Raw genomic sequence first — 64104 nt, forward strand, 5'->3', positions numbered from 1 at the left:
TGAATCATCAAACAAAGCATAAGTACTATAATTAGGAATATTATTTACCCATTCAAACCCAACATTTTGGGTACCTCCCTTTATGACCGAACACTGAATAAAAAATTACCAAGCAATTTTGTGCGTGTGTGCGTGACAATTAAATTTCTTTAATCTTGCTACTTCAGCTCACCATGTAAAGGTGAAAACATGCTGTATGATTTTAAACAGATAAACATACATTTCGGCCCTGAATTAAATAAATAAATTTTTTGGGTTCTTGAAGTGTTCTTCATAAATGTTTAATGCAGTGAAGTTGCTACATGACATATACCAGTAGGGGACGCTAGGCCCTTATTTAAACAAAGCATGACCTCTTGCTCTTGACTTTCGTTTGAGAATGACTTTAACACTTGTTTAACATGTAAAATCCAATAAATCATGAGACAGTGTATCAGTATCATTTGTAATTTTATTAACAAACAAATTTAATATGAATCATCTATGACCTATTTTACAGTAAAGACAAAGTTTTATTTCCTCCAAAATGAATCAGACCAGATATAAATTGTATTAAACTTTAAGTTAAAATAAATACATTGCGACATATGGAAAGCATATGGAAAGCTTGATAAAGTTTGTATGTTTTATGATTTTTTAAAATATTTTTTCTTGATGATATGCAATAAGTCAACCATTGCGTGTTACTACTTGAATTTATATGCGTTACTATTTTTAGGCACTGTAAAAGATTAATTTAATCTTACAAAAACCTTACAAATGTTTGCCTCAAATGTTGACCCTGCATTAAGAAAGAAGCCTCTCGACTTAATTGTTATTTATATAGTGACATTTTCACTGCATGACATATGACGCTAAGTAAGTCTATTTAAACACAGCATGACATGTTTAATCTTGCTAATATAATATACTTTTGTTCTGAAGGCACTGCCTCCTCAGTGGGTGACAAATATTTGTACTCATTTTACAAACAATAGCCAAGTGGATTATTTGGTGTAGTTATATTGAGGAGTGGGCCGATGTTACAGTACATACAATAGACTTCCACACCCAAAAGAACCTGTTCTTGACTCTGATGTACCACGTATGCAGATAAGGCTTTGTGAACAGCTGTTACACATCATCAGACACTAGTGAACAACCCATTCATTACATCAGGGTGAAATTATGGACGTTGAGCAACTACAAAAATTGTTTTTGACATATAAACACAAACAATTAATCTGTTTTCAAGCCATAGGTTACAATCACATGAAGGAAACTTAAAAAATTGTTATTGTATGTGTATGCTGTATATATGTTTATATCACAATTTGTATGTTTTCCCAGTGCATATTATCGTAAGTCATGTCTGTAAGAAATCTACATAGCTAATTTGGCACAAAAGCTGCACGCATGACTAACCACAATGAATGTGTGACGCTATGATTCACTAAAGTCAACAAAAACTCTGCACAAATCATTAAAACCCAATTTTGTCGAAAATTTGTTCTGTTTACTGATGCAATATAACTTAATTCCAATTCAATCTTGCATTTTTTACACATTTTTTTTTTTACAACATACAAATTTGTTTCATCTGTAGTAAACCAGTTCATGAGTTTGTTAGGCCGCTAACCAACACAGACATCTGCATGCTGAGACAACATTGCTCGAGGCAAAAATGATTTGCAACAACGCAAGAGCAGTACAGTTTGTTCAGACATAGTGAACTGCGTAGTCATGCAGTCATTGTGACACTACAAATAGTGTTTGCTCTCATTGCATTGCAAAAAAAGTACAAATTTGGAAATATCTTGATTATCTTCCTCTAAACACCTGGACTTTGTTTTCTAGGTACAGGCGCATCATAGTATCATACTCAAAACTGCCGCTGTGAGCGCCCGTACGAAGGTTACGCCCGGTTTTCTCGAAGTAGTGATACCAGTTTCCATTCTGATCGGCACCAAACCCGAACGTGGAAACCTGGAAGAAAAGTGAAACAATAAAGCACATGGTAAAACAGCTGGAGGCAAATTACTGTGCGGTTAGAAGTGCTATTTACCTGGTCACAGACGTGCAGGGCGAATACAATTGCGAGAAAGCCAGTAGAAGGATATCGGCCGTGCTTTAGTAGCCAAACCTCGTGGACGTATTTTATAAAAGCAGGATGAAGAATCATCACCTGATAAAACCACATAGATATAGTATTTACAGTATTACCGTAAATAACAAACGCTACTTCAAGAGCTCTGATTGGTGTTGGGCATTTCGTTTCAGCTCCGAACAAAACCGTTCAGAGTCTGTCATAAACAAATAAACGTTATCTTTCACATTTATTAAATCACAGCAGTCGTCTTGGCACATGATGCATACACTGTAAAAAGTTTCTGTAGAAATTACAGTATTACTGGAAGCTGTTTGCCAGTAACTTACTGTAGATTTTAATGAACATTAACAAGTCTTTATCTTTACAGAATAAAACTAACATAACAGCCTCATGCAAAGCATTCTGGGAACCAAAATCTGAAGGAAAGAAACAGAAAAAGGTTGATGAGGATTTCAGTGTAAAATGTAAAACTTTGACTCACCTTATGTCTGTTGGCATTTACACTCGGCTTAACTTTTATGTAAGTTCTGTGAAAGATGAGATAAACATATTTCAATGTACAATAAGGGGATGCAATATAACTATGTATATAATTATACCATTGTTTTTAACTCTTTCCTCACCATTGACGAGTCAATTAAGAGAAAACATTTCCCTGCCAATGACGCTTTCCTGATGAGTTTTTACGATAATCTGTAATATTATCCGCTATTATCCACTAGATTGCGCTCTTATCCAATTTATAAAAAACTGAAGCAAAATCTAATTTAACAACATTTTAAACTCAGTGTATGTTTTGATCATCATCTCTAACAAAATTCCTTTACAAAAATGCAATTATTTCAGCTTTTTGCTCAAAATATTGTATTTTTTAAGATCTCTATCCATAAATAAGAGGTTATAAAAAGATAACAAATAAAGATAAGATGAAACATTTTTTTTTCCCTGTTTTGTTTGTTTAAAAGCAGAGGGTCTGTTCTTTCATTTGATATAATTGTATGTTTATATATTTATAGAATAAAATTTTCCTGAAAGGCATTTTGTGAATCTTTTGTGAAAATCACAAAAAATGCTGACGGCAAACTTATAAAAAGGCTGGCGAGGAATGAGTCAATTCGCAGAAAATGATTAATAATCAAAATAACATAAGGATGTTATGTTTTCAAACCCTCAATATTGCAAAGAAAACAAATTTATATTCAGTTTTAAACAATATACTAATGTTTTTAAGAAAAGTTACAAATTATGAAACATCGAGAACTCTGAAAAATAAGTATCCTCCATTAAAGCCCTTCGTGATTCTGGACCAATATAGTTGCTCTAACAAATTTGTTAAAGGGGCCATGACACAAGACTTTTTAAGATGTCAAATAAATCTTTGGTATCCCCAGAGCACATTTGTGAAGTTTTAGCTCAAAATACCATATAAATAATTTATTATAGCATGTTAAAATTGCCACTTTGTAGGTTTTGGGTGTGTCCTTTAAAATGCAAATGAGCTGATGAAATTCAAACACTGATCACAATGATGGTTTTTTTGCAATTAAAACTCAATTGTGCTTTTATGGCAGTGCTGTGGTTGGACAGTGCAGATTAAGGGGCGGTTTTATTATAATAAGAGGTCCTTATGACATCATAAGGAGAGCCACATTTCAACAATCTATTTTTTCATGTGCTTGTAGAGAATGGTTTACCAAAACTAAGTTACTGGGTTGATCTTTTTCACATTTTCTAGTTTGATAGAAGCACTGGGGACCCAATCATAGAACTTAAACATGGAAAAAGTCAGATTTTCATGCCATGGCCCCTTTAAAGGGATAGTTCACCTAAAAATGAAAATTCTGTCATAATTTTCTCATCTTCATGTTGTTGTAAACCTGTATGAATTTCTTTTTGTTGATGAACGCTATAGATATTTTGATAAATGATGGTAAGCACCAGAGCCGGACAGTAACGGAGTACATTTACTTGAGTACAGTACTTAAGTACAATTTTGAGGGATCTGTACTTTACTCGAGTATAATTTTTTTGGAGTACTCATGACTTTACTCAAGTACATTTGAGAGGCAAATATTTTACTCTTTACTCCACTACATTTCTATCCATAACCGTAAGTACAAGTTACTTTTTCTTAAAAAAAAGGAAAAAATAAAAATATCAGAAACCCTCAATTTGTTGTATCCCTCTCTTAAACGTGATTGGATTGTGCAGGCGCAACTGATTGGGACAGCCTATCAGCAATCACCTTCAGCTTTCCGCCAAAGTCACCACGGTCAGATTTAGATAAGAGACGAAACCACTCACGAAACAATGGATGAAGACGCAGCAGGTCCATTCTGGGAATGTGTCAACCCGTGGCCCCACCTCGCCAGACTATTTAAATTTTCTGAACAAGTTTATGATCGTTTTCTTTTCAAGTGTTTGCTGTGTTTACCAAAACAAAACTTCAGCGGCCGGAATCACTGGTGAGCCCGGATTATTGTTCAAAATGAATTACTCGTCAAAACATCACACTCTTACTTGATCTGGACAAACTCAGCATCACAAGACAGGTTTAAGACTCCAGTTTCGACATTTGACTACTGTTTATGATTAAACTGGTTTGCAATAACATTAATTTCTTAATTTATGCCAGGAGTCCAAAATAATGAATATGTAACGCTCTTTATTTTGAATAGAAATCATCATTCGTAAAACATTTATTCTGTTCTTCTCCGGTTTATTTGTGTTCAAATAGATAAAATATACAGAATCCGCCGGGGCTATTAGTACAATGGTGAGCATATTTGGGAAAATAATGATTAATTATCACATGTTAGTAAAATATTTAGTCTTAAAGAATAACATTTCTATTAATTTTCCACTGATATGCGATCTGAAAAGCTCAAACAGTGAACAGAGCGATTTGTGTCTCCTCTTCCTGATTTGCTTCAGATTTGACCTCAGAGCTCTATCATTTGCTGTACAGCTGTCAATCATCTCACATGGTTCAATGTGCACTGTGGCATTAGTAATGCAACATTTAGAAAATTTACTCTTGTACTCTTGATACTCAAGTACTTTTAAAAACAAGTACTTTTGTACTTTTACTTAAGTAGACATCTGACTATAGTACTTTTACTTTTACTTGAGTAAAATTTAGCAAGGGGTAACTGTACTTTTACTCAAGTACTGAAGCTGTGTACTCTGTCCGCCTCTGGTAAGCACACGGCTGATTGTAAACATTTACTTCCATAGTAGGAAAAACAAATACGTCAACTGTGTGCTTACCATTATTTAAAAAAAGACTATTCATACAGGTTTAAAACAATGTTGTTCTCATCATGAATAGCACCTTTATAATTATACCCAACCCTCTTCTCACTCAACCAGATATTTCAGTAAACAACAACATTTCTCATTCCGTTTATTCTGGCTCACTTAAACTGAAAGAGTTTTACACAAATATGCCACAAAACTGGCCCATTAATCTACTCTAAGTGACAAAAATCAAGGGCCATAGTCACAAAACATTTTTGGGAAGATTTTACATACAGAGTTTCGATTAATCCAGGACTAGGGCTTAGTTATAGAACATACCTTACAAACATGTTAATGGTATGCATCTTGAGAAAGAACACTGATATGTTTGAAGATATCTGCCTTTTGTTATGACAGCTGAAACATACATTTTAGTCTTATCTTAAGCCCTACGTAGCCATTAAAGATTCACATCAACTTTTCTAAGGAATGGGGAGATATCTTAAGATAAGACAATGGGCGGTTGACCTTGTTGCTGTGGATGATGTCAGCAAGCTTTCTTATATGATCACAGATTGGGGATGAGTCTCTGTCAGTGATTTATTTTAAAACAAGGTTATCATGTTGCCATATTCAAATAAAGAGTTTAAAATGTAGGTTAAAGGTGGGGTGCATGATCTCTGAAAGCCAATGTTGATATTTCAAATCACCCAAACAAACACGCCCCTACACCAATAGAATCTGGACCTTCTATTGATAGACCCGCCCCACACATACGCAACCCAGGCAACGATGTCAGCTTGTAGACACGCCCATTACAAGTGTGTTGTAAGTCACCTGACTTTATTTTCCAAAGTCTTTTTTACAAAAATCATGCACCCTGTCTTTAAGTGTCTCTAGTTAAGGAATTATGCTGTATGTTCAGCCTAAACTGAATGAGTCTGGATGTCATAATCAACTAGTGAATAGCAGCCTTGTAGTAAACCGATGAGTAATCATGTGATCACAAGATGTTGTGCAAACCTTGGTGTTGTCGTCAGATAACAAAGTAAAACAAATGGAGCGAGGCCACCGGAGTCTCTTTCTGTCTGACAGCTGCGTGTGGGTCTGCAGTATGCACACACGTCAGTGCCGTTTACATTCGGGTCGGACTTGGGTCTAATTTTTTCGGGTTTGTCTCGGGTCGGGTCTATCTTTAAAAAAAAATTATTTATGCACGTCGGGTTCGAGTATAAAGTGATTCGGGTAATTTCAGGTCAGGTACATATCTTTGGACCCGAGAAGACCTCTAGTGTGAACTCCTCCCATTCGTCGTCTGCTTCGTCTGATTGCTCTTTTGCAAGGACTTCTGTGTTGGTAAACTGTGTGAAGCCTACAGCAGTGTGGGCTTTGCCGAAGACTGTATCAAGGGTGCAAAGGGGGCGCTGATATGCACACTCTGAAGCGTAAAAAGGACAGATGGGACACCCTACGGACTCGTAGACTAAGCGAACGCACAAATTAAGTCCACGAGACAGAAATCCCACATGAAGTACAGTACACCGTTTGGGTCAGGGCCTCTTTCAACTTTCAAATACCGCTACAACCTTAATGGATGCTCATTGTTTTGTATAAGGGAGGGACTATGCGCTTTGGGTAAAGTGCGTGCGTCATCGAGCCACCGTTTTAGCCCCTCTTAAAAAAAATCCTGAACTAAGAAATTGGGAAAAACGGTTTAACGATCTAACTCTGCAATTCAGTACTACATAGTTTACAGTCTTGTGGCGTGTTTCAGCCACTAACATTATACATTACTAACATATGTTCTTATGTGTTTAGAAACAATTTTCAAGATTGACTTTACAGGAACTTTAATGTCAGTTAATGCCAATGCAATTGTTCATGTTTCTTCATTGTGTATTAACTAAGGTTAAGAGTTACGACTTTTGATTTTAAAAATGTATTATTAAATGCTGAAATTACCATGAATTAGGATTAATAAATGCTGTAGATAGAAGTATTGCTTGTTGTTAGTTCATGTTAGCTAATGGATTAACTAATGTTAACAACAATGGAGAGGTCGTAGAGTTCATTAAACCAAAAACTGCTGTCTGACACACGCACACATCCCATCTGAGATCTCATTCAAAGGAGTTTAAAAGACCAGCAACATACAGACTACAAATATACATATAACCACTGTCATGTAGTAATTCTTAAATCTGAACACTCACATTTCTTCTTGCCTCACTCCCGCCAAAAAAAACAACCAAACAAAAGAATGTGGTGTATAGGAGGGGTTAAATATCAACATACTTATAATTTCTAAGTGAAAGATGTTCCTTTCTGGATCAACATTTCAATCATATGATCAGATTGGAAGTGATGCTTTGAAAGTTAATGTTAGTTTAGTCTTACAAACACGCTGTCAAAAAAAGGTCCCTCCCTAGCTGTCACTCGAGCCGCACCCTTTAAAAAAGTACACTGTTGCAAAAGAGTTCATTTTAGTATTTCCAAGGTGCATATGTACACAAACTTTTACATGCTATTATTGCATTACTTTTACACACCACCTTAATGTTTGTTTTTATTGTGTTATTGTATATAATTTTTCTTTTATGTATATGCTTTGGCACAATCATGCCAATAAAGTTCTTTTAAATTGAAACTGAAAACTGCTATTATTATGATGCTCAAAGATGAGTTATCGACTAAAGGGGATTTTAAATTTCGTTGTGACGAACCTGCAGTGCATTTAAAGTATCAACATACTGGGTTAAGTATCAACATAATGTACATATATATACATAGCCTGTATAATTTGCAAGTGAGATGTTCCTTTCTAAACCAACATTTCAATCATCTAATCAGAATTGAAGTGATAAGTGTAAAGTTAATGTTAGGTTTAGTCATACAACCATACTGTCAGATAAAATGGTTTGTAGCTGTCACTCGAGCGGCAGCCATTAAAAAAAAGACAATTCCCATAGCCCCCCATGTTGAAATGGCTAACTTTACAGCAGAAAATAAAAACTGAGGGGGTGAATTTTTTGTAACTCATCCACTTAAATTATATTAAGCCTTAACGTTTTTGTATAAACGGGTGAACTGCCACTGCTGCCACTACAGGTAAGCTGGCGAAAAAATCGTCTGTGACTCTCTGATTCTGATGCGTTCCTCATCAGTAAAGCCAGTTCGGTGACTAGCAGCAAACTGCCATCACCTGCTTTCAGATGTAGCGGCATTTACTACACAGAGCTGTATTTCACCAAAAGCTAGGCAAAATCGCGTTCATAATCGTGGAAGATCATCTTCAATTATGAATGCGATTTTATAGCTGCTTGGTGAAATACGGCTCTGTGTAGTAAGATGGAAATTAACTACTCATCACCGAACCGGCTTTACTGATGAGACACGCATGAGAATCGCAGGCGATCTTTTCGCCCAGCTCTACTAGGCAGGTGTGGTCTCACCAACCAGCCCCCTCAGCTTCATCCACATCCCGCCTCTTTACCCATTTTGGGTTATTCCCGAGTGATGCGTGGCCAAGATGGCGACGGCAGGCTCTGACAACTATTGGCTTCAAAAAAGCTCTTCACAAACCTATAGGTGACATCACGGACACTACGTCCATATTTTTTAGAGTCTATGGTCTGGTCGCCCTACCCCTACTTGTTGCTAAAACTATGTTTTAAAAGTAACTTATCTACCGTCAAACTACAGAAAAATGTAGTTAAGTTAGTAGCATCGCTGTGTTCTCACCGTGTGATGTTTTTAGTGGTGAAAGCACTGATGAGCCACTGCATGTCCAGGATCTTAAATGGGGAAAGCACCAGATGGGTGGAGTTGTCCATATCCACGGCACTCTCAGGATAGATAAACCGATGAGTGGTCTTCGAACCCACATCCTTTTCGTAACCTTTCGTTGGACCCTTATTTATCCTAGCTTAACAATAAAACATGACTGGGTCAAGACACATATAACAAAATAAATAAATGTGGGGTTCTTGTAACATTGGTCAGACGTCAGCATTAAGACTTGTGAACACACGTACGTAAATTTGAATTATAAAGGTTTCCGTACAAAAAAATCGCTTCACCTCAGAATAACCACATGGATTAGTTTTTGATGGATGCTTTAAAACTGGGGCAATATCCAATGTCATAATAAAGCAGAATAAGCCTGGACATTATTTAATATAACTCTAACTCTAAATGTGTTTGTCTAAAAGTCATATACAGCTGGCTTAAGGGTGACTTTAAGAGATGTTTAGACAATGTCTCAATGACCCCCATATGGCAAAAAAACTAATTCTCTGACCAAAAATATATTTTAAATATATGCTAAATACATTTTGTAGAATGTTATGCTCATTTGAATATATTTTTGAATTTGGAAATATATTTAGTTTTAACTTTCATATATCAACATATACACTCACCTAAAGGATTACACCTGTTCAATTTCTCATTAAAGGCGGAGTCCACTATGTTTGAAAGACAATGTTGATATTTGAAATCACCTAAACAAACACGCCCCTACCCCAATAGAATCTGGACCTTCTGTTGATAGACCCGCCCCACACATATACGCAACCCGGCAAGGATGTCGGTTAGTAGACACGCTCCTTACTGCTGATTGGCTATAAGTATGTTTTGGTAGTCGGCCCGTCTCCTTTTCCAAAGCGTTTTTCAAACATCATGGACTCCGCCTTTAATGCAATTATCTAATCAACCAATCACATGTCAGTTGCTTCAATGCATTTAGAGGTGTAGTCCTGGTCAAGACAATCTCCTGAACTCCAAACTGAATGCCAGAATGGGAAAGAAAGGTGATTATTTTGAGCGTGGCATGATTGTTGGTGCCAGACGGGCCGGTCTGAGTATTTCACGATCTGGGATTTTCATGCACAACCATTTTTTTTTTTACAACGAATGGTGTGAAAAGGGAAAACAGTCCTGTAGGTGAAAATGCCTTGTTGATGCTGAGGTCTGAGGAGAATTGGCCGACTGATTCAAGCTGATAGAAGAGCAACTTTGACTGAAATAGCCACTCGTTACAACCGAGGTATGCAGCAAAGCATTTGTGAAGCTACAACACGCATAACCTTGAGGCAGAGGGGCTACAACAGCAGAAGACCCCACCGGGTACCACTCATCTCCACTACAACTAATCCTTTAGGGAATGTATTTCAAAATGTATTTTAAGGGCAAGCAAATACATTATTTTTTAATGCTTCAAAAATTTATTTACTTTTAAAATAGCCAAAAATATATATGTGAAAACAATATTTTTGTAAACATATACCAAAATATATTTCAGCAAATATATTTTTTTGGCTATTTTTTGTATATTTTAAAATATATTTTTTGCAGTATGGCATGAACAAATAATAAAAATACTTCCCAGAAAAACTGATGGTCAGCTGTCTTTTTTAAAATTCTCTCAACGTATTCATATTTCATACCTAATGACAAAGTCATGAAGATCTATTTGACGCCCATAATGGGATCCTAGGAGGTTCCCAGAGTTCCCAACAACAGCACAGGTTCTACAGCGATGTGGTCCAGCATCAGTGTAGCGTTCTTCATTAGGAAATAGGGAAAACAACTTGTTCACCACTTCTGTGTAATTAGCTTCCATTTTATTTTTCTGAAGACCCTGAAATGCAGAAGAGATTTTAATGAACCTTAAGTTTAGGATCATTAGTTAAAAAAAAATAATAAAGGAGGAATTTTTTATTAACTATTAGTCATTTATGAGTCACCTTCCAATACTTGAGGATATCATCCTTGAGCATGTGATTTTCCTTGGTAAGTAGCATTTGAATGGATAGGTCGTAGAGTTGATTAAACCAAGGACTATGGGTATGCTGTCTGACACAGTGACTACACGCACACATCCCATCTGAGATCTCATTCAAAGGGTTTTGAAAGACCAGCAACATACAGACTACAATTACACATATAACCACTGTCATGTAGTAATTCCTAAATCTGAACACTCGCATGTCTTCTTGCCTCACTCCTGCTGAAAAACAACCAAACAAAAGAATGTGGTGAGAAGAAGGGGTTAAGTATTAACATACTGTATAATTTCTAAGTGAGAGATGTTCCTTCCTGGATCAACATGTCAATCATCTAATCAGATTAGAAGTTAAACGTTTATAGTACGGTAAATGTTGGGTTTAGTGTTACAACCATAGTGTCAGGAAAAAATGGTCCGTAATTGTCATTCTAGTGGCACCCTTTAAAATGGTACACTGTTGCATCAAAACAGTTCATATTAGTTTCTCCAAGGTACTTATATTGGTTCCAAATGTATACATATCTGTACCTAAATGGTACATGTTAGGAGTTGAATTTAAAGGTTGACCGATAGTGGATTTTACCAATACCGAAAAAACTAAATTGGTCCCTACTTGCTGATAACCGATTAATCGACCGATAGTTTTAAAAAAGGATACTTGATTAAAATCAAACATAACACTCAAAGTGAAATAGTGCTCAAATGTATACAAAAATAATAAAACAACAATACTGAACCATGACAATGTGCTAAATAAAATAAATGTATAAATAAAAATATAAAGTATTGAAGTAAATAGCCAGTAAGCCAATCAGCAGCAACATGTAAATAAATGTAATGCTCAATGTGTTCAAGTTAGAAATGTTGGTCTTCATTCTGGACGGCAAGGGCAGTGATTGTAACATCAAAGATATTTTACAGTATTAAACAACGATTTCATCAGGCTGCAGAAACATTTTAAAAATAACACAAAGCTTATGCGTCATCACAACAGGGTGTTCAATGCAGCATTGTTTCTGTTTAACAAACGTTGTGCAACGTTTTGTCCCTGTTGTGATGATGTAAGAGTTGCAACTACGTTAGCTGAGAAGCATGCTTTGTGTTCTTTTTTAAACGTTTCTGGAGCCTGATGAAATCGTTATTAATACTTGTTTAATACTGTAAAATATCTTTGATGTTACAGTCACTGCCCTTGCCGTCCAGAATGAAAAAAACATTCCAACTTGAACCCATTCTGCGAGCTGTCTCTTTAGTACCGCATGTTTTTTTACATGTTGTTGCTGATTGGACTGCAGTTCTGACACACCCACCAAACAAGAGAAAATGTATCTCAAACCCTGTTGCACACCGGTGCACATGCCGTTTCTCAATGTCAAGGATACTTCCTTGGCAGGACTAGTCCTTACAAGTCACTTCCTTCAGAGGCTACAAGGCTCCTCTATAGCATTTGGAGAACACGTAAATGGAACGGGCTAGCAAGTGCCATCATTGCGTCATTACGTCAATGAAAATGTGTGCTTTCCCGCACGCATATGATTGTGGGTGATTTCAGCGCGCCAAGAGTGCAAAGGATACACATATGCATCCTTTCCTTATAAAGGGATATTTCCTGAACGAAAAACTCAGTCCTGGTTGCAATTCCGAGGATCCTTGACATTGGAACAGTCCTTCGATGGATGTCGATTACATAGCATCCTCAAAATTCAAGCTTCCGAGGATCCTTTCTTGGCTACAGTGTTTCCAGGAAACATGGCTGTTTCTCAATTCCAAGAACTCAAAGAACGGACTTGCGTCCTCGTGGAGATCGAACTTGCCAGGCGACCTCGGAAGAACGAACTCAGAAGGTCGCGAGAACACAGAAAACACTTATGAGAATTGAGATGTGTGCAATCTTCCTGTTGATCACCTGACCTCCACCATTGTTTTGCCGCAATGACTTCTGGGGCATGAGGAGATTTCAACGCGCAAGTCTGCACTCGATGCATCCTCGATATCAAGAACACATCCGGGTATTTTCCTGCATTCTTGAGAATTGGAATGAACTTTGACTGTTAATGATGACGTGGAGCAAGGACACGAGAATGCAAGATCGCTGAAGAACGCATATTGAGAAACAGCCCATGTCGTTCAATCCGGAAACCGTAGCAAAATGTTGCACACCGTTTTGAACTTGAACGGACAGGGCACTTTCCGGCCTACGATGTCCCACAAACAGGCTGTTTCTCAATGTCACGGATACTTCCTTGGGAGGACTAGTCCTTACAAGTCACTTCCTTCAGAGGCTACGAGGCTCCTCTTTAGAATTTGGAGAACAAGTTAATGGAACAGGCTAGCAAGTGCACGTCATTGCGTCATTACATCAGTAAAAAGGTGTGCATTCGGTGCTGCGTGCATAGGATTGTGGGTGATTTGAGAGCGCGAAGGATACACATATGCATCCTTTCCTGTATATGGGATATTTCTTGAATGAAGGACTCAGTCCATGGTTGCAATTCCAAGGATCCTTGACATTGGAACAGTCCTTCGACGGATATTGATGACTTAGGGTCCTCAAAATTCAAGCTTCCGAGGATCCTTCCTTGGCATTGAGAAACGGCTACAGCGTTTTCAGGAAACATGTCATTCAATCCGGAAACCGTAGCAAAACGTTGCGCACCGTTTTGAACTTGAACGGACAGGGCACTTTCCGGGCTACGATGTCCCACAAACGGGCTGTTTCTCAATGTCAAGGATATTCCTTGGCAGGACTGGCCTTTCCAAGTCACTTCCTTCAGAGGCTAGGCGAGGATTGTGGGTGATTTGATAGCACGAAGGATACACATATGCATCCTTTCCTGTATATGGGATATTTCTTGAACGAAGGACTCAGTCCATGGTTGCAATTTCGACGATCCTCGACATTGGAACAGTCCTTTGATGGATGTCGATGATGTAGCATCCTCAAAATTCAAGCTTCCGAGGATCCCTTCTTGACATTGAGAAACAGCCAAGGTTTCACGACATCAGCCGAACACTGTGGTTCGATTAATGTTAACGTATTGGCATATAAAGGGTTAATTTGTTCACAATTTAATTAATATTTGATATGTATGTTTCAGGCAGAAGTAGTTTAAAAAGATTTAATCGTTTAAAGTGCAAATAATTTTTGTTTTTTATTTCTGTAAAGAAAACATGGGTTAATGTAAACAAACGGGCATATAAAAGGGTTTAAATTTCCACAAATTGAATTAATATTTGAAATGTATGTTTCAGGATGACGTAGTTTTAAAAGACTGAATCGTTTAAAGCAGTTTTTTGGGGAAGGTGTCATTTTGTGGCTTTAGGATCACAAGTGTGAGTTTTTTTTTTATAAAACCTGACCCTGTTCAAAAAATAACAATGCATCAAAATCAATGTTGCCACCAATCTTTGTCCTATCCCAGGGTCTAATAATAATAATCATCACATGGTAGTTCAAATGTGTTTTTTTTACAGAAAATATTTAGTTTTTTTCTGTTTAAAAAAAACATGGGTTAATGTAAACAAATGGGCATATAAAGGGTTAACATTTCCAAAAAGTGTAATTAACATTTGATATGTACCTTTCAAGCAGTAGTTATAAAAGATTGAATCGATTAAAGTGAAAAAAAAAATTATGTAGCCTATGATATTTTTAGAGCAGTTTTTGAGAAGGTGTCATTTGGCCTTAGGAACACATACGTACGTTTTTTTTAAAGTCGCCATGGAAGTAGCGATTGCCTTATTTTCCCCATGGTGACATATATCCGAATGAAGAGGCTTTTGAAATGACATAAGGTAGGGCTGGATTTGAATTTGTCCATCGAGATCAGATTGGATTGTTTGAAGTTGGGTCGTGTTGCTAATTGCGCTGCGATGTTCCCCCCCGGACCCTGCCCACCTGCAATACCATATGACCGGAAGTGAAGAGAGATCGTTTTGAGGAGGGGAGCAGATTTGCATTTTTTGATTAAAGATTATGAGCACACACAAATTTTTTAAAAATAAAGAAGCTCACAGATAAGTCATTTGTTAATAATACCACAATATTAATAAAATATATATATATATATAAATTAGGGCTGTCAAAATAAATGCGTTAATAACGCGTTAACGCAAATTCATTTTAACGGCACTAATTTTATTAACGCGCGATTAACGCAACACACAATTTCTGTTTGACCCACAGCTGGATGAATTGAGACGCAGCAAGTGACCGGCGCTGCCTAGATGAGTCGGAGCTTTCCATGAAAATAAGAACATTAAGCTCTCGTCTAGCGAATCCAATGCTCTAAATGGTCATTAAACATCTAAAATGCACGTTTTCTGCACGTGCAGTTTTCTTTATCTGCACTTTTTTTGTGAGGTGTACCGTCCCAAATCCATATAAAGCAAAAGATGCGTCTACTTTTTAGTTTCGTTTTTAAAGCATTCAGAAATGATAGAAAATAGTCTGCAGGACTTTCTTGATGTTAAATAATTATTAAGAGAGATAAAGTTCGGGATCTGATTGATGTTAAAAGAGTTATTAAGGGTGACAAGACTCAAAAGCGATGTCTGAAGCAGACGTCTGATGCGCCTGCACACAAACGCGCGAGTGCGTGACCCTGATATATATAGACATCTAACACAAAATTACAGGTTTAAAAATATCTGTTTTGACAAGAATTCACGCAGGTATGACCTATAATCTGTTATATCTGAAGTGAATGTTTGGTTGACTGTTAAGGAAAAGTATCTGTTGTGTCATTATATTAAACCCTTGCATTATCCTACAGTATCTTAAAGTGGTCTGTCTCAATGTCAAAATTAAACAATAAAAGAAAAACATATATGTAACATATATTGATACTGTTTTTGCTCTGCATTAACAGGTATAGTTCTGTCATGCTTTGTCAGATTCCAACAATTGTTCCAATTGTTTTGAAGTTTTTTTTATAGAGAATAAAATATAAATGACAAATTTTTGAAAATTTGCTCATCCCAACTCAATTTGCCAGCACAGGTCACAAATGATGCAGCAGCAAACAGAAATGGAGAAAGATCTTCTAAAGGCAAAAACATTTATAAAACTATGGCTGATGGTTCTGTTGAAAATGTAAACAGGCTCTTGTAGACATACATTTGCATATAGCATATATATTATCCAAATCCATGCTGATTAGAGCATTAAAAACTTGAAAAGTGTTACATTTAGGTAAATTTAGAACAGATAAAAATGTGCGATTAATTTGCGATTAATCGCGAGTTAACTCATGAAATCATGCGATTAATCGCGATTAAATATTTTAATCTATTGACAGCCCTAATATAAATATATATATAGTTTTTCATTTCAATTTCATTGCGACTTTATGGATCTCTGGAAACACCATTGACGCAAACAATCCCGTTCGCTACGTCACAGCGCAGAATCGCAGAGAAGCGTTCCGCTAACGTTAGTTGTTTACATTCAAGATCTGGTGGACGAAAGTGGCACTGTATTTCACCGCCTAATAAAGCAATTTAATAATAAAGGCGTTCGTTACCGTAATATTTTACTATGTCGCAAAATAAATATGCAAACATTGTTATTCTGAATGTCACAGGAGTAAATCGCTTACAAGCACAGCATATCTTTTGTTGGATTTATTTGAGTCAATGGTCGTTTTCACCCGCTGCCCCTATTGTTTATTAACACAGATGAAAATTTTAAACAATCGTTTCTCTGTTGTGTGATGAATGGAGACCTACCTGCCCCGTGGCGACACTGTTGAGGACTCTCCTATTTTCTTAACACATGAGAAAAAGTGTTGACGATCCCATCTCATGCGTTAGTTCTTCTGTCAGTTGACCCTTGCTCCTTAAGGCTTTATATTTCCTAGATAACGCAACCGTGCTGTGAAGGTCGTATTCCAGTTAATGTTTACTGAATACACCCAATAGGCTACTGTTGGCAGTGTTTTATTGAACTGAAATAAGGATTTAGCTATTGTGTTTGCAACCTCTGATGGGAATGCTTAGTGCACCTGCTTTGCATAGTATTTTTTTCAACAAGTAAAGACTATTCATTAGTTCAGATCACTGATGTCAACAACATGCCGTCTCCCTGGTTGGGATTTTAAACTAGCACCGAAGGACCCGTTACCTGGAGATCTCAGAATGGGGCGGGGTTAGAGACACGCTTAACCCACTTGCAGATACAGCCTGAGGCCACTTTTGAGTTCACGTCACATTTAGAGATCTCCAGTTTGCAGTTAAACAATATTTACTTGTAAACATTTGCGTAAAATTCTAACTGATTAAGAATTTCTGATCATGTTTATTTTCAATTTGCATCAAATAAATATTATACCAAATATCTCTAATACAACACTGCACAGTTAAAATTCCTAAGTGCATAAATATATATTCAAAATGAACACTTTGGCATCTTCGAAGTTATCTTGTTTGACAATTGGCATTAAGTGCACTCTAAATAAATAATTCAATGCTATCGCATGGCAATTCGTACATATTTTACAAGGTGGCTCATTTGTATTAATTCGTACGACCACATACCTACATTTTTGTAAGATTTGCCGTGACGTTGGGTTAGGGGTGAGGTTTTGTTATTGTTTATTTTATGATTAACGTCGTACGAACTCATACGAATTAGCCATCTCATAAAATATGTACGAATTCTTGTGAAATCAGACTGAAAAAAGAATACCATACACTGTCAAAAATAAAGGTACGAGGCTGTCACTGGGGCAGTACCCTTTAAAAAAGGTCCTAATATGTACCATTTAGGTACAAATATGTACCTTTAAAGGTACATTTTGGCAGTTCAAAGTACTAATATGCCCTCTTTGGGTACAAAGGTGTACCTTTTTGAAAGGGTATACTGTCCCAGTGACAACTTTTGTACCTTTATTTCTGAAAGTGTACCGGAAAAGTTTGTGTTTAAAGTCTGTACAATCAAATATAACATACCAATTATTAATGCATACGCAATAATACATGTAACCTGTTAAGGCGCCGTATGTACTTTTTTTTCATAAAAATGTCCCTTTACCTAATAATCGCATACTTCTGACTAGCAGCAGAAAGCGGAAAAACATGTTCATGGGTGTGAGCACTTCAAAATGACCAACATCCCCCTCATGTTTGAACTGAAAATATATCAGAGAAAAACTTAAATTGTGCATTGAATTGTGAATCTAGTTTTGTGTCCGTGCGTCTTAAACACCTTATAAGGGAAGCAAGGAACCAAAGCAAGACACATTTGTAAAATGAAAAAAAAAATCTTGTCAAAAAAAAGGTCTTTGTGCAGTGTTAAGCGGTTGAACAAGATGCTCTGTTAAAGTACACCACAAAGGTAAAAGATAACTTTGTACGTCTTCTTTTCTTAAGATTTCTTAGTGTTTTTTTCACTTCATGGCCCTTGCTTTTGTGCAGTTGGTTTAAAAGACACATGCGTCATGATGACAGACCTCAATAGGTTTCTAGGCCACATGCTGGAGCAAGGAACTTCTGTCAGTTCATTGGTAAGGTCCATTTTTTTATCAATAGCCTTTATATAATGATATTTTGTTTCTCTGAAGAAGTTCATGCATGGTTTTGTTTTCATGGTCTCCACCGTGAGGGCCTCCTTTATAGTTCATTTTAGTTTTGTCAAAGTAATGGTGCCACGTTCCGTCACTTGAAGCTCCGAATCCAAAAATATTCACCTGCGCATTACAGAAATGAATCAGCTATGCCATTAACAAATAATGTAAGCAGATCACATTGTAATGATTGTTTTGCCATTTTAACTACATTAAATGCATTTTTTTTTTTATTAAAGATCTTTAAGACTAATTTCATACCCAAGCCCATTTATAGATTTTGCACTACCAAACATTTAAAATAAAGACTAATTCTCTTGACACACATTATTCTTATTATAGTGAATGCATGCAAATCTGCATGCAAATTATTGTCATGGTACTGAAAAAAATTTTCATAAGCTGTTTACCTTCTTTTACAGTATACTGTATGACCTACAACTGACAGAAACATCACATTCAGAAATGACAATCATAGCTTTACCTCATCACAGATGTGCAAGGCGAAGATTAACGTAATGAAGCCGGTGGATGGATATCTGCCACGACGGTGCAACCAGCTATCATAGACATATTTTATAAATCCAGGATGAAGAATCATCACCTAGATACAAACATCAAATTGTTCTGTCAGTGCAATGATATTGCATGCATATACTTCCTGTACCACGGGTAAATCATGAAGCTATAAATCAATAGCTGCTCACCTTGTCTATATTTGCATTTATGGTAGGTCTCACCGGCATATATGTGCTGAGGAACAAAAACACGACAGCCAAATTATGCAAAAGCTCATTCTTTTAAAATGAATTGTACTTTGTTGTGAGTTCACGAACTAACCGTGTGATGTGTCCAGTCGTGAAGGAACTTATGAGCCACTGCATGTCCAGGATTTTAAAAGGAAAAAGCACCAAGTGGGTGGAGTTGTCCAAATCCACGGCGCTCTCGGGATAGAGGATACGATGAGTGGTTTTAGAGCCTACATCCTTCTCGTAGCCTTTTGTTGGGCCTTTATTTATCCTGAGAGAATTACACACAGGTAAAAATTTGCAATGGTTGTGTAAGGCACAAGTTATTTGGCAAGAACAGTGAGGAGGATCTGAATCATCAGGTAACAGGTCATTTGGCAACAAGTATAAATGTGCTATAAATACCGAGATTATGCAATACTCCCTACAGTAATTCACTTAATCCAGATCACTATCGCTCGTGCACCCGTGGCAGAACACGCGCTGCCATGGAGGATTTATGGTGGTGGCAACAGTAACTGAGAGCCGAAGCCAAGCGTCTATTGTTTCCCTCCGTAGTGCATCACGCCTTACTGACACGTAGGTTAAAACAACTTTCTGAACACCTGTCAAGCACTTTGGCATGAGTACATATCACCCTTTGTTGTTAAGCCTGCGGTAAAGCATGCCATTAGCAGTGCAAATTTCATGGGTTCGATTTCCAGGGAACACATACAATGTATACTAAACTGTAAATCTGATAAAAGTGGATGCCAAATGCATAAATATGTAATGTTTTGTCCCGTCCATGTAACATCCTTGCAACTAACTAGATCAGGGGTGGGCACCGTCCGGCAAAGTTTTGTTTGATTAGGGTTGGAGCTACAGTAAACTTTGCAGGACAATGGCCCTTCAGGACGAGGAACGCCCACCCCTAGTTTAGCTTTTCAGTAGCTTTCTTTAGATCTTAATGACTTGTTAAGTGTCAGTACTGTTACAGAAAATAGATGATTCACTTTTCATAATCATAGTTTGACGTACTACCTAATGACAACATCGTGGAAATCTATAAGTCCCCCATAATGGGATCCCACGAGGTTCCCAGAATTCCCCACCACAGCACAGGTTCTGCAGCGATCTGGACCACCGTCTGAGTAGTGTTCTTCATCTGGGAAAAGTGAAAACAGCTGGTCCATTACTTTTGTGTAGCTGACATTAAGTGAGGAACGCTGCAGACCCTGGAGAAAGATCAAAACTACACTTGAGACAGAAATACCGGTTTACACACGGAGATAAGATTAACAGATAAAGTGCCTGCATCAGGGAATCAATGTAAAGTGCTGCGTACAGTACAGTATTAAGTTACAAGATAGCAATCATTTTATGAAAATGTATCTAGTGTAAAACTGATATCAAATTTACAAAACAAAAACATAACTTCATGCTGCATTTGTTTATTGTGTGTTTGTGTGTGTGTGTGTGTGTGTGTGTGTGTGTGTGTACAAAACTTTATAATGATTACACTTAAAGATATTCAGACTGTGTGTTTAAGTATCTGAAGATCTAAACGAGAACTATTTCCTTCGATTATCAGTATAATCTATTGCTGTAGACTTACCAACCACCAGTTGTACGTGTCTTGGGGTAGCTCGCTGTTTTTCCTGTTGAGTAAAGGTGAAACTGAGGGGTTGTAACGATAAACGAACCAGTCGTCATCCATAGGGTCCATTACACAAGTCTTGCAAGAACACGAACTTTCCAAGAATACGTTTTCACTTCTGACGCTAAAAAGCACGATTGAAGTTTGTGTATAGACAAGAAAATAGATTATCATAGCACTCAGAAACAAGCCGACGTAGTGACGTTCCAGATGGTTAAAGACAGTCATTTTTGTATCTTCAGTTTTCCCCCGACGACTATATTCTCAGTAGGCATTCATTTTATTTACTCGTTTCTTTCGGCTTAAGTTCCGTTCTCCTCTGAATCGTTTTACCGTCATTCCTTCTGACGTGTCACATGTTTCAATCAAACACCTGTCACAGAAGAACATAAATCGGATATTTATTATACGGGTTCAGTATTTTAAAGCGCAAACAAAGAGTATCAAGAGATTATGAATTATTTAAACATAATCGAAAGATCAAATCAGTTTAGCCTCCAATCAAATTTAATTCAACAATACATTTTTTTCTTTAATACAATATTTTATTTAAAAGTACAAGGATCCTCTCTGTATGTCGATTTTATAACAATAATACATAAATAATGGCATGTAATGCGAATAATAAAAATAACGCAAGTTCACAGCATTATTAACGCAACTTAATTCTAACTTCTATGTTACATTAATAATGCGTTAACATTGAATTGCATTGCGTTTTTTTTATTCGTGTAGGCTACAACATTCATCCTTACCGTTCATCCTGTGAACGTTTTCTTCATATTTTAAGCCGGTAACAATACTATAAAATAAATTATAGTAGAAGATCGACAGGTGTAGCATCCACGCGTACGTTTTCTTTCTTATTACTTCACTATTCAAAGTGTTTGTCATTCATCTAGCTGGACCGGTTTTACCCGTTTGTGAACGGTGTTGAAAAAAATATATATATAATTATGAGAATATAAGATTTATTAAAGAACAACTTCTGTTTCCCTTAAGAAAATTAACAGTTTTTTTGTGGTAAAAGTGTAGTAACCATGTTTTTTGTGTGTGTATCGATTACTATCAGCAAAATGGTTTTACATGGTGTAACTATATGGTTTTTGAAAACCATTGTTGTCAAAATCATGGTTATTTTGTGGTAACCATGGTTTTACTACAGTAACCATGTTTTTTTAACTGCCCTTACGAAAATTAACCATGTTTTTTGCTACAGTTAGTGAACAAAAAAACATGGTTACTGTAGTAAAACCATGGTAACCACAAAATAACCATGGTTTTATGGCAAAAACCATGGTTAAACCATAGTTAGTGTAGTAGAACCATATTTTTGCTGATAGTAATAAATACACCAAAAACCATTGTTACTAATCTTTACCACATTAAAACCATGGTTAATTTTCGTAAGGGTGTTAATTTTCGTAAGGATTGTTTGATTAAGGCTATTAATACAATCTTTGGTGCTTTTTTACATTAATCAAATTATTTAAGTAAGTTACTGTAGATGACATGAATTAAGAAATGATGAGGCTGAAGTTAGGACTAGATTCACATTTCAGATTTCAAATTTTCTGCCGCCAGGGTGCAGTCTTGACTGCAAATCCGCGATGATAAAGGCATTTGCCTGCCAAGCTGAAGCAGATGAACAAACTTTATTCACAGACGTGTATAACAGCCTCTATTTTATTTTCTGACTCCATTGCTGAATCTTTTGATGGATGTGTCTTATTTTTTATTAAATCATTTAGAAGATATTGGACTGGGATGTAGTTGGTGGCTAGCTGATTATGATGTTTTCTTTATTTTCCGTGTTGAATCTTTTGATAAATGTTGTCCTAATTGTCACAAATGATTCCTAAAAATGTTGTTGTATTCATCATTGAAGTCATGTTGTGCACTTGTGCCAACCAGCCGGGGTTAGTTGAGGAACCGTTTAGTTGTGGGAACCGTTTAATAATCAGTGAGGACGGTTTATAGGGGACGAATCACAAAACCGTAATCACATACTACATAGTACGGAATATAAAAATGAATAATTCATTAGTCAGATAAACTGATATGCGTTCACGTAAACTATTATATTTATTTCAGAATAAAATATAAACATGAACACTGCACAACATATTTGATCAGTCTGTCACATATGTTTTATCTAATTTGAATTTAAAGTTGCAGTGTGTAATTTTTAGAAAGATCTCTTGACAGAAATGCAATATAATATACAAAACTTCATTATCATGAGTGTGTTAAGACCTTTTAATAATAAATCGTTATGTGTTTATTACCTTAGAATGATATGTTTTTATCAACATGGACGAGGGTCCCCTTTCGTTGAAATCGCCATTTTGTGCCACCACGTTTCTACAGAAGCCCTTAACGGACAAACATTTTTTGTCTCTGACGATGACATGTTTTTCCGGTGGCGGCTACTGTAGCTTCTCTGTGCGTTTCGAAATCGAGGGGTGAGCAGTGAGGTGAGCCGTTGGTTGCAATTCGTAACCTCACCACAAGATGCCGCTAAAATTTACATTTATGTTGCACCTTTAAAAAAATTGAGATGCATGGGTGGAATATAAATAATTGCTAAGTAAACTAACAAATTGACTTCTTTGAATTTGCCTAATTATTTTAAATTCTTTCAATTATCAGGATTTGAAGTTAACACCTGCCAAACTGCTAACTTGGGTCAAAACAAATGCATATCATCTCAGTAGCCAATTCATTAATGCAGACATCCCACCCTGCAAAAACTCATTTAGGTAGTTCACAACCCCACAAAAAAAACCTAAAATAATAATAGGCTACATTTATATAATTTATACATTATTATGTTATATTTTATTATGACTTTAGTATGGTAGCTCTTTTAAAGGCACAGTTCATTCAAAACTGAAAATTCTGTCATCATTTACTCACCCTCATGTTTTCTAAACCTGTGCGAGTTTCTTTGTAATGTTGATAAAAAAATAATGGTAACCTACCACACAGTACTATGGAAATACGGCAACCGTCAACTGTGCTTTTTCCTCATATCTCTCTCTTTCTCTCTCTCTCTCTCTCTCTCTCTCTCTCTCTCTCTCTCTCTCTCTCTCTCTCTCTCTCTCTCTCTCTCTCTCTCTCTCTCCCCCACAACATCTCTCTCATTCATTCACTATTTTATTATGTGGATGATAATACTTTTACTTTACAAACTGTACGTTTACTACTACAATTATAATAATATATAAATAATAAGAAAAGAAAACAGGTTAGTCACAGACCATCCCATAGTATAGTATTATATGGGACGACCCATTCTTATTCTGAGATAATTAGTTCACTGAGATTCAAGGGCATTTCAACACGACCAGGACTTACCAAAGCTAGACTTTTCAACCCAAGAAATCCTGTCATACTGTGAGTATTTCTCTATTTTTCTACACTTTACATTAAACGTTATTTATTAATTAAATTAATAACTAATTTTACTCTCAGACATTATTTTTTTCTACACTTTACATTAAACGTTATTTATTAATTAAATGAATAACTAATTTTACTCTCAGACATTATTTTTTTCTACACTTTACATTAAACGTTATTTATTAATTAAATTAATAACTAATTTTACTCTCAGACATTATTTTTTTCTACACTTTACATTAAACGTTATTTATTAATTAAATTAATAACTAATTTTACTCCCAGACGTTAATAAATGAAATCTAGCACCCTTTGAAAAGGTCCTTGTTCCATTTTAGGTACAAATATGTTTTGTATCTTTCAAGTGCCAGTATGTAACTTTGAGGTATTAATGTGCACCATATGGGTACTTTTTGAAAGTGTTTAGTGCTGCAATTCAATACTAAATAAAAAAACTTGTTTAACTTAAGTACTTAAGTTGTATGATGGGTATGACAAAATTGTTGTTTGTTTTTTATTAACAGGATTCATATAAAAAAATTAATTGAGGCTTTACAAGCCGTTTTAACTTACAATAAATTTTTTGCTTGATGTCTTTACATTTCTTCAACTTCTCAAAATAATTTCAAGTTACAGCAACTCGCCAGTGGTCAAAATGTAAAATATTTTTTTAATTGTCTGTACATTAAAATAATTAATATTACTACATTAAACTGATGTTTTACTAAACAGCACTGACAAGAAAGTTATCTTGGCTGCCCAACACCATAACCAGTTCTGCTTTCTCATAAAATGATATATTCACTAAAGAATTGCATGCGGTCAAAGAGCCTTTTGTTTATTGTATCTCAGGTATCTTTCTCTTTTGTGTTCTTTGTCATCACGTTTTGTAAAATGTTTGACTTTCAAAATAAGCTAAAGGTGAATTATCTATTTAAGATCTACATTTTTGCTTCATCCAAAGCAACGTACAAATGAGAGACCTATCAGTTTGTCAGAAAAGCCAACAATGAGCATAGTCTATATTTAAAGAGTTGTTGCTATGGGAAAGATGAATGATATAAAAAACTAAAACTGTAAAATCTCAGAAAGAAACGTACAAAAGGTACCTGGGACGGTACCTTTAAAAAAGGTCCTAATATGTACCATTTTGGTACAGAGATATATATATACCTTTGAGGTACCAGTACCAATGTGTATGTTTGACGTAGCAATCTGCATCTTTTAGGTACAAAAGTGTACATTTTGAAAAGGTATTTGCACAGTGACATTTTTGTTTAAAAGTGGAGATAAGAGGATAAGGTTTCAGTAAATTTCCTGGTAGCAAATGAAGAGAATCGAGGGTATTGTAACGCAATGATTTAGACAGTTTGTAGTTCTGTAGTTTTTCAGATAAGGAATGATATATCAGTGTTTCTTGAGATCAGCGACAAAACATGTCCACCAGATAAAACACAATTTGTATGTAAAAAATACTTAATATTGCATATTAACTACTAAAAAGGACAATAAAAGCGCAGCTAAATATTATTTCATGTGGTTTTATAAATGTTTTTAATTCTAAATGATATGATATGGGACCAGTGTCTGTAAAAACCCTTGTCCGGAAGCAGGTGTCATTACATTACAATAGCTTAAAAACAATTTAAACAAATTTTAACTTAAATTTTATATTTACTATGTGTAAGTAGTTCAGTAATTCATTTAATGAGCATCAAAAATTACAACTGAAAAACTGATTTTCATGTAGTTTTAAGATGTTTAACTTGTGTCCTGAGTTTTTGTCAACACCGCCAGACCTAATAAAATAATCAGGAATTATTGACGGCAACCAAAACTCTGAGGACCCCTTTATAACTTACTTGTTCTTTCAAATGCCATGAGACCACTCTAGCACTGGTAAGTTTTTAATATCCTTTTAAATTTATACCTATTTGTTATTGCATGTCACAACCATAGTGTGTCAACACCGTAAGATTTGTATATTTTCTGTTTTAAATGCTTAATTTAAGTAAAGTATAAAGGTAAGAAGAAATGAATGATAAACAAGATGGCTCTTGTGAGAAGCACGTGGGTCATTCTACAGAAAAGGGGGAATTCGGGTGATGGAAATCTGCTTAAATGAACTTCTTTCAAAATACCCAAAACTATAATAGCATTAATTTACTTGTCAAATCTATGAATCCGCAAAACGGGGAGCTTAATCTATGTTTAATTTATAATACATTTTAATAAAGAATCCATAATGTTGTATCTTCAATACCTGACAAAATGAGAATATAATAATAGATAATGAATATAAAACTTATAAACTTCAACAATTTTCCATCTTGTTTTGTTTGTATGCTTTTATGTTGGTCAGTTAAAGGAATAGTGCTAAGGAAGTACTCATTAGAGAAGACGGTAACACCAATGACGTTAACACTAATGACAATTTACAGAAAAAACAAACATTTTAACAAAATGGCATCAGAGATGTAACAATCACATACTTATTCAGTATAATGTATTTTTATGTAACGATCTTAACACTCCCAGCTATTAAAAAAAAAAGAGTAACACTAATGACATCCAAAAAGTATTATCTCAAAATTCTTAGATATATCATGATATTTTAGACAAATAAGGTAAAACATTTCACAAACCTTTTGCCTTCCTCCACTGCACTTCTTCCACTGACCTCGAAAAACTTCAAAGATCTGATGCATTGTTTCAAAATAAAGGTGCTTTGGGTAGGGTAACACCAATGACATAAATTTGGGGGGGAAATATTTATTTGATATTATTCATATTAGTAGTGTATTTTTTACAATTTCAGTGTTGTCGTAAATTCATACAGGGTTAAATAAAAATGTAAATTAGATTGTTTTATAAAAACATGGTTTTAAATAATAAGTACACAGTTCAACTTCCATGTATGATCAAAGGGACAGGGCAATTTTCAGGGCCAGACATTTAAAAAAAGTTTAATAAAGAAAAAAAAGAAAATTACATAAATAAACTCTCTCATCATGTTAAGGACAGTCTATATTTATTAAATATATATCATTATGGGATTATTGGGTCAAATTAAATGATTAAGGGGTCTGCAAAAGCAAGGGACAAGCATTTCCACCTTTTTTGTAGAATGACCCACGTGTGTTACGAGAGGAAACATGGTATTTTGTCAACTCCGTCAGATGTCAAGACCATTGATGCCTTGTCAACTCTGTCAGAATGATATATTGTTGTTGTTGTTGTTGTTGTTGTTTTGTAAAGATGAGCTGTTTTGTTCACTCAAAAGTATTTGTTAATAAAAAGTTATTGTGTAATTTGTATGCTTCTAAATATGTATACTGTTCATTATGGATTAATCCATACAGCCTAAACCGCAATCATTAAACATTGACTAATCTAACTTTTTAAAGGTGATGATTATTTTAAAAAAAATTGTGATTAAGACAATTAAAAATTGCTACGAATCAAAATATTTGTGATCATTTCCTAAAAAAAAAGTGTTGATGCCGCAAACTAAACAAATGGGAGGTCGTTCCAAAACATGGTTACATACCTAAACCCTCATTTAACAAATATGTATATACTGGTTTGTAAAATAAGGAAGATTTTTTTTCAAAAACCTGTTTTGTCCCTGATCTCAATAATCACTGATATATGTCATGAACCGCACACACACAAAGGGGAAAGATCCAATAACAGTTTATTAAGGGTAAAAATAATCCAGCCAGGCAAACGGTCATACATGGTAAACCATCCAGAACATTAAACAAACAAGGACTCTGTGACAAGAACTGCACAGACAGGGTATATATATATATATATATATATATATATATATATATATATATAGGTGGTGATGAGTGTCCAATGGTCTACAGCTGTGTAAGAATAGTCAGTGGCTAGTGAGCTGTACACAGTTTAACACTGTGACAATATACTGATATACACTTTGTCTTGCAAGGATAAAACATAACACTTGGTTGTCTCAAATGAATCCAAATTTTAAGTTTCAATGTTTTTTCAAATGTTTCCTCTTTCATTTTTTTAGATTCTCATAATAAGATACAAAAGGAAGCAGTTGACGTGTGAGCAGCCTTTACCCCGCACCACAATGAAATCAGATATCAAAGTCTCATCAGGATTCAAAATGCGTTTGTCTTCACAGAAACTGGTCGGCGTGACAATTGTTTTGAGCGCCATAATCTGCACCATCACCTTAAATAAAGGCCCTTACTATGATTTAAAAAAAATAGTTAATATTACCTTAATAGAGCAGTTTTTGCACAAAGAACCATGTGCGTGTTTGGAAGGCTGCTTGGCTGCGACTGAAGATGAGTGGTTTAAGAAACGCTTCAGAGATGATATTCCACCTCTGCTTTCTCTCGAAAATAGTGAACTACCCGACAACATTTCTATCTGGTGGCAGGTAAGCAGACCACTACGGCCCAAATGTCGACTGTGTTTGTTTTTTGTTTTGATTTATCTGATAGTTATGTACAATCATTATTTTGACACTACAAATGCACTTCACCTTGTCTGGAGAACTGCCCTTTCATGTGCTTTCTCATAGTCTCAAAAGAGAAAAAATTTATTGCTTTGGGGGGATTTTTACCTTTGCAAAATGTATTGCTTTGGGGGACTTTTCACTTTGCACCTTTGCAGAGTCAGGCAAGCATATTTTCTTGTCCCGTTTCTTGTTGTGTTAGACTAATAAAATTCCTCTGTTGTTTTACAATGTATATGAACAGCATTCTCTTAATTCATCATTCTTTAACATCCCATGGGTTCTGACCATAGACTGTAAAAAAAGATGGACGTAGTGTCTGTGACGTCACTCATTGGTTTCTGAAGATCGTTTTTGAAGCTTAAAGTAGGCATTGCCTGCCGTCACCATCTTGGCCGTGCGTCAAAGAGGCGGGACGTGGGTGAAGCTAAGGTGTCTGTTTGCTGAAACCATGCCCGCCTAGCTAGATTCTGCTGACCGCAGTGGCTGTTCACCCCTCACTCAAGTGGCCACGCCCTTAATTATGCTGAACTTTAAAGTGACACCATGTAATTTTTCAACCTTCATAATAAATTTTCAAGACCCTTGTGATGGTACATCGACTTTAAATAGGTTGAATGACATGTCTATCATAGCCTGGCGGGGTCTGTATTGCTTTTACTCGTAATTTAAAACTTAGAGTTTCTGGTAGTAACCAGAGCACAAAAAAACTACAAAATTCGACTGCTTTACGGCATACGTCACTTCCTCCACACAATTTTTTTCTAACGTGAATTTTGCTGGAGGCTACTTAAGGAGTGTAGAGAGCAATTTCTATTATGTGACTGCGTGGCACTGTGTTAGTGTCACATACCTATGATACAGGTGACCTGGGTTCAATTCCCCTTTAAGGCAATTTTTTATATAAACTCACAATCTTGATTCATACATAAATGCGATCTTCTTTATAAATGACGCCGATTATCTTGCATATAGTTCCCTGTATACAGATGCTGCATTCACATATTTACCTTTCTTTTACTGTCTGTATTTACATTACAATCCAGGATGCTATAGCAGTCAAACTTGCTCAAACTCACACAGTGTAAAACCAAACCCTATTCATTCACCAATCAGATCCGAGCGTTTTTCTCTTCTCTCTTCCTCATTTGCTGCGTTCCGCTGTCACTCGCGTGACGTATTACAAAGCGGCAGACCTAAACACATCGGTTTACTTGCGACAATTTTCACACAAAAGAGAGGAAAAACTAGCGCCATTGCGGAAAATCCTGGTGGCGAGGGAGAGAGGGACGATGCAACAATATTTGTTGATATTTGTCTTGATGACGTATGCAGCTTAGAAATACGACATCCGGAGGCTGCAACCTTCAGATTGAGAAATGGCTTCTGCCACGAGTTCCTCATCAGAAAGTTGTAACATGACTGCGTTTCTCCCTGATGCCTCAAAATGTTTAGCGTTTAAATGTTTTTAGTTTAGTTTTAAGGTTGGCCAGTTCTTTTCCTTTTCGACAGTGCTGCGGCGCTTGTGGCCTCTAGGGGCGCTAGGCGTGAAAAATACATGTCTAGTGCCCCCTAGTGGGCAAAAAGTTCAGCGGTGTGCCTTTAAAGCTTAATATAATTTAAATGGAGGAGTTCCCCCTCACAGTTCTCACGAAGGGCAAAATTAACTATACAGACCAAAAACTATTTTTGTACCAGGCTGTAAACATAATATTTTCTACTGTAAAGTTGGCCATTTTAACATGGGGGTCTATGGGAATTGACTCCTTTTTGGAGCCTGCCTCTAGTGGTCAGTCGATGAATTGCAGTTTAAGTCACTTCCGTATTGGCTTCATCAGAGAGATCGGAAGGTTGCCCCTCGGTTGTGACTAATTCAAATAGGCCTAATTTAGGTTAGTGATTTCGTAACGAGGTCACTTTGATGTCACAATGACTCTTTATCTGGTGGCAGCACCTACAGTCGACCAAGACCAAGACTGAATACAAGCAAGCGATCGAGGACCTGTTCGAAGTCATTCCCAAAGAGGGACACTACAGAGACGCCGGACCACATCGCTGCCGAACCTGTGCCGTGGTGGGAAACTCTGGGAACCTTTTAGAATCGCACTACGGCCCCCTTATAGACAACAATGACTTTGTAATGAGGTAAACACGTGATTTAAACTATGCACTGGGACAATTATGATAGGTAAACATTTTAATTTTCATTTCAACAGGATGAATAAGGCACCAGTTAAAGGCTTTGAAGATGATGTGGGATCTAGGACCACCCACCGAATTATGTACCCGGAAAGTGCCGTCCATCTGGATAACACCACAAACCTGGTGCTCTTACCTTTCAAAATACTGGATATCCAGTGGGTTACCAGTGCTCTTACCACTGGAACCATTAAAAAGTAATTTAACACACATTGATAATAAAATACCATCAATCTTTATTAAAGAAACGTACAACTATTTTCTTTTTGACTGTTTTATGTTTCTGTATTTCTCAACAGAACACGGTTTAAAGTTATAGACAAACTGCAAGCCAATAAAGACAAGGTAATTTTACATAGTAACTCAACCTATTTAACAACGGGCAGCTGTTGTTGTTTAAAAAAATTTAGTTTTTCTCTTTTTCTCATATAGGTTATGGTTATGCATCCTACTTTTATGCACTATGTGCACACCTCATGGCTGCAAATCAAGGCTCGACGTTCATATCCATCCACGGGTTTCCTTGCCCTGATGTTTGCGCTACACGTTTGTGATGAGGTAAAACTTTCGACATTGATCACCGCAGCCTTTTGCATTCACAGAGCAGGTGGGGTTTTACAATGAACTAACAGATGTCTTCTCCCATTTAGGTCAACGTATTTGGATTTGGTGCAAACAGTAAGGGGACCTGGAATCACTATTTTGGAGGATTGCCCAAAAGTTTCAAGGGGACTGGTAGACACAGCGGAGGTCTTGAGTCCACTGCCATTAAAGAACTGACAAAAAGGAATATAATCACTATATACAAAGGGTGGTGAGGAGGACTGTGATTATCATGAATGTGTTTAATTTATTATTAATATTTAACCTGTTCTGTTGTATATTTCTCATACTGATTACTTTGAACATGCACCGTGCGTGAGCAGTATGCACAATACATGAATGCTCACATTGTTAATTGATTGGTAAAAGCTTTTAAAATGTGAGCTCTCATAAAGCTGTCAGAAATATGAACACTAAAGCTTATAACTTAAATGAATGTTCAATATGAAACTTGAAAATTCTGTTAGCATTAAAATAGCAATGTTACAGGTGCTTTGTGAACCATGCAGGCAAAGGAGGAGAAATTTAAAAAACATAATTTTTACTGTAAGAGTGGAGATTTTGCTCAGCAGATCCCCATAGGAAAGTCATACAAGTTTGAAGTTAAAGGTATAGTTCACCCAAAAGTGAAAATTATGTCACTAATGACTCACCCTCATGTCTTTCCAAACCCGTAAGACCTCGGGCCCTATTTTAACGATCTAAGCGCATTGTCTAAAGCGCACAGCGCAACATCTAAATGGGCGTGTCCGAATCCACTTTTGCTAATTTAACGACGGGAAAAATAGTTTGTGCGCCGAGCGCATGGTCAAAAAGGGTACACTGTAAAAAATGTCTTTAGAAATTACAGTATTAATGGGTATTACTGGCAACTAGCTGCCAGTAACTTACTGTAGATTTTACATTTATGTTATTTACTGGCAACATTTTGTTCAAAGTTAAATGAACATGAAAAAATTTTTGACTTTATCTTCTACAGTAAGTTACTGGCAACCAGCTGCAAAATTACAGCAAATTTTTTAGAGTGTAGGTCCTATTGTAATGGGAATATTTTGGGCGTAACGTGCAATAAACCAATGAGAGTCTCAGCTCTCAACCCCTTTAAAAGCCAGTTGTGCTGGCGCTATGTCTAATCCCTATTTAGATGACGGACTTTGTAAACTGAAAAACTAAGTGGAGGAAGAAGATCCCCAGTTTAAGATTAATGTTAAATGATTGTGTTGTTTTCACTTGTATTGAAATTGTTATTTTTTTTATTAAAACCTTTAAAAATCGTTGTCTTTTAGTCATGGAAGTAAAAAGCAGGCTTTTAATTGCTTTAAATGTATGGCTATCCAAAATCCAGTGTTGTAGTCGAGTCACCAACTGTCGACAAATGTAATGTTTAATCATGCTGCATTTTGTTTTTTGAGGAAACAAGAACAAACAACTGAGTTGGCATTGAAGTCCATTAAGAAAACATCCTGAAATGATTTTCTATAAAAAACAATTTATTTTCCATTAATTGTTAAGCGAGTCATTTTTGGACCCAACATCCAATAGGAAAATTCAACTGCAGTAGCCACCGTTCAACCTGAAGAGGGCAGCACTCAGACGTTTTTACAATATTGTAGTATTAAAAAACTTTATATCCAAATGTCAAAAAACGTACATCAAAATCAATGAACAGCACTAATAAACCATCATTCTTACAGTTCAGTAACTAAAAAGACCTGGATTTGGGTTTAGTTTCTTTTTTTAAGTTATCAACAGACAAAAAAATTCTGTAATCTGAACCAGACATACATAACTTTTTTTTTATATATGCATTAGTCAGTAATATTTTTTTGAAAAAAGCTAACGTTAGGCAATGGAAAGCATTTTACTTACTTTTCTGGGTGTATCCGTGACAGGTGTTTGTTAAAGTTTGAGGTTGTCCCAGTCTTTTCTTCAATTGTGCGATTACACACACAACATTTAGCGCTGCTCTTTCCAGCATTAGAAGCAAAATTCGCGTAGGTGAACTTCACGATCCGGGGCACGTCTTTCTGCATTTTACAAATGTGAACATTTAGCCCGTGAATCATGCATCATGCGTTGCACGAGCGTAAAAGTGAGTGACGTCAGTGAGTGTGTCGTCAAGTAAAGAGAGCGAGAGGTAGCAGTGTCTGTGAAGGGAGATCGCGACCGGTATTGGGCACGAAACAGGAAAACTGTAACACCTTATATCATTTTTTATAACATATTTAGTCAAAAACAAAGTGATGAATGCTCAAGTCCGATTGTATATATCCTCGAGTCCGAGTCCAAGTACGAATCATCAATCCGCGAGTCGAGTCACAAGTCCAGAGAATGGATTCTCGAGTCGGACTCGAGTCCAAAGAATAGTGACTCGAGTCGGACTCGAGTCCGAGTCCAGGACTCGAGTACTCCATCACTGCCAAAATCATCAAAAAATTATTTACAAGTATGTAAGAAAAGGTTTGCACTATAAAAATACTTTATTTGTTACAAACAGGAGATTAAGAATTTACAAACGGCTCTCTGCACGTTTCAGCACTTGGACAGCGTCAGTTTTTTTTAAGCAACGTGTTTTTTTAAGCATTACTTAAAACTGTTTCTCATCTCACCATATCCACAGGTACAGAGTCATCATATACAATAAATCCGTGAGGTAGCATTTAAAAACATTTAAAAACAGATGCATTTGTTTAAAGCGAAGCATTTATTTACTTACCAGGCTACGGGTGAAACAGCTCTTTGCGCCTTCTAACGTCTAGTCCTCATTTATGTCCAAGAGACTCAATAATAATCTTTTACATTCAATCCTTTATTCTTTCATATTTAAAAGTGTTTTGTGCTGCTGGGCATTTATGTGTGTGATAAGCAAACCTGTGTGGTCGTCCCGTTTATAGGCACATATTACTGATGCGCTCTTTAAATGGCGCCATTGACTTTAGACATTAGACCAGGTTTTTGTTGCTCAATGCCGTAGTCTATTTTAGTTGCCTCAAAATAGCAACGCGCCAACAATGTGCCTGAACACACCTCGTTTTCAGACCAGAACGCCCATGGGCGCAAAAAGGGGCGCAAATGCATTTGCTATTTAAACAACGTGGCACATTGGAAAATTATAATTGCGCAGGGTGGAAACTAGCGAAAGACACTTGCGTCGCTCATTGCGTCGCATTGCGCCGGGTGTAAGATAGAGCCCCTCATCTTCGAAACACAGTTTAAGATATTTACAGTTTCTGACCCTCCATTGAAAACCCATGTACGATATACTGTCCATGTCCAGAAAGGTAATAAAAACATCATCAAAGTAGTCCATGTGACATCAGTGAGTCAGTTAGAATTTGTTGAAGCGTATAAGATACATTTTGGTCCAAAAATTACTACTTCATTCAGCATTGTCTTCTCTTCCGGGTCTGTATACCGTACATGGATTTTCAATGAAGGGTCAGAAATCTAAAACATCTTAAATGGAGGTCTTACAGGTTTGGAACGACATGAGGGTGAGCCTATACTTTGAACTTGATTTTTAACATAATTTTTTGGGCGTCCCATAATATTTTGTTTACAGCACAGATATCTTTGTCATTCCTAGAACAGAAAACGTAGTTTGTGTGAAGGATTATTTGCAGTCTATGATTTTCGTTCAGATGAGTGTCTGTTGTATTTTTTTTTCGGTCTCTTTTGTAAATCCCTTTTTCTCTAGTCTGTATAGAGAGACATTTCTTTGTTGACAGCATCCAAGGAATTTGGGTGCGTTTGAAGTTAAACTGGTTTTCACTGTCCTACCTCTTCACCAGCCTAACTTGCTTACATTGTTTTACTGCTTTAAAAAAATTCATTTTTAAATGTTTTGTGAAATGTAGGCATTCTTAAAATATGTTAAACTGTTACTTATTTACGATACAGCACTTGCCTTGAGCACCTTAATGCTTTTATAAAACGGTTACCACACAATATTAAAGTAAAACAAATGTATTAGTGCAACTTTGATGAAGTTAAATCAATAAAATAATTTTTTTCTGCTAGAAAAAATAGTCCTTGACTGTGAACAACAACGTTTCAATGTGCATGAAAGCTCAAATAAAAACAACAAACCGATACGTGTGGTTGCTAAGGGTGTTGCTAAGGGCGCAGTGATATATAGAATCGTTGGGTGAAGCGATCATAGCAGTGTTTTATTGTGAATAAAGCCCAGCTATTGACCAATCAGAATTAAGGATTGGAACTAACATGATCTCAAACAGTTCTATGGGCTAGTCACTGAATTTTTGGCTAATTTTTCCGTTGCATTCTCACGGATCTCCGCATTTTTCTGTGACCCTGCCACGGACTGCCTTTTTCCGTGGCATTCTCACGGATTGGTTACTCAACTGCTTTTTCCTTTTTTCAAACCATTGTTGCTTTGGTTTAGGGTTAGATTTGGTGTTTGTGTTAGTATGTCACTTTAACTATTGTTTTATACTAATTTTTTTATTTATTCTTTTATATTTTATAAACTTTAAACAATTGTCGCCTGGCGTTGGGGTTAGAGTTGGGTTTGGGTAAGGATGTCATTTTATGTAAATCTAACCCTAAACCGAAACGACACTGTTAGAAAATACTTGAGTAACCAATCGTAACCAATTATACGGGCCAAATATTATACTTCATGTGAATTAATTGTGCTATAAAGGCAAAATGTCCATTCAGAGCGCTATCGAGTTCGCATACACTGTATAAAGTTGGATCAACTTAAAATTTCAGTTTAGTTTTACTTCAGGTGAAAAATTTAAGTTGAATAAACCTACATTTTTAAGGTGTTACCAATTGAAGTTACTTTTTAAGTTGAACCAACTTGTCACTGAACCAACTTGTCACTTTTTATGTCAAAGATTGATTTGATGATGTGAACTCTGGCTGTGTCCGAAATAGCCCCCTATGCCCAATGGCAGCAGTTGACATACTATGCACTATGCAGCTTCTGACCACCAGCTAAACCAGCACCAGCTAAACCAGCACCATCATCCCATGCTGGTCATACCAGCAAGACCAGCATTGTGTTTTGGTGCTGGTATGCTGGTGACCACCAATTATGCTGGTCTATGCTGGTTTTTCAGCAGGGGCATCTTTTTATGTAAGGTTCAGGACCCCCATTGATGACGCACTGTGTGAACACCAGGACTGATGCCCTGCTTAAAAGAAAAACTTTTTTATGGTTTCTGCTTGTTCCTTCCTAAAGCAGGGTTAAAACCAGCATCCAATGCAGGTGCTGTTTGGTGCGGATGCTATGCTATTAAACATTAAGTTAAACTATTAATTATTGTTTGTAGAAACCTGAGGAAAGCAGATCTGTCTTCTGAGATGTTACCAAGCAACAGACACACCTGCGGCTACCTAACCACTACTGGAACGCAAATCATTTATTGTAAACTGATATATGCGGGCATGAGGATGTTATAAAAATCTTGTTCATGCCAAGCAATCAAACAACTATAAAAGTAGCCTCAAGTGTAAAGTTTAATAAAAGATTACTATCCAAAACATCAAATGAATGAATTCTATACAAGCTTCAATGACTAAACACTTCAGGTTCACATTCCTAAGATTTTCAAAAGAGATTAAAATTAAATGTCAATGCCAATTTGTCAACCTAATAAAACAGGTGTATCAGCTCTACTGTATGACTAATGATGTGAAGTGTTTTTCTTAAACATTTACATAAAACTATTTACACACTAAAAATGCTGGGTTATTTTCAATAGGCTATGTGACCCTGCCTGTGAAAAAAACTAAATTTATTTGTGATTCACTGTTTTTTATTCTTTACATAAAACCACCCTAAGTAATGTTAAACTATTCTGTCAAAAAATAAAAACTTGATATCTTTAATATTGAAATAAGGTCAGGTCAAATATAGACAGTTTCAGCAGTAACAACATAAACAAACGGCTTTCGTGGAACAAACTTAACTTGTGCAAAGAACCAATAACAAAAGAGTATTTTCTTACTTCAACTTAGATAAATGAATACATACCTATATTTATTCAGTGTGTGCACTTAATCTTTGTACAGTGCGTTGTGAGCCTAAGCCCCATTCATTCCTTTGGATCCAAACAGGGACGAATTTAGAAGCCACCAAACACTTTTTCCCTATTTAAAGACTGTTACATGAGTAGTTACACGAGTAAGTTTGGTGGCACAAAATAAAACAGGATGATTTTTTAAGTGGATAAAAATGAGAACTATAGCACAACGTGTTGTACAAAATGGTCAGCAAAATGGTTTTACATGGTGTAACTATATGGTTTTTGAAAACCATTGTTGTCAAAATCATGGTTATTTTGTGGTAACCATGGTTTTACTACAGTAACCATGTTTTTTGGTTTTAACTGCCCTTAAGAAAATTAACCATGGTTACTTTAGTAAAACCTTGGTAACCACAAAATAACCATGGTTTTGACAACTATGGTTTTCGAAAACCATAGTTAAACCATGGTTAGTGTTGTAAAACCATAGTTTTGCTGATAGTAATAAATACACCAAAAACCATGGTTACTACACTTTTACCACACTAAAACCATGGTTAGTTTTCGTAAGGGTGTTAATTTTCGTAAGGATTGTTTGATTAAGGCTATTAATACAATCCTTGGTGCTTTATTACATTAATCAAATTATTCAAGTAAGTTACTGTAGATGACATGAATTAAGAAATGATGAGGCTGATTTCAAATTTTCTGCTGCCAGGGGGCAGTCTTGACTGCAAATCCGCGGTGATAAAGGCATTTGCCTGCCAGATGAACAAGCATTATTCACAGACGTGTATAACAGCCTCTATTTTATTTTCTGTTGACTCCATTGCTGAATCTTTTGATGGATGTGTCTTATGTCTTCTATTAAATAATCTAGAAGATGTTGGACTGGGGTGATGTAGTTGGTGGCTGATTATAATATTTTTCTTTATTTTAACACATGGGTTTTAATAATAAATCATTATGTTTTTATTACCGTAGAATGATATGTTTTTATCTACATGCACGAGGGTCCCCTTATGTTGAAGTCGCCATTTTGTGCCACCACGTTTCTACAGAAGCTCTTAACGGACAAACATTTTTTGTCTCTGACGATGACATGTTTTTCCGGTGGCGGCTACTGTAGCTTCTCTATGCAGTTCGAAAGCGAGGGGTGAGCAGTGAGCTGAGCCGTTGGTTGCAGTTCGTAACCTCACCACAAGATGCCGCTAAAATTTACACACTGCACTTTTAAAAAAAATGAGATGCATGGGTGGAATATAAATAATTGCTAAGTAAACTAACAAATTGACTTCTTTGAATTTGCCTAATTTCTTTGTAATGTTGATAAAAAAATAATGGTGACCTACCACACAGTACTATAGAAATACGGCAACCGTCAACTGTGCTTTTTCCTCATCTCTCTCTCTCTCTCTCTCTCTCTCTCTCTCCCCCACAACATCTCTCTCATTCATTCACTATTTTATTATGTGGATGATAATAGTTTTACTTTACAAACTTTACTTTTACTACTACAGTAATAAATAATAAGAAGAAAAGAAAACAGGTTAGTCACAGACCATCCCATAGTATGGTTTTATATGGGACGACCCATTCTTATTCTGAGATAATCAGTTCAATGAGATTCAAGGGCATTTCAACACGACCAGGACTTACCAAAGCTAGACTTTTCAACCCAAGAAATCCTGTCACACTGTGAGTATTTCTCTATTTTTTTGTGTCAACCACTTTACATTAAACGTTATTTATTAATTAAATGAATGACTCATTTTAATCTCAGACATTAATAAATGAAATCTAGTACCCTTTGAAAAGGTCCTTATATGTTCCATTTTAGGTACAAATATGTTTTGTATCTTTCAAGTGCCAGTATGTAACTTTGAGGTATTAATGTGCACCATATGGGTACTTTTTGAAAGTGTTTAGTGCTGCAATTCAATACTAAATAAAAAGCTTGTTTTACTTAAGTACTTAAGTTGTATGATGGGTATGAAAAAGTTGTTGTTTGTTATTTATTAACAGGATTCATATAAAAAAATTAATTGAGACTTTACAAGCCGTTTTAACTTACAATTAATTTTTTGCTTGATGTCTTTACATTTCTTTAACTTCTCAAAATAATTTCAAGTTACAGCAACTCAACAGTGGTCAAAATGTAAAATATTTTTTTAATTGTCTGTTGTATTATTGTACATTAAAATAATTAATATTACTACATTAAACTGATGTTTTACTAAACAGCACTGACAAGAAAGTTATCTTGAATTATGTGGCTGCTCAACACCATAACCAGTTCTGCTTTCTCACAAAATGATATATTCACTAAAGAATTGCATGCGGTCAAAGAGCCTTTTGTTTATTGTAACTCAGGTATCTTTCTCTTTTGTGTTCTTTGTCGTCACGTTTTGTAAAGCGTTTGATTTTCAAAATAAGCTAAAGGTGAATTATCTATTTTAGATCTACATTTTTGCCTTCATCCAAAGCAACGTACAAATGAGAGACCTATCAGTTTGTCAGAAAAGCCAACAATGAGCATAGTTTATATTTAAAGAGTTGTAGCTATGGGAAAGATGAATGATATTAAAAACTAAAACTGTAAAATCTCAGAAAGAAACGTACAAAAGGTACCTGGGACGGTACCTTTAAAAAAGGTCCTAATATGTAGCATTTTGGTACAGATATATACCAAAATGTTACCAGTATGTACTTTTAAAGTAGCAATGTGTATGTTTGATGAACCAATCTGCATCTTTTAGGTACAAAAGTGTACATTTTGAAAAGGTATTTGCCCAGTGATATTTTTGTTTAGAAGTGGAGATAAGAGGATAAGGTTTCAGTAAATTGGTAGCAAATGAAGGGAATCGAGGGGATTGTAACGCAATGATCCAGACAGTTTGTAGTTCTGTAGTTTTTCAGATAAGGAAATTATATATCAGTGATTCTTGAGATCAGGGACAAAACATGTCCACCATAAAACACAATTTGTGGGTAAAAAACTACTTAATATTACACATACACTTAACTACAAGACTAAAAAGGATAATGAAAGCACAACTAAATATTATTTCATGTGGTTTTATAAATGTTTAATTCTAAATGATATGATATGGGACCAGTGTCTGTAAAAACCTGGAAGCAGGTGTCATTACATTACAATGTAATGTACACGGTAAACAATCCAGAACATTAAACAAACAAGAACTCAGAAAGGCATTGTCAAATAAAACAAGGACTCTGTGACAAGAACTGAACAGACAGGGTATATATCTATATATATATATATATATATATATATATATATATATATATATATATATATACAATTGGTAATGAGTGTCCAATGGTCTACAGATGTGAAGGAGTAGTCAGTGGCTAGTGAGCTAAACACAGTTTAACACTGTGACAATATACTGATATACACTTTGTACCTTGCAAGGATAAAACGTAACACTTGATTGTCTCAAATTAATCCAAATTTCAAGTTTCAATGTTTTTTCAAACGTTTCCTCTTTCATTTTTTAGATTCTCATAATAAGATGCAAAAGGAAGCAGTTGACGTGTGAGCAGCCTTTACCCCGCACCACACTGAAATCAGATATCAAAGTCTCATCAGGATTCAAAATGCGTTTGTCTTCACAGAAACTGGTCGGCGTGACAATTGTTTTGAGCGCCATAATCTGCACCATCACCTTAAATAAAGGCCCTTACTATGATTTAAAAAAAATAGTTAACATTACCTTAACAGAGCAGTTTTTGCACAAAGAACCATGTGCGTGTTTGGAAGGCTGCTTGGCTGCGACTGAAGATGAGTGGTTTAAGAAACGCTTCAGAGATGATATTCCACCTCTGCTTTCTCTCGAAAATAGCGAACTACCCGACAACATTTCTATCTGGTGGCAGGTAAGCAGACCACTACGGTCCAAATGTTGACTGTGTGTGTGTGTTTTGATTTATTTGATAGTTATGTACAATTATCATTTTGACATTACAAATGCACTTCACCTTGTCTGGAGAATTGCCCTTTCATGTGCTTCCTCATAGTCTCAAAAGAGAAAAAATGTATTGCTTTGGGGGACTTTTCACCTTTGCACCTTTGCAGAGTCAGGCAAGCATATTTTCTTGTCCCGTTTCTTGTTGTGTTGGACTAATAAAATTCCTCTGTTGTTTTACAATTTATATGAACAGCTTTCTCGTAATTCATCATTCTTTAACATCCCGTGGGTTGTGACCATAGACTGTAAACAAAGATGGACATAGTGTCCGTGACGTCACCCATTGTTTTCTGAAGATCGTTTTTTAAGCTTAACGTAGGCGTTGCCTGCCGTCACCATCTTGGTCGTGCGTCAAAAATGGGTAAAGAGGCGGGACGTGGGTGAAGATCAGATTCTAATAGAAGATCAGAAGGTTGCCCCTCGGTTGTGACTAATTCAGATAGATCTAATTTAGGTTAGTGATTTTGTAATGAGGTCACTTTGATGTCACAATAGCCTCTTTCACACAGTAATTCTGGTAAATTACCATGAATTTACCAGAATGAATTTACCAGTAAATACAAAAATGTGCTGTTCACACACGCAGTGGCGTTCCGTTATTTTACCAGTAAGACATCATTCACACATCAGTATCAAAATACCGGTAAATTTGTTGAGAAAGCGGAAGTACCTGTAGCACGCGGCGAGCTCAGTGTTGTATTTGTAAACAATCCACGTCATTCATAACCACGGTCCGTATTTTGTTGTTTTCACGTCTGTGGTAAACAGTCGCGAAGTTGCTCATGACCAAACAACATTGAATGAGACAACGTCAAACCGAAAATGCGTTTTTAACAACAGTACTGTTTGCACTTTAGGCTTCACAGAGGGCGTGCTAAGGACGTCTGCAATTCGGCGGTAAGCTGTTTTAAACAACTTTGCTGAAGAAATGTGGACGTAAACTTCAGGTGTGCTCAACTTTCAAGCAGCATGTGTGTGTGAAAACGTCAGTAAACACTGCGGGGGTAAACGCGTCATCTGTATTAAAACGCTATGATTGGCCCGAAGCTGTCAGCACGGTCTGACGTCGTCCGTTCTAAATGCCGGTAATCCTATAATTTTAATTCACACACAGCGCTTACCGGAAAATTACTGGTAATCTTACAACCTGTCTTACTGGTAAATTGGGAGCACTGATTTACCGGAAAGGTTCTGTTCACACATGACATGTTAACGGCAATTTACCAGTAAATTACCAGTAAAGACTGTATGTGTGAAAGGGACTAATGACTCTTTATCTGTCCAAAGCAACTACAGTCGACCAAGACCAAGACTGAATACAAGCAAGCGATTGAGGAGCTGTTCGAAGTCATTCCCAAAGAGGGACACTACAGAGACGCCGGACCACATCGCTGCCGAACCTGTGCCGTGGTGGGAAACTCTGAGAACCTTTTAGAATCGCACTACGGCCCACTTATAGACAACAATGACTTTGTAATGAGGTAAACACATGATTTAAACTATGCACGGGGACAATTATGATAGGTAAACATTTAAATTTTCATTTCAACAGGATGAATAAGGCACCAGTTAAAGGCTTTGAAGATGATGTGGGATCGAGGACCACCCACCGAATTATGTACCCGGAAAGTGCCGTCCATCTGGATAACACCACACACCTGGTGCTCTTACCTTTCAAAATACTGGATATCCAGTGGGTTACCAGTGCTCTTACCACTGGAACCATTAAAAAGTAATTTAACACACATTGATAATAAAATACCATCAATCTTTATTAAAGAAACTTACAACTATTTTCTTTTTGACTGTTTTATGTTTCTGTATTTCTAAAAAGAACACGGTTTAAGGTTATAGACAAACTGCAAGCCAATAAAGACAAGGTAATTTTACATAGTAACTCAACCTATTCAACAACGGGCAGTTGTTGTTGTTGTTTAAAAAATTAAGTTTTTCTTTTTTTCTCATATAGGTTATGGTTATGCATCCTACTTTTATGCACTATGTGCACACCTCATGGCTGCAAATCAAGGCTCGACGTTCATATCCATCCACGGGTTTCCTTGCCCTGATGTTTGCGCTACACGTTTGTGATGAGGTAAAACTTTCGACATTGATCACCCCACCCTTTTCCATTCACAGAGCAGGTGGGGTTTTACGATGAACTAACGGATGTCTTATCCCATTTAGGTCAACGTATTTGGATTTGGTGCAAACAGTAAGGGGACCTGGAATCACTATTTTGGAGGATTGCCCAAACGTTTCAAGGGGACTGGTAAACACAGCGGAGGTCTTGAGTCCACTGCCATTAAAGAACTGACAAAAAGGAATATAATCACTATATACAAAGGGTGGTGAGGAGGATTGTAATTACCATGAATGTGTTTAATTTATTATTAATATTTAACCTGTTCTGTTGTATATTTCTCATACTGATTACTTTGAACATGCACCGTGCGTGAGCAGTATGCACAATACATGAATGCTCACATTGTTACTTGATTGATAAGAGCTTTTAAAATGTGAGCTCTCATAAAGTTGTCAGAAATATGAACACTAAAGCTTATAACTTGAAATGAATGTTCAATATGAAACTTGAAAATTCTGTTAGCATTAAAATAGCAATGTTACAGGTGCTTTGTGGAACCATGCAGGCAAAGGAGGAGACTTTATTTTTAAGAGTGGAGATTTTGCTCAACAGATCCACATAGGAAAGTCATACAAGTTTGAAGTTAAGAGTATAGTTCACCCAAAAATGTAAATTATGTCACTGGTGACTCACCCTCATGTCGTTCCAAACACATAAGACCACATCTTCAAAACACATCAAAGTAGTCCATGATGTGACATCAGTGAGTCAGTTAGAATTTGTTTAAGCGTAGAAGATAAATTTTGGTCCAAAATTACGACTTCATTCAACATTGTCTTCTCTTCCGGGTCTGTATAAATTTTTCAATGGAGGGTCAGAAAGCTCCCGGACTAAATCTAAAACATCTTAAATGGAGGTCTTGCGGGTTTGGAACGACATGAGGGTGAGCCATTAATGACATACATTTTATTTTTGAGTGAAATTTTTCTTTTAATGGTGACAGAATTTTCGTTTTGTCTGAATTGTTCATAGTAGATCTTCAGAAAAAATGCACTATAGGTCACTTTGGATAAAAGCATATGTCAAATGCATACATATAAAATGTTTAACCCTTTAAAATAGACCAAATACAGTGAGACTGATTCAGTGATCAAAATGTATACCTTGAACTTGATTTTTAACATAATTTTTGGGGGGTCCCATAATATTTTGTTTACAGCACACATAGCTTTGTCATTCCTAGAACAGAAAACATAGTTTGTGTGAAGGATTATTTGCAGTCTATGATTTTCGATCAGATGAGTGTCTGTTGTATTTTTTTTTCGGGCTCTCTTGTAAAGCCCTCTTTCTCTAATCTGTATAAAGAGACATTTCTTTGTTGACAGGATCCAAGGAATTTGAGTGTGTTTGAAGTTAAACTGGTTTTCACTGTCCTTCCTTATCACCAGCCTAACTTGCTTACATTGCTTTCACTGTTTTAAAAAAAAACATTTTTCCGTGGCATTCTCACGGATCTCCGCATTTTTCCGTGGCCCTGCCACGGATTGGTTACTCAACTGCTTTTTCCTATTTTCAAACCATTGTTGCTTTGGTTTAGGGTTAGATTTGGTGTTTGTGTTATTATGTCACTTTAAGTATTGGTTTATACTATTTTTTTCCTTTATTCTTTTATATTTTCTAAGCTTTAAACAATTGTCGCCTGGCGTTGGGGTTAGAGTTGGGTTTGGGTAAGGATGTCATTTTATGTAAATCTAACCCTAAACCGAAGCAACAATGGTAAGAAAATAGGACGAAACACTTGAGTAACCAATCTTATTACACGGCTCTCTGGAATGCTTGATTCTGATTGGTCAGTTGAGGCATTTGCAGGTTCGTTCTTTTCAAATAATAACCGCTCCAAAATAATAACGCATAGCCGGCACTACTTGCACGAGTAAAATCGCTCCGCGCCAATAAAGATCAATAAAGATTGCTGTCTGTTTGGCGCCATCTTGTGACAAACACGACAAGACACAGACAGCTTACTGAGACTGAACTTGACGAAATAGCATGACAGTTACGAAGCCAACACACAAAAAAAATACAGAATGGCAGAAGACTGGCTAAAAGAGAAAAAATGGAGACAAGTATGAAGCAGAGGATCTTAATAAGGCATTACGATCATTTTATGCATCTGTGCAAAGTTTCGCGGAAGGATAAAAATGTTAATTTAAAACAAATAAACCAATAAAATGTTTCAAATTCATATTCATGTCCAGTTTTTTTCTTATGTGGCAAGTAGCCGTGTAATAAGCAGGATAATGTAGAGGCAGCCGGTAGTTATTGGGAAATAACACTGTCGGGGCTTATTTCCCAATAACTACCGGCTGCCTCTACATTATCCCTTACGTAACCAATTATACGGGCCACATATTATAATTAATGTGAAGTAATTGTGCTATAAAGGCAAAATGTGCATTCAGAGCGCTATCGAGTTCGCATACACTGTATAAAGTTGGATCAACTTAAAAATTACTTTATTGTTAAAAATTACTTCAACTTAAAATTTCAGTTTAGTTTTACTTCAGGTGAAAAATACAAGTTGAATAAACCTACATTTTTAAGTTGTTGGTGTTACCAATTGAAGTTACTTTTTAAGTTGAACCAACTTGTCACTGAACCAACGTGTCACTTTTTATGTCAAAGATTGATTTGATGATGTGAACTCTGGCTGTGTCCGAAATAGCCCCCTATGCCCAATGGCAGCAGTTGACATACTATGCACTATGCAGCTTCTGACCACCAGCTAAACCAGCACCAGCTAAACCAGCACCAGCAACCCATTTTGGTGCTGGTATGCTGGTGATCACCAATTATGCTGGTCTATGCTGGATTTTCAGCAGGGGCATCTTTTTATGTAAGGTTCAGGACCCCCATTGATGACGCACTGTGTGAACACCAGGACTGATGCCCTGCTTAAAAGAAAAACTTTTTTATGGTTTCTGCTTGTTCCTTCCTAAAGCAGGGTTAAAACCAGCATCCAATGCAGCAGACGCAGGTGCTGTAGGCTATGCTCTTAAACATTAAGTTAAACCTTTAATTATTGTTTGTAGAAACCTGAGGAAAGCAGATCTGACTTCTGAGACGTTACCAAGCAACAGACACACCTGCGGCTATCTAATCACTACTGGAACGCAAATCATTTATTGTAAACTGATATCTGCGGGCATGAGGATGTTATAAAAATCTTGTTCATGCCAAGCAATCAAACAACTATAAAAGTAGCCTCAAGCATAAAGTTTAATAAAAGATTTCTATCCAAAACATCAAATGAATGAATTCTATACAAGCTTCAATGACTAAACACTTCAGGTTCACATTCTTAAGATTTTCAAAAGAGATTAAATTTAAATGTCAATGCCAATTTATCAACGTAATAAAACAGGTGTGTCAGCTTTACTAAACAATCCGTTGAGCTTGTTGATGCCTTTACGGATTATCTTGTATGCTACTGTATGACTAATGATTGAATTTAAGTGTTTTTCTTAAACATTTACATAAAACTAATTACACACTAAAAATGCTGGGTTATTTTCAATAGGCTATGTGACCCTGCATGTGAAAAAAACTAAATTTATTTGTGGTTCACTGTTTTTTTATTCTTTACATAAAACCATATGTAAAAATAAATAAAAACTTGATATCTTTAATATTGACATAAGGTCAGCAGTAACAACATAAACAAACGGCTTTTGTGGAACAAACTTAACTTCCTGTTAAACTTGTGCAAATAATTATATATGAGTCTTTTAAAGCAAAAAAACACTGTTATTCAATATTTTACTATGTTCTTACCTCAACTTAGATGAATACATCCCTATCTTTGTTCAATGTGTGCACTTAATCTTTGTACAGCGTGTTGTGAATGTGTTAGCATTAGCCCCATTCATTCCTTAGGATCCAAACAGGGATGAATTTAGAAGCCACCAAACACTTTTTCCCTATTTAAAGACTGTTACATAAGTAGTTACACAAGTAAGTATGGTGGCACAAAATAAAACGTGACGATTTTTTTAAGTGGATTAAAATGAGAAGTATATCACGATGCGCTGTACGGGGATTGAGTGCATGCATTGAATAAAGATAGGTATGTATTAATCTATACATTAATCCAAAAACGGTGGTGTTTTCCTTTAAAAGTAGTTTATTTCTGATAACAAACTAAATAAACAAGTAGATTACCTTAGTTCAAATCATAGCCAAAGCATATAAAAAACTACATTGAGCTAACATTACTTTGAAAAATGAATGTATGCGATGTTAACTATTAGATGAAAAACCTCTCTTCACATAGCGGTGATCCAAGATATTTTGCAAAGTTCAGTTTAGCAACTAGCCAAGCCAATAAACAAACAGAGACAGGAAGTTAAATTCCACCCAGACGTGTAATCGCCAGTGTTGGGGAAAGTTACTTTTAAAAGTAATGCATTACAATATTAAGTTACTTCCCCAAAAAGTAACTAATTACGTTACTTAACTCGCATTACTTTTTTGAAAAGTAACTCAAATATTAATAAGCAATGCGTTAGCCTACTTTACTTGTTACTTCAGAAAAGTAATATTATTACGTAATGCACTGGTAATCGCGACAATGTGCGTGCGTCTGATGCGTCTATAAAGGCTACATATCGTCCAATAATTTTGGCATAACAAATGACACTTATATTATCATTATCAGTTATAGTGTTGATGGAGTCTGCGTGAACAGTATGTGCATAAATTGTTTTAAATTGTTTAATTTATTGATAAAAACTTTTGTGAGCCCTCATAGAAATATGAACATTATAGCTTATGCCTTAAATTTATGTTTACTATAAAACTTGAAAATTCTGTTAGCATTAAAATAGCAATGTTACAGGTTCTTTACAGAACCACGCAGGCCAACAAAGAGACATTTAACCCTTTAAAAGCACTTATTAAGTGAGACCTAATACAATCAGATTGATTCAGTGATCAAAATGTATACTTTGAGATTGATTTCTAACATAAGTTTTTGGGGGTCCCATAATATTTTGTTTATAGTACAGATAGCTTTGTCATTCCTAGAACAGAAAACGTAATTTGTGTGAAGGTTTTGTTGCAGTCTGTGATTTTCGTTCAGAGGAGTGTCTGTTGTATTCTTTTGTTTTATTTTCGGCCTCTTTTGTAAAGCCCTCTTTCTCTAGTCTGTGTAAAGGGACATTTTTTGTTGCCAACATCTATGGAATTTGGGTGTGTTTGAAGTTAAGCTGGTTTTCACGGTCCTACCTTATCACCAGCCTTTCTTGCTTACACTGCATTCACGCTTTTAACAGTTTAATGTCAGAGATCGGTTTGATGATATCCGAAATAACCCCCTATGCCCATGGTGGCCGGTGACTTCATTTTTTTGAGGCACACCATGCGAAGTTCGTCACAACATGTATTTAGTCCGTCATGTGTGTGGGTCGTTATGTCAAAATATGTGTTTGACCCCTCATGTAAACTTACGTGCGTCACGCGTCAAAATATGTGTCTGCTACAGAAGTGTCAAAGACGTTTATGATAAAAGAGACGCTCACATTTGCCAGACACTACCTTAATATTATGTGTCAGAGTTTAGTGTTAAATTTGTGTTTTACAAGTACTTTGTGAACGTGAGCATCTCATCATAAACCCTTTTGATGCGTGTGCGGCAGACACATATTTTGACATGACAAGCAACACAAATGACACTTTGAAATAACACATATTTTGAATTCACGCCCCTCGGCGTGACTCTTAACAAGTACTAACACAAGTAAATTAACATAAATGTGTTCATCTTTCAGGTGATTTCACTTACGCGTTCGTCTCGCGTTGTATCTTGGGAGTGTCACTCATTTACATTTACATTTAATCATTTAGCAGACGCTTTTGTCCAAAGCGACTTAGGGGAGAGTGGGGTAAAGTGAGACATTTTTTACATTTGCTCCCCTCTAAGCAAGCTAAAAAGATATATCAGTCAAATTTACACATTTTCCATTAATTCAGGATGTTTCCTAGCTATGGAAATTACCAGAATGTATTCAGGACGAAGAGCAGTGAAAATATGATTGTTTAAAAAAAAAGTGGTCTTGTGTCCAGCTCGGGGTAAACTGATCCACTTACTTTTTCCACTCTGAAACTACCATAACAGCACATATTGTAACAGATAAAATCCTGACAGTTAGCTTGACAACCACACATTACAGAACTAATGTTGGACTAGTAACAGAATCAAGGGGATTGGTCAATTAAGAAAATTATTTTTCTAAACACTTGAAAGTACAGTAACTCTGAACCAAAATACAACATAATATAATTTAAAAGTTATATTTTTTTGGCCAGTTTTTGCCTTTATTTAACAGTGAGTTTTGGAGAGGACAGGAAAGTACAGGGAGTAGAGAAGGGTATTGGATCGGCAAATGACCACTTACCAGGAATCGAACTCGGGTCGCAGAAAGTGTGAAAGCACCACATGTCGGAGCACTGACCACTACACCATTGGCTCTGACAATTAATTTTTTTTATTAACATTCAAATGATATATAGAACCAGTTAGATTAGAATGCAGTCTGGGGGTCAAAACAAAGGACCCTTAGATCCAGCTAGTGCCTGGGGGTCAGCGCAAAAGACAATCAGAACCATCTATCAATATTTCTATGCCTTGCAGCTGCTCTTACTGTGGGTTGGCACCAGATGCGAGTTCGGCGATTTGTGCAGGTGGATTGCATTCAGGGTTAGTGCTGGGACGCGATCAGGCGCATCCTCGCCTGGGGCGATGGGAATGACCCCATATGGGCGGAGCGTTTGCCGCGAGGGCACGCGCTGTTCGCCTCGGGCGTGTCTTCGCCCAAGTTGGGAATGTTTATCTCGAGCGAGGGATTTGCGTGACACAATGTTGAGTCCCGCGAGCAATCTAGAGTGAATAATGCTACGAACACACCAAATGCGGGGCATCGCGTTACTCGATCTAGATTACAGGATTTAACATTGTGTCATGCGAATTTTTCGCTCGAGTTGAATATTTTCAAATTGGGTGAAGACGCGTTTGAGGCGAATAGCGCGTGTTTTCGTGGCAAATGCGCCACCCATATCATGTCATTCGCATCGCCACACGCGAGGACGTGTCTGATCGCGTCTTTGCATTGACTTTGTTTGTAATCTACTTGCGCAAATTGTTGAACTTGTGTCTGGTGTGAACCCACAGTACCACGATGCCTCGCGTTTGGTGTGTACGTAGCATTACAGACTTCTTTCCTTCCTTGACCTAAGCGGCTGCACTCTCCATCTCCTCAAGGGGTGTTTTTCCCCAGGCTGTCTTCCTGGTGTATTGACTAGGCATAATTGTTTTTCTGCAATGTTTATAACATTAAAAATAAAACATATGTAATGTAATATTACATTAAAATATGTTTTAGACTTAACTGAACTTGTGCCTCATGTCTCACTTTACCCCACAGCAATTGTCTCACTTTACCCCACTGCCATATTTTAGAAAAAAACTATCTCTCTTGGAAATTCAGGCTAATCTTCAGCTAGCATCATCATCATCACAAGGTTTTATATGTTGGTAGTTCATAAACATGTGTGATATAAGTTTTTCTACCTAAATCAATTTGCTTTGGCACGACAGTTGATTAAGTTGACAGCAAGAAAATTTACTTTTACAAGCAAAAAATATATTTTTGTGAAAAAAAACATGCTAACCAAAGCAGCATGAGGTCCTGTCCTTCATGGCCAAGGGGAGCTTTGAGGGGCTTAAAAACATAATGGTCACATGACCACAAATGTGTTCCGTTGCCTAGATACAGGGGGTGTCTCACATTACCCGATGTCTCACTTTACCCCACTCTCCCCTACAAATGGGGTAAACAATAGAAGCAATTATACAGTAGCAACACAACAACAGCACTACATAAGTGCACTGGAAATAGTCTCATCAAATCCAACACAGTATACATAGCAAAGGTTTGGTTAGTATTTTTTGTAAGAATGTACAGAGAGATCAAGAATAAAGAAAATTAGAAAGAAAGTAAGTTCCATATTAGGAAGTGAGGTAGTAGCGGAAGAGATGGGTTTTTAGCTAATTCTTAAAGACAGCTACAGAGTCAGCAGATTGTGTCGCGACTAGCAGATCATTCCACAGTTGTGGAACAGCTTCAGAGAAGATACGCGATAATGTTTTTTTCCCTTTTTGAGATGGCACCACAAGTCGTTGCTCGGTGACAGAGCACAAGGATCGAGAGGGTACGTAAGGCTAAGCAAGCCTTAAGGGGGTGCTGACCCAGTGGTGGTTTTAAAGGCCAGGAGCAGAGCTTTAAATTTGATGCAAGCTGCTATAGCTGCGTTCTGAATCATCTGTAGGCGTTTGGTTGTGTAGGATGGAAGTCCAGCCAGTAGCGCGTTGCAGCAGTCCAGCCTGGACAGGACAAGACCTTTGACTAGGACCTGCATAGCATGCTCATTTAGGAAAGGTCTAATTTTCCTAATATTGTAGAGAATGAATCTACAAGAGCAGGCGGTGCTGGCAACATGCTATGTGAAGCTAAGCTGATCATCAATTACTCTCAGGTTTTGGCCGTCCTGGAAGGTGTGATGTCGAGGAACCTAGCTGAATGGAAAGGTTGTGATGAATCTTTGGTTCAGATGATATGACAAGCAGTTTTGTCTTCGCAAGGTTAAGCTGGAGATGGTGATGGCATGCTGAGATGCGAGTAGACACTGTGGTGTCATCGGGGTGGAATGACAAGTGAAGTTGAGTGTCATCCGCATAGCAGTGGTAGGAAAAGCCATGTTTTCGAATGACAGAACCCAGGGATGTCATGTATATCGAAAAGAGCAGTGGTCCAAACACGGAGCCTTGAGGCACCCCGGTATCGGGATGTTGAGGTTCGGAGACGTCACCATTCCAGGATACCCTGAATGACCTCCCTGAGAGTCTTGAACCATAGAAGCGCTGTGTCAAAGACACCCACAGCCATGAGGGTCGACAGGAGGATGTGGTGATTGACCGTGTCGAAAGCGGCGGATAGATCCAGTAAGATCAGCACACATAATTTACCTGCCTTTGGGCTTCAATGATTGAGAGCAGCGCAGTCTCAGTGGAGTGACTGCTTTTGAAACCAGACTGATTGCTATCCATGAGGTTATTTTGTGTGAAGAAAGAGAAGAGCTGGTCAAACACCACACGTTTAAGAGTCTTGGCAATGACTCATCAGACCAACATCTCTCTGACTTAATTTTTAAACAGTAAATTGTGAAAACGCTGTCATTATTCTCTTACATATACTAACATAAAATTGGAGAAATAAAATTAAAGTTTAAATATAAAAAATATTTTAACATTTTAATAAGTATTATTTTAAATATTGAGTAGTGTGTGGTCCCTTTCTGTCTAGAGATGTGTGTTTATATTTAAAACTAAAACAAACATTTGTCTTTATAAAAGTTATGTCGCATTTCGTGAAGTTTGCAATTTTCGGTTGAAGAGCTTCAGAAAAGGTCACGTGATTTCCACAGGTGCGTCAGGTATGCTGTTAAACATTAAGTTAAACCTTAATTATCGTTTGTAGAAACCTGAGGAGAGCAGATCTGTCTCAAGCAACGGATGTAAACACTTGCAGCTGTCTTGCCGCTCCTGGAATGCAAACAATTCATTGTAAACTGATATCTGCAGGCATGTGGATGTTAAAAAAAATCTTGTTTGAGGCAAGCAACAAAACAACCGTAAAAGTAGCCTCAAGCATTAAGATAATAAAAGATAATTATTCAAAACATCAAATGAATGAATTCTATACAATGACTAAACACTTCAGGTGCACATTCGTAAGTCTTTCAAAAGAGATTTACATTAAATGTCAATTTGTCAACGCAATAGCCTAAAACAAGTGTGTCTGCTTTACAAACCAACTCGTTGAGCTTGTTGATGGCCGATTATGTTGTAGGCTGTATGACTAATGATTGAATTTAAGTGTTTGTCTTAAAAATTTACCTAAAACCATTTATTCTCTAAAATGCTGGGTTATTTTCAATAGGCTACATGACACTATTTGTAAAAAAAAACATTTACATTTATTTGTGATTCACTGTTTGTGTGTTTTTTTTTTTTTTTACATAAAACCACCCTTCATAATGTAAAGACCATTCTGTGAAAATATAACCTATTGACATAACGTCAATATAGGTCACATATAGACAGAAGTAACAACATAAACAAACGGCTTTCATGGAACAAACGTAACTTCCGGTAAAGGGGCGGGTCTATCAAAAGAAGGTCCAGATTCTATTGGGGTAGGGGCTTGTTTGTTTAGGTTATTTCAAATATCAACATTGGCTTCCAGAGATCATGCACCCCACCTTAATATATAAAATGTTAGCTGCACTGATTTTTTTGGGGCAGGTGGTTGCAGTGAATTGATTTAAGCTACATTTAAACAAAAGTTTTTTATTTTGTTTAGGTGTAGCTTAAATAAATTGATTGCGGCCACTTACCTTAAAAAATTGAGTAAATTGAATGAATTATTTTTTAGTGTACAGATTGCACAGAGTGTACATAACAAACATAAACCAGAAGTTAAGTTTCACCTAGCGTCTATATAGGCTACATATCGACCAGTAATTTTGGCATAACGAATGACACTTACATTATCATAGGTGGTAAACCAGATTTTAATTGAAAAATTAAAGGAACACACATATAAAGTGTAGACCACACTGTAAGTTGCTTTGGATTAAAGCAAGAGCATGAATGTAAAATAAACGCACATCTCTAGCCAAACCTATAGAATAATATTACGTTGGGGAAAGATACAGCTCATTAAATGCCATTAATTTGTGCAAAATGTCCCATAAGTGAGGATGAGGTCATGCTCTAAAAAGCAAGTTGTCACAAGCAAGTTTATTTGTATTTGATATGAATATCTTTAAATACAGACTTAATCTCATATCTGTTTTCACTATGTATGCTATTTAAGAATTTTAACAGTAATGCAGACAAAACAAATTATTAACCAAAACAACTCAGAAAAAATAAAAGTGTTAAAAATGCATTTAAAGCATATACATAAAATCATGAATAAATAGTTGTATTTGACTAGCAAAATTTTTATATTTTTGTACTAAATAGATACAATACAACAGGGTCATGCTTTTCCAGGAACATCTATCACATGGCAAAAGCAGACCAAACCTGTAAGGTGTAAATGCTTGGGCTTAGTTTTGTTTGTTTTACTCTGTGTGTCATTTCTAAAATATTCAGAACATTTGTTTTACGTGAAAGGAAAACTAATGTGAATTCATACGAATTAGCCACCTAGTAAAATAAGTATGTATTTGACACTTCATTTTTTAATTGTCCCTTATAGGGTGGGGGTGAGCTGGGAAAGTCAATTCTGTAACATTTCACCCCGAATAATGTCAATGTTATTTTGTCAATAAAATCACACAGGTGTGTCTGCTTTACAAAGCAACCCATTTGGCTTGACTCCTTTGTCTCTGAACTATTATGGGAAATTTGGTGTGTTCGAATTTAAGCTTTGTTCTTAAACATTATATCATCTAGTCATTCTGGCAAAATAACAAATAAAAGCAATATGGCACTAACATTTACAGAGTTGGAAAAGCAGAATTTATTTAAACATTACTATAAAGGCCTACTTAGGACATACTTGCATGACCTCAAACAAAACCCCTCCCAAAACAAAAATTACACTGCCATTTTAGAGCAAAAATGTATTTCACATTCAATAAGCAACATGGGTAAATGATGATAAATTGTGATATTTTACAACATTTCAAATGGTTACCCAGGAGAAGATTGTTTCATATTTTTGCGAGTGGTTTAGTAAGAAGCTTTAACTAACTTTAACTTTTGAAATCGAGACCAACAATCTCTAACTTGGAGTCGGGGAGAGAAAACCTCTTACTGACTAAAGGTAATTTTCTGTCTGTGCATGTATCTACTCCATGTCTGAGCCTTTGTGTTATTTCCAGCAATAATTAATCGCATTTTGATTTACTAATTTTTCATGATTAAGCTTTTATCATGTTATAATTATTGCAATGTCATCAAACTAACTTTTTCACTGGGTCACAAACATCATCGAATGTGGAAGGTTTTCAATGTTAATATGGTTTCTAAATAGCTGCTTTATTGAAAGCCTCCGAATAAAGTCTGTGAGGAGAAACCTGGTTGTCTTTTCAGAATCCCAATTTGACAATCACAGTGCTAATAACAAAAGAGAAATATATTTTACAGTTTTCAAATCGACTTAGCACCACCTGCCGGTATAAACGCGTAATTGCGCATGAGCAATCACAACACTTGTGCACTGCAAAAAATGATTTTCAAGAAAAAAAATCTTAGTATTTTTTGTCTTGTTTTCAGTAAAATATCAACATTTTTTAAATTAAGATGCTTTTTCTTGATGAGTGAAACAACCCAAGAAAATGAGTCTAGTTTTTAGAGCAAAAAATTTAGTGTTTAAGAGAAATGTTCAAGATTTTTTTGCTTGCCCCATTGGCGGATTGTTTTGCTTGTTTTATGCACAAAATGGCTTAGATTTGATATTTTTGGTCTAGAAACTAGACTTGTATTCTTGGGTCATTTTGCTCGTCGAGAAGGAGCATCTTAATTTAAGAATTTTTACTGAAAACAAGACAAAAATCCTAAGAATTTTTTTTCCTGTAAATCATTTTTTGCATTTTGAGTAGATCTTATCACGTGGCAAAAAGTTAATTAGTTAAACTGAAAGAATCTTTTTTAGCTTTGCATGTTTCCTGCATTCTGAATGTCATGTATTCAGTCACGAAAGTTCACATCTGTCAAATAAGCTACTAACTTGTTTCTCCACAGCAGGTGGAAACACATCCTGAAAGCTGAGAACGTTACTAATACTCTTCCTCATGTACTCAATAATCTGTCAAAGCAACCCGAGAGATTTTTGTGACGAGAAAAAACATGTCCGCATATTTTGAATTCATTCATTGAAACTTTATCCAAATTGAGTCCATTAGCAAAAAATAAAATAAAAAATCTATAGCCTACAGAAAACAATACAGGCTAGCCTACCATTCCTCATAGACAACGAGAGCTTTGTGAGTCTGCTCTTTTGAATTCAATTGGTCAAACCTAGTGAATCAATTTTATATTCATAATGGGATTAAACACAGAGAGCACTGGATTGAATGTATATTCAAAACCAAGCCAGCATCCAAATCGATCTGCAAAGTTACGTTTAAAACCTGTTTGGTGCAACAACTCTGCAGGTGAAGTTATCAAATATAATTTTAAATATATTTTAAAATATACAAAAAATTGCTAAAAAAAATAAACACATTTGCTAATATATATTTAAAAATATTTTTTCTGCCTCTCAATCCAATCACGACACTGCCATTTAGTGCAGAGATCAGCTCATTTGCATTTAAAGGAAAACACCATCGTTTTTCAATATTTTACTATGTTCTTAGCTCAACTTAGACGAAATAATTTTACTGCGCCCGAGGTCGAAGTGCTGCAAACGAAGTGCTCTTCCGCCATACAATATAGTTCTCATTTTTATCTGCTTGAAAACTCTCCACATTTTATTTTGTGCCACTATACTTATTCATGTAACTACTCATGTAACAGTCCTTAAAAAGGAAAAACATGAAAGTGTTTGGTGGCTTCTAAATTCATCCCTGTTTGGATCCTAAAGAATAAATGGGGCTAGGCTAAATGCTAACACATTCACGACGCGCTGTACAAAGATTAAGTGCATGCATTGAAAAAGATGGGGATGCATTAATTCATCTAAGTTGAGGTAAGAATATAGTAAAATGTTGAAAAACAGTGTTTTCCTTTAACCATCTTGGCCAAATCGGATCAGATAACCTCTCTGTCCTGCTCAGGGAGAGATTTTGTACATTATTGGCAGACGGGAAACAACGCTGCTGATAGACTGATTGCTGGAAAGTGAGCAGGATTCACAGGAGTGATCCATATCATCAATCGATATCTACTGCACTACATTGCAGCATGCACAGGTCTGACAGTAGCAGTTGTTCACATCCCCTTTAACTTGTGTGTGGGGAGATTTTAATCACATTCTCTAGTCATTCTCCTTACAAGAATTCAATACTGTAATCAGGCAAGAAATTCTCATCTAGTTATTGTTATGTAGAATTTTTGTAGAAAGTACAGCAGCTGTCACAAATCCAGCTCCTATCTGTCTTCTGTAGGTGTGTGTGCTTTGCATTACTTGTAGCTGTTTTTCTTTCATCATTCGTAATGATTATTTTGGTGCTGTCATAACAAGACATTGATTTGACAGACTCCATTTCAACATGCCAAGTGATCCACACGTCTAATGAGATGTTTTAGCCTCGAGCCGCTGGGTGATCCATGATCAGCGTGTACAGATGTAATTCCACTACACGTCATGGGTGGACATACGGTTTGTTTTCTTGTAACCTAATGTCATATATTTCAAAACAGGTTTACCAAATCTGTGGCTCCCCTGCAAGTAAGCCTATGATGGTCCTTTATGGGCCCACTTAGGGCTAGTCTAAGCCCTGCTGGAGTTAAATTATCCTCTTTCTCAACATCTCTGTCTGAAACCTTAAAGTGCATTTCACATTTTACTTGTAGAGTCATTTTCTTACTTTAGATTGAGATTTTGTTTAAGATTATTGTGATCAGTGTTTGTTTTAGTTTAACTTGCCTCTTGACTTTTTAATTCTGCTTCAGTGTTACTTTTACACACTCTGTAAGATGGGACAATATATACACCCAGCAGTGTTCATTTAACTCTGGGGGATTTTTCTGTATGAGGGCTTCTTGGGGGCTAAGTGAGGGCTGCCGGGCCAGCGCTAAGGGGCCAACGTTTCGCCAGTGAGCAAACATGCATGGGGCCCTTAGGCTATGCCCATACAGGGCCATCGTAGGCTTACTTGCAGTGTCTGCTCAGGCCTGTCTGCTGAATAGATTTCCTGCCTTCTAATGGGCTGTTTACACAACGTTTTTAACCAAAAACCGTAAACTTGTATTGCGTTTTTGCTGCTTGTTTACATGACAATGGTGTTTTGGGGTCTTGCACTTTTTTCAGTTTGCATTTGCAAGTTTTCGTGTAAAGAGATGCGAATGCAAATCTGTGACGACCAAAACAACGTCAGCCTGCAGAAAGTTAATACAATGCTTCGACAAAGTTTATAAAATGTTGGCACTTTATATTCCAGGGTCACTTATAATAAACCCACCTAATCGCCTAAATAAAACTGCTTGATGCTTTTGCTGTCTTGATTGTTTGTTTTTATCACTCTTAACAACATCGCCATCTACTGGCCTGGCAGGCGTAATACAGCATTCTCAGTTGTTTTTGTGAATCTGCGTAAAAGGGGATTGTTTTAACAACATTGTGAATGCATACATTTACAAAAGGGTAAGATTACACCAAACACGTTTTAAATGCTTGGAAACACAAGGCACATCGCACTTCTCTTTTTTTGGTCACTTTAAAAAAGCAGTGCAGTGCAGATTTTTTATATTGCTAGGCAACCATCGAGCTGTCCTGTCAATCAAATATTGAAGCGTTATATTGTCATATTAGCAGAAACTTTAAAAAGAGGCCGCTTGCTCTGACCTTGATCGAGGGTGAGAGGTGCACACTGCACAAATATTCAGGAGACAGACATCTCCGGTTGTTCCAAACAACTGTAAACTTCTGTCACCACAACGAAAGACACGCCTCTCCCCTCATCCTATTGGACAATAGAAAAACGCAAATGACGTCGGGCACTTTTCTTTCATTGATACTATTCTTTTTTCCTTTTTTTCTTTCATTTTTCCTTCCCTCCTTTTTATCTTATTTCCTTCTATCATTGCTTTTTTCTTTTGATCTATCATTACTTTCTTTGACCTATTCTGCCATTCCCTTTTCCTTTCCTCCTTTCTTTCTTTCTGTTTTTCTTTCTTCTTTCCTTCTGTCCTGACATGTTTATTGCATTTAAAACTTTTTCCTCCATCATCTCTTTCTTTCACTCTATAATTTCTTTCATTCATTCTTTTTTTCATTCTTCCTTCCCTCCTATTTTCTTTCTTTCTTTCTTTCTTTCTTTCTTTCTGTATTAGTTTTTTCATTCCGTCCTGACATTTTTGTTGCATTTAAAACCTTTTTCCACCCTCTTTTTTTTCATTGGCTGTATCATTTATTTCATTCTGTCATTCATTCATTCTTTCTTTCCTTCCTACTTCTCTCCTTTCTTTCTTTCTTTCTTTCTTTCTTTCTTTCTTTCTTTCTTTCTTTCTTTCTTTCTTTCTTTCTTTCTTTCTTTCTAGTGTCTTTCTGGAAAAGTTGTTTTTTCAGTGTACATTTTTATTGCAATTAAATATCTCTTTCTTTTCTTCAGTTTTTTGTTTCTTTCGTCCTCTCCTTTTTTCGTTATCATTTATTTTATTCATACTGTCATTCCTTTCCTTCCTTCCTTTTCTGTTTCTGTCTTTTCCTTCTTCCTTCCCTCTTTTTTCTTTCTATCATTCATTATTTCTTTCAAACTATAATTTCTTTCTTTGATTCATTCATTCTGTCATTCATTTCTTTTTTTCTTTTTTTCTTTCTTTCTTTCTTACTTACTTCCTGACATTGTATTGGATTTAAACCATTTCTTTCTTCCATCCTCTGTTTCTTTTGTTCTATCATTTCTTTCATTAATACTATCATTCCTTCCTTCATTTCTTTCATTCTTCCTTCCCTCCTTTTTATCTTTTTTCTTTCTAGCATTCCTTTTTTCAATCGATCATTTCTTTCTTTGATTTATTCTGTCATTCCCTTCTTCCTTTCCCCGTTTCTTACTTTCTGTTTTTCTTTCTTCCTTCTCCATCCGTCCTGACATTTTTATTGTATTTAAACCCTTTTTGACCCTTTCTTCCTTTCATTATATCATTTATATTATTCATTTCTTTCTTTCTTTCCTTTCCGTTTCTGTTTTTGTCCTTTCCTTCTTCCTTCCCACCTTTTTTTTCAAACTATCATACCTTTTTTCTTTCAAATTATCATTTCTTTCTTAGATTTATTCTGTCATTGCCTTCTTGATTCCCTCCTTTCTTTCTTTCTTTCTTTCTTTCTTTCTTTCTTTCTTTCTGTTTTTATTTCTTCCTTCCTTCCATCCTGACATTTTTATTGCATATAAAACTTTTTTCCGCCCTCTCTGTCATTATATATATTTTTTATTCATACTGTCATTCCTTTCTTTTTTCCTTTTCTGTTTCTGTGTTTTCCTTCTTCCTTTACTCCTTTTTTTCTTTCTATCATTACTTTTTTATTTCAAACTATAATGTTTTCTTTGGTTCATTCTGTTTGTTTCTTTCTTTCTTTCTGACATTTTTAAAACCTTTCTTTTCTATTACATTGTCTCTTTCTTTTGCTCTTTTCTTTCATTTATACTGCCTTTCTTTCTTTCTTTCTTTCCTCACATTTTCTTTCTTCTTTCTTTCTTTCTTTCTTTCTTTCTTTCTTTCTTTCTTTCTTTCTTTCTTTCTTTCTTTCTTTCTATCATTCCTTTTTTCTTTCGATCTATCATTTCCTTTTTATTCATTCTGCCATTCCCTTCCTCCTTTCCTTCTTTCCTTCTTTATTTATGTCTCAACACTTTCAGTGTAAATTACTTTTAGTTCCTACTTTAAACTGTATTAGTCACTCCACTATGATATATGAGTGATTTTTGAGATCAGGGACAAAACATGTCCACCAGATAAAACACAATTTGTGGGTAAAAAATACTTAATATTACACATACACTTAACTACAAGACTAAAAAGAATAATGAAAGCACAACTAAATATTATTTCATGTGGTTTTATAAATGTTTTTAATTCTAAATGATATGATATGGGACCAGTGTCTGTAAAAACCCTTGTTTAAAATTAAATTTTATATTTACTATGTGTAAGTAGTTCAGTAATTCATTTAATGAGCATCAAAAGTTACAACTGAAAAACTGATTTTTATGTAGTTTTAAGACGTTTAACTTGTGTCCTGAGTTTTTGTCAACACCGTCAGACCTTTTTTAAAATAAAATAATCAGGAATTATTTAGGGCAACCAAAACTCTGAGGACCCCTTTATAACTTCCTTGTTCTTTCAAATGCCATGAGGCCACTCTAGCACTGGTAAGTTTTTAATATCCTTTTAAATGTATACCTATTTGTTAATACTTTGCATGTCACAACCATAGTGTGTCAACACCATAAACAATGTAATGTAAGATTTGTATGATATTTTCTGTTATAAATGCTTAATTTTAGTAAATTATAAAGGTAAAAATAAATGAATGATAAACAAGATGGCTCTTGAGAGAAGCACGTGTGTTATGAGAGGAAACATGGTATTTTGTCAACTCCATCAGATGTCAACACCATTGATGCCTTGTCAACTCTGTCAGAATGATATATTGCTGTTGTTTTTGTGTAAAGATGAGCTTTTTTGTTCACTCAAAAGGATTTGTTAATAAAAAGTTATTGTGTAATTTGTATGCTTCTAAGTATGTTCACTGTTTATTATGGAAATTAAATGATAAATTGATTAATCCATACAGCCTAAACTGCAATCATTAAACATTGACTAATCTAACTTTTTAAAGGTGATATGATTATTTCAAAAAAAAAAATTAGTGATTAAGACAATTAAAAACTGCTACGAAATCAAAATATTTGTGATAATTTCTTAAAAAATTATTTTATAGACATTTCAGTGCTGATCCTGCAAACTAAAAAAAAAAAAAAAAACGGGAGGTTGTTCCAAAACATCCCCTGCGTCCCAAACCGCCTACTTCCATACTATATAGTATGTAAAAACCACTACTTCGCCTACTATATAGTATGGAAGTAGGCGGTTTGGGACGCAGGGATGGTTACATACCCAAACCCTCATTTAACAAATATGTATACACTGGTTTTTAAAAAAATGAAGTTCTTTTTTTTAGAAAATCCAAACCTGTTTTGTCCCTGATCTCAAGAATCACTGATATATGTCATGAACCACACACACACACAAAGGGGTAAAATCTTGGTAATCCATAATCATAATCCAGCTGGCAAACGGTGAAACACAGTAAACAATCCAGAACATTAAACAAACAAGAACCCAGAAAGGCAGTGTGACATAAAACAAGGACTCTGTGACAAGAACTGAACAGACAGGATATATATATATATATATACATATATACATATATACATATATACATATATACATATATATACATATATATATATACATATATACTAGGGCCGGGACTCGATTAAAAAAATTAATCTAATTAATTAGAGGCTTTGTAATTAATTAATCTAAATTAATTGCATTTTAATCGCATATAAATATTTGACCTGAGAACATTAAGAAGTAATTTTTTACATGGATTTTAGTATACACTCTTAGAAAGGATGTGTTAATTTTATACACATCATTGTGCTGTAAGCTTTTAACACATCATGTGTAATTCCAACACATTATGAGTCATTTTGTCTTGATTTTGTGTTCAAGTATAACACATGTTGTGTTAAAAGTAACACAAAATGTGTTGTTTCAATAATAACACAGAGATGGGTGGATTCCAGGACGACGCAGTTAGTGTGTCGTCCCAGAATCAACACTAATGTGTTGTTTTTAACACATTCGTTCTTAGAGTGTACCATGAAAAATGACTGAATACATAAGCTTAAGCAACAAAATATTATTCGGACAGGATTAGTTTTACAGGGGTAGATGGCGTAATGTAATTTTACCACAGGACGTCGGTAATATTAATGGTCAATTCGGACGGGATTAGAAATCTCTGTAAAACATTCAGAAGTGGGAGGGGTAACTCGTTGGCGCAGCGCGTCACCTCTCGTCTTCACGTGCACGTTACCTTGCTTCCAGATATCAGATGTGCAAACAACATGACACAGACAAGGAAAACGCGAAACACTGTGTTTAATGTCAGTTTGGGGAGAACGTCAGTTTCATAAACAGTTCCATGCCTCTGAGAAGTAAATTTGACTTTTTTTTTTTAAAGTTTGTGTCGTGTTTTTTCAGAAACTGACTTGTTTCTCCGTCTAGACCGCAAGTAAATGCTACTTTAAGTGCTTTTATATTTAAAAGAAACCCGCAAATTAAAAGGAAATTACGCGATTTACGTGTAGATTTACAGCGGGTCTATTCGCACTGGATTTGTATTACCTGAGGTAATTTCTCCGGACCTTTTTACAGA

The 64104-nt window shown here is 36.0% G+C and overlaps 4 protein-coding genes across 6 annotated transcripts; 2 read left to right on the forward strand and 2 right to left on the reverse strand.

Annotated features, from left to right (window-relative positions):
- Positions 1–410: 410 nt before the first annotated feature.
- On the reverse strand, positions 411–17255 carry LOC129455603 (CMP-N-acetylneuraminate-beta-galactosamide-alpha-2,3-sialyltransferase 1). Of its 3 annotated transcripts, none has more exons than XM_073858580.1 (7): positions 16848–17255; positions 11077–11336; positions 10777–10970; positions 9071–9250; positions 2571–2616; positions 2045–2164; positions 415–1965 (listed from the first exon to the last, which is right to left on the reverse strand). In XM_073858580.1, exons 2-7 carry the CDS (start codon positions 11317–11319, stop codon positions 1801–1803), a joined length of 948 nt encoding a protein of 315 aa, XP_073714681.1. In that variant the 5' UTR covers positions 11320–11336; positions 16848–17255; the 3' UTR covers positions 415–1800. The 3 variants fall into 3 exon arrangements, with proteins under 3 accessions (XP_055076348.2, XP_073714681.1, XP_055076347.2); XM_055220372.2 differs by having other exon boundaries at positions 416–1965; positions 11077–11339; XM_055220373.2 differs by lacking the exon at positions 9071–9250 and having other exon boundaries at positions 411–1965; positions 11077–11339.
- Positions 17256–17395: 140 nt separating this feature from the next.
- Positions 17396–21974, reverse strand: LOC129455602 (CMP-N-acetylneuraminate-beta-galactosamide-alpha-2,3-sialyltransferase 1). Its single transcript, XM_055220371.2, has 7 exons — positions 21826–21974; positions 21029–21443; positions 20455–20648; positions 19523–19702; positions 19390–19435; positions 19167–19286; positions 17396–18805 (listed from the first exon to the last, which is right to left on the reverse strand). The coding sequence occupies exons 2-7, from the start codon at positions 21296–21298 to the stop codon at positions 18641–18643; spliced, it is 975 nt and encodes a 324-aa protein (XP_055076346.2). The 5' UTR covers positions 21299–21443; positions 21826–21974; the 3' UTR covers positions 17396–18640.
- A 2210-nt stretch (positions 21975–24184) lies between these two features.
- LOC129455875 (CMP-N-acetylneuraminate-beta-galactosamide-alpha-2,3-sialyltransferase 2-like) lies at positions 24185–33036 on the forward strand. The gene is made up of 7 exons (XM_073858581.1): positions 24185–24469; positions 28521–28898; positions 30928–31121; positions 31193–31372; positions 31475–31520; positions 31608–31733; positions 31826–33036. Exons 2-7 carry the CDS (start codon positions 28584–28586, stop codon positions 31991–31993), a joined length of 1029 nt encoding a protein of 342 aa, XP_073714682.1. The 5' UTR covers positions 24185–24469; positions 28521–28583; the 3' UTR covers positions 31994–33036.
- Positions 33037–39228: 6192 nt separating this feature from the next.
- On the forward strand, positions 39229–46160 carry LOC129455876 (CMP-N-acetylneuraminate-beta-galactosamide-alpha-2,3-sialyltransferase 2). Its single transcript, XM_073858582.1, has 7 exons — positions 39229–39475; positions 41303–41680; positions 43060–43253; positions 43325–43504; positions 43607–43652; positions 43742–43867; positions 43960–46160. The coding sequence occupies exons 2-7, from the start codon at positions 41402–41404 to the stop codon at positions 44125–44127; spliced, it is 993 nt and encodes a 330-aa protein (XP_073714683.1). The 5' UTR covers positions 39229–39475; positions 41303–41401; the 3' UTR covers positions 44128–46160.
- Positions 46161–64104: the final 17944 nt, after the last annotated feature.

This window comes from Misgurnus anguillicaudatus, chromosome 20 (genome assembly GCF_027580225.2).
Source record: "Misgurnus anguillicaudatus chromosome 20, ASM2758022v2, whole genome shotgun sequence".
In the NCBI taxonomy this organism is placed as follows: Eukaryota; Metazoa; Chordata; class Actinopteri; order Cypriniformes; family Cobitidae; genus Misgurnus; species Misgurnus anguillicaudatus.

Bases quoted from the DNA above. Each gene is read 5' to 3' on its own strand.
- LOC129455876 (XM_073858582.1), top strand. From the start codon at position 41,402: ATGCGTTTGTCTTCACAGAAACTGGTCGGCGTGACAATTGTTTTGAGC. The intron at 41,681-43,059 runs GTAAGCAGACCA...ATCTGTCCAAAG, and splicing joins ACATTTCTATCTGGTGGCAG to CAACTACAGTCGACCAAGAC. The intron at 43,505-43,606 runs GTAATTTAACAC...ATTTCTAAAAAG, and splicing joins ACCACTGGAACCATTAAAAA to AACACGGTTTAAGGTTATAG.
- LOC129455875 (XM_073858581.1), top strand. From the start codon at position 28,584: ATGAAATCAGATATCAAAGTCTCATCAGGATTCAAAATGCGTTTGTCT. The intron at 31,122-31,192 runs GTAAACACGTGA...TCATTTCAACAG, and splicing joins AACAATGACTTTGTAATGAG to GATGAATAAGGCACCAGTTA. The intron at 31,734-31,825 runs GTAAAACTTTCG...TCTCCCATTTAG, and splicing joins CGCTACACGTTTGTGATGAG to GTCAACGTATTTGGATTTGG.
- LOC129455603 (XM_073858580.1), bottom strand. From the start codon at position 11,319: ATGCGAGTGTTCAGATTTAGGAATTACTACATGACAGTGGTTATATGT. The intron at 10,971-11,076 runs GTGACTCATAAA...TCTGCATTTCAG, and splicing joins ATATCCTCAAGTATTGGAAG to GGTCTTCAGAAAAATAAAAT. The intron at 2,165-2,570 runs GTGAGTCAAAGT...TGGTTTTATCAG, and splicing joins TAAATGCCAACAGACATAAG to GTGATGATTCTTCATCCTGC.
- LOC129455602 (XM_055220371.2), bottom strand. From the start codon at position 21,298: ATGACTGTCTTTAACCATCTGGAACGTCACTACGTCGGCTTGTTTCTG. The intron at 20,649-21,028 runs GTAAGTCTACAG...ATCTTTCTCCAG, and splicing joins ACACGTACAACTGGTGGTTG to GGTCTGCAGCGTTCCTCACT. The intron at 19,436-19,522 runs GTTAGTTCGTGA...TTTGTTCCTCAG, and splicing joins ACGACTGGACACATCACACG to CACATATATGCCGGTGAGAC.